At 34.7% G+C, this 72,089-nt stretch overlaps 1 long non-coding RNA gene across 1 annotated transcript; it reads right to left on the bottom strand.

Annotated features, from left to right (window-relative positions):
• Positions 1 to 49,272: 49,272 nt before the first annotated feature.
• LOC123275761 (uncharacterized) lies at positions 49,273 to 56,909 on the bottom strand. Its single transcript, XR_011493058.1, has 3 exons — positions 56,747 to 56,909; positions 51,035 to 51,136; positions 49,273 to 49,370 (listed from the first exon to the last, which is right to left on the bottom strand). It is a non-coding gene; the product is annotated as an uncharacterized lncRNA (long non-coding RNA).
• Between the last annotated feature and the right edge of the window lie 15,180 nt (positions 56,910 to 72,089).

Here is a 72,089-nt window from a genome sequence, read left to right on the forward strand (position 1 = left end):
GTATGTATTTTTGCTTTCATAATTTTGAAAAGAAGTCAATGATCTTTACTTTTATTAAACTACACAGGCTTTAAATTAAAATATTCAGAGGTGCTTTAGTGTTAGAGAAATAAATCTCTTGTTTATTTAAATTTATATTATTCAATGTTAGGATTTAAATCCACTTCTAAATGTTTGTACAATATGGCAAGATTAAGTGAGATAAATATAAGACAGATTAAGCTAAAGTAAAATAGTGGTCGAAAACAAAGTGGAACATGTGTGGCAACATATAATGAAACTTGACTTAAAGGAAATTTGGGTACTGCTTTTATTAGGATAAAGGTTAACAGGTAGGCAGTACGTATTCTATGCTAGGCACTAGTTTTTTATTAATTTATATATATTCGTTCATTAAATCCTCAAAATAATCTTCTGAGACAGGTATTATTCCCACTTTACAGATGAAGAAACTGAGATAAAATGAAGTTCATGACTTGACAAGGTTCATAGGCAAGTAAACGATGGAATCAGGCCATCCCCAAGCAGTCGGCTCCACAGTCCAGGCTCTTAATTCCTTCAAACCACCGTTCTTGTGCATAGTATAAATTTTTCCCCTCATGATTAAGGTAAACATTTTATGTAAACTCTACTCAATTCATCACCATGAAAAAGGTCATCTATTTTATGAAGGATTGCTTTTAGTGATATAAATATGTGCGTTCCTTGTGCCTGTTTTAGAGGGGTAATATTTGTAGCTCAGCAGAAGTCCCTACAATAATTATCGATGTTTATCAAGTAGTTCCAAAGAGGCTTTATACTCTAAATTAGTCAGAGATGACCAGGGCATGCTCTTCCTTCAAAATGAAATCTCTGAAAGGTTAATCTATCAAAATAATTGAGGACATAATTTGTAATATATGCTACAGTTACAGATAGGTCATCAACTTCTGGACAATAAAACAAGAAAATATGATCAACAGAAGTTGCAAAAATGGCAGAAGACTAGGCTATAAATACAGCACTGTGAGAGGCTTTTAGAGAATTTTAGAAAGACAACATATTTTATAATTGCAGTAATTAAAATTTGTATCTTTAATTTTATCTCACGTACACTTGGGTAGTCAGAAGTGAGCATTTATACGTTATTTTGGAAATTGGTCTATGAAACTAATATTGTATTGAGAGATGTTGTATGATTAGTGAATGCCTTTCTGACATTATATTGAATTAGTGAAATATGTAGCTGTCGTTTTTCCCACACTCAGCTACTTCTGTGGATTTTAGAAATAGTAAACAGAAAACTGGAGCATTGGAAATAATTTCTATGCTGTTTTATTTATATTTTTAGATATGTTCTATGATATTTTTAATTTTATATGAAATAGAGATTAAATAAGTTAATGAGAGGGTAATAAAAGCAGAAGATAATATCAATTTCACACATATGAAAACTTTCTATAAATTGAAAATAACTTTTGCATTTATTAAGATGTCCTGTACACTTCTGTTCTCAATGTATTAAATTGTTAGAAAATAAATCCTTAGCATGCTTTCATGCTACTGGCTTAAGTTTATTACAATCCTATAAATACAGATTGGCATTTTAGAAACTCAAAGCTAAAGCAAATTTTCTCGTCTTTACATTAGATAAAATAGTACTTTTCATCAAGGTACACTGAGTTCAATTTATAAATCAGTGATCATTTTAATCATATAGAATTTTAATAGCAACAAACATTGCTAAATTTCCAACTAAGATTTAAATCTCTATAGTCTATTACGCTATGATTTTGTCCAATAAATTAATTTCTGGGCATGACAAAAGACCATAAATGCAATAGATGAAATATTCCTCCATCATTAACAATTGATTATGCAGTTAGAATTTGCAAAATTTTGTTATTTTTGTATGCATACCCAAAGCATGACATTTTTGTAAGCTAGTGACATAAAACTGTGGAAGTGGAGCAAAATTCTCTGCTAACCATATAGGGGAATAATCTTATCTAAAATTATAAAAACATAATAAACTAATGTCTATATAAAAGCCTTAGTTCAGAATCACAACTGTAGCACATTTTCCATTTATTGACTTGTGATGACTCTGCTTCCCTTAGAATTGGCTTAAATCTAAAAACAGAAACTAAAATTTTAAAATCTAAAAATTTTAACCAACTACATAATTATAACCACACAAAAAAGAATGGGAAAATTATATGTCTTAAAAAAAGAAGATGCCATTTTTCAGCGCAGATAAATGGTAAATCATATTGCATACATATCACATACATACTACAGGATTCAGAATAAGACAGACAATAATGTGGAGAGGACGAGCCTTTTGTGCCATCCAAGATAAACATTTGCTGCATCAAAAATAGCAAGTTAGGAGGCTGGCCCAGTGGTATAGTGGTTAAGTTGGCACATTCATGGCCTGGAGTTCACTGGTTTGGATCTCGGATGTGGACCGACTCACCGCTTATCAAGCCATGCTGTGGCAGGTGTCCCACATATAAAATGGAGGAAGTTGGGCATGGCTGTTAACTCAGGGCCAATCTTCTTCAGCAAAAAGTGGAGGATTGGTGGCAGATGTTAGCTCAGGGCTAATCTTCCTCACAAAAAAAATAAATAAATAAAAAACAACAACTTAGTGTGGAAACAGATAATGCAAATAAAAGGAGCAAGAAAAGAACAATATAAAGTACACTGCTACAGAACACCTATCCCACGTTTCAGGAAAATATAAATTTGCTCCAATATAAATTTGAGATATAACCATATGCCACTGGCAAGAAGTCTAAAAATCTCTGAGGTGGTAAAAATCAGAAAGCAGGAAGGAAATTGTAAAATATCCAGCATGATCTGCTTTAGCAACTCAGGTCTTGTTCAAATAACTCATGTCACATCATATTTACTTAGTTCCCCTCTACACATCCAATGTAGTCAAAATTGTGAGCACACTATATTTCCTCACAAATCTGTGATCTCTCATATTTATCGTAGTTTTCTTCCCCTCCGCAATATTCCATACTGCCTGGCCCTTGAGCTTTGTGCTCTGCCCACTGTGTACCTCATATCTGAAGGAAACCAATTTTGGAAAATTATTGACAATTTCCTATAAATAAACTTTACGTCTTACCATCAATTAAATGAATCTATTCTCTCAAAATAATTGTTGATTACTTTTTTATTTCCCTGGTAATTAGAGACTCTAGGAATACAAAATCAAGTAAGACAACTCTCCAACTTTCAGGAGTACACAGTTGAGGGGTTCAAACGTATTTGCCAAGTTAGTGAATATATAATTTATTTCAAATAATGTGCTACTGCACAGCGAAGTCAGTTTTAAGATGAGTTTTCCAAAAGCTCCACAAACCAGTTGGCAATTAGCAATTACTGCTGTTTTAGACCCAGCTGCCCCAGAGAAAGTGCTGAGGTCAGAAAGGGTGCAGAGGGTTAAACCAGTTTACCCTGCCCTTTACTTTGTAATATTACCATTGACCTGTATTCCAAAGCTTTGGCCCAGTAGTCATATTTTCCCTGGAGCTATTCTGTAGTAAGTTTGTGCAGAATCGGTTCTAAAATGATAAAATATATCCAATAAGCAAAATTTGAACTTTAAAAAATAGGCCTCTGAGTAAACCAGTTTTTATTTACCTATGTGATTTTTTTCTACTTGTGACAATGTTTTGCATCTAAGGTTCATGTATAAGAATGTTCGTAGCTTATTGTTTGTAATAGCTTCAATCAGAAAAAAAAATCATGTCCATTAAGAGTAACAATAAAAATAATATTTTTATATTCATATAAATAAACACCAGACAAAAGTGAAAATTAAAGAAGCATAAATGCATGCAAAAACAGGATGAATGTTGTAAGTATAATATGAAGCCAAAGAGACAACTCCCAAAATATTATCTGCGATAAGATTTTATCCATGTCCATTTAAAATGAGCAAAACCCAACCATATTACTTAGGGATGCATGCAATTATCACAAGATAAGTATAGTAGTTACCACCAGGAAGAGACATGTCAGTTGAAAGCCTACATATTTTAATAAAAATAAAGAATATTTACTTGTTTTTAAATTTGTGATTGAATAAATTTTAAGATTCTTAACTTTTGAAACTCTTCTGATTTCACTGTTCCTTTTAGAAAAATCCAGATAGTGTAATGTTCCCTATTTGGGAAATATACACTCAAAAACCATGACCATCTGGACATCATATACTCAATGTAAACATATACTTTTTTTTTTTTTTTTTTTGCTGAGGAAGATTAGCCCTGCACTAACATCTGTGCCAATCTTCTGCTACTTTATATGTGGGTCGCTGTCACACTGTGGCTGACAAGTGGGATAGGTCACACCTGGGATCTGAACCTGAAACCCTGGGCCACTAAAGTGGAGCACACTGAAGTTTACCACTACACCATGGGGATGGCCCCTACCTTTTTCATGAAAAAAAGAGCATATCAGTGGCTAATGTTGCCAATTTTCCTTTGGAAACTTCTTTCCCTGTGCCACTTTGGATTTAAAATTTATATAAATAAGAAAGCAAATTGTTAATTTTCTAGGGTTTCAAAAATTGAAATCAATGCTTCCATCAAACTTATTATCAAATAACTTGCTTGTTGACATTAAAATTTACTATATTACTATCTTGTTCAAAAATTTTTCTAAAAGTTTAGAATTTCTATTCTCTGTTCAAACTACAATATTTTGCAAATTGTTTTAAGTTCTTTATTCCAAGTTTTTAGCAATAATATTTGTATATCTTTTGAGCTTAAATTGAACACTAGGAATATAACCTTTTATTGCAAATCTTTCATGAGTATTTCCATCAGAAAGTAATTAAATTTTGTATAAATAATTTCTCTCTAAAAAATTTGGACAAACCTTAAAAACTCAATAACTAAGGGAAAAAAACACCTTCTAAATCATTTTTAAAGTTTTTTTTGTGCATTTCAAACTTCTTTAAAAAGAATATTACTTCATAAAGGAGCAAAGTAAACTCAAAATCCATTTATAAAACCTGAGGTAAGTAAATAATGGAGGGATTATTTTATTATAGAGAAGAGATTACAGGTCAAAAAAGATGCATGCTTGGGGCCAGCCCAGTGGCGCAGAGGTTAAGTTCATACTCTGCTTTGGCAGCCCAGGGTTCAGCGGCTTGGATCCCAGGTGTGGACCTACACACCACTTATTAAGCCATGCTGTGGCAGCCATCCCACATGTGAAGCGGAGGAAGATGGGCATAGATGTTAGCACAGGGCCAATCTTCCTCATCAAAAAGAGGAGGATTGGCAGTGGATGTTAGCTCAGGACTAATCTTCCTCAAGAGAAAAACGTCATGCTCCAGAAGGGTCACAGGAAGAAGAGAGGTGAGGACACGTCAGCTTTTTCTTGCTGCATAAGAAACCATCACAAAACTTAGTGGCTTCAAACAATAACCACTTATTTTTTTCTTACAAACACGTGGTTTGACTTACGTGGACTGACTCATGTGGCTGCCTTCACCACTGAAGGGGGGTATCTCTTTCCTTGGCAAAACTGGCTGAGTCCAGTTTTCCTGAGGAAAGTAGAAACTGAGATAAGGACCTGTGTGGAGCTGGTTTAGTTTAGAAATTCATTCCAGGGAACAGAAGAGGGGGACTGAAAAGAGTGAAAGAGAGAAGAAGGAGAAGTCAAAACAATGTTATATTTTTAATCTGGTCATCACTGTGGGCAACTTAGCCACTCATATCACATGAAAATGTGGCTCAGAATTGTCCAGGTGAGGAACATGAGATTGCTATCCATAGAAAGGATCAGCTTTTTCACTTTTTAATTGATATACTCCTCTGACAATGCTACCCTTTGGTGAGTATTCACATGGGGCACAAATATCTTCTCTCCATCTACCCCTGCCTCCCATAAAAGTGTCTATTCACAGACCTCTTCTTTGGATCTCCTTTCTACCAATTTTTCAGTTCTGCTTCTTTCAATTTTCTGACCATGTGGTGAAACCATTGGCCATATCCCATAAACCTATGTATAATATATCTCTGGTCATTTCTCCTTCCAAGCCAAATGAACAACTAGATTCACTGATTAAAGGGGTTATAGTGTCATAACTGTCTACTTTTGGGTTGTGCCTGCAAATCCTGCAGAACCATCTGCTAATCAGTACAAATTTCCCCTTCCAAAGTCAACAGATCTCAGGGAACTCTTCACGAAACTATAGGTGCAGGCTGGAAGACAGAAGGTAATATAGCATGAGTGGGGGCCATGGATATTTGAATCATATAACTTCCTCATATAACTTACATATGCCTTTATATCTAAGTAGATTAGAAAACCAATTCCAGAAATCCAAGAACCAATTCAGAAAACTCATCCTTAAGATTCTGTTCCTCTAGATCCACACTCAGCACCAAATCTGTTATCTCTCAGGGATTCCCAGAGAAACTGAATCAAGAGGAAATATAGATAATTCCAAAATCTCTGCCATATCTGGGTCTTGTTCTGTTGCTTGTTTTGTCTATTCTGGCTATATTTTTTCTTATCTTATAGTATGCCTTGTAATTTTGTTGTCGTTGTTGAAATTCAGACATGATGTACGGGTTAATAGGAACTGAGTGAGAGGATTTATGTTTATGTGGCTAGGAAATGCACTGTGTTTACTGTTTGCTGTGGGTGCAGGTGTCTGTGGTGTCAGTTCCCTCTAGTGTCCTTATTTCTGTCTTCCCTATTGACTTTAGGTTTCCCTAAAACTCCTTCTTAAAGAGAATCTGTGCCTTGCAGTTCTTTTAGATGTAATACTCTTATTATGCAGGAGTCCTGTTGATGTGCTGGTAAAATGTGGGGAGAGGAGAAGCTTCCTATAATCCTATGATTAAGTCTCAGTCCTTTAGGAGGCCTGTGTCTTTGGGTTTGAGATTCACAGTGCTTCTCAGTTTCCCCTCAACCTCTTGTTGAGAGAAGAAGTCTAGAGGGGACTGAAAGTTGAGTATTTCCCTACATCCATTGTTATGCTCTGGAAAAGTAGTTTACTTTGAGTTCAGGCAGACAACAAAATGCTCTGAACATATTTCAAAATCATTACTTTCCCATGAATATACTGCACATGGGTCCATTTTCCCCCTGTCTTCCTGGAAGCATGAGGAGAGTTCCTCAGATCTTTACTCTGAAAAATCAGAAGAGCTCCTGGAGGCCAAACTTACAATAGTGACACCTAAGACTGTGTCACCAGTTTTCAACTCTCAAGCTATTCCACACAAAGCCATCAACAGTTTGTCAACTACCATTTAAATTTTCTTCCCATTCCTGCCCCCACAATTTCTGCTCCTGGTAAGCTATGATTCTCTGGGTTTGCCTCTCTCTTCAGTTTTAGGGATATCACTTTATCATGTACCCTCAATTCTCTGATGTGTCTAAGAAGAGTTGCTGTTTTCAATTTGTTCAGCTTTTTTCTTGTTGAAAGGATGGGAGTGATGTCTTCCAAGCTCTTTGTATGTCCTAGCAGAAACTGGAAGTCCTGAATGTGTATATTTAAATAATAGTTTCAGAATTTTAAAATGGTTTAGAGATTTTAATATATTTAAAGAATCAAAATCTGCAACTGGAAAAATGTCAGTGGTAAACAGTGCACTGTTATGATAGGGAAACATCTTATAGGTTGACTGCAGCACTTACAAATTGCTTATGACATAATGAATCCTGTCTAAAGCAATGAGACAATAATGTTTAATTTTTCCTCAGCCTAAAATCTATTATCACCACAGCAGGTGTCATATAGCACATGGTTTTCCTATGGTCTTGTTTTCTATGTGATTAAGTGTAAATTCAGCTAATATGAGCCTGCCAACTATTAAGAATTAAGCCAGTATCTTACTTCTTGTTTTCAGGCAAGAGTATTTGTAAACACTGAATATGAAAATATGTTTTAAAAGTTAAAGAAAATATATACTTAAGTGAATTCACAGAAATATATTGCTGCATGACAATATAGTGATTTTAGACTAGGAAAACCAAAATAACTGTATAGATTATATAATGGCTTTGGATAAGGTGAAAGGGGAAAGCAAGTGGGGCATTAGAATCAATAAAGTTTCAATTAAAGGAGAAGGGTAGGTAGAATATGGCAGAGTCAGAGAAAAATAAGCAGACGAAAAACCCAGAATTAGAGAACAAAGGGAGCAGAGAGGCAACAGGATCACTTAAGGAAATTTTCGCTTTGCATTTGATGTTCCAAGAATGTGTAAGTTAGCTGTTATCATCTTGCTAAAATTGTCATCCATTATCTCCCAAAATGTCATAACTCCATTAATTTGAGATGTACTTTAGTTTACAATTTAACACCTTAGAATGTTTAAAACTTTAAATGTGCTCATTAGATCCTCACACATTAGGGCTAAGAAGTTAGAAATGCTTTTGATTAATCTATTTTGAGAAAATAAGAATTTTAATTTAGAATCTGGTCATTTTTTCAACTGTACATCTTCATCTGATCTGCATTAACTAAGGATTGTAATGTGCTACACCCTCTATGAGTATACTGGATTTTGAAGAAATCTGAAATGTTTTCTGGAAGTTTAATCACTGTAATTAAAGGTAATTGCCTCCATGTGTTCAGGGATACTTACTCACTGGAGGATGTGACCTAAACAATAGGCCGCAGTTTACTTGAGATCCTTAGTAAAATGAAGGCAATGCCACCATTTGTCTCACATTCAAGAAATTATACTTGAGTAAAAATGAAAGTCACATTATTACATAAAGAATCTAATATTAGTTCTATTTGATTAGAATATAATTGAAAAAAATTAGTATGTATCTATGTGATAACAACGACTATTGCTACTCCTAGAAAAGCTTTCAGTCACTGACAGTGAGAATCACAGAAAGGAGTGGAAATGCTAAGTTGAGAAACCTCTGTAGGGCTTTGGTCTTTGATTCAAATATTCTCAGGTATGTTAGTCTCACATCAAAATGAAAAGAGCACATGTCAAAAAAGTCAAGCAGACATGAATTTGGATTCTAATTTTAATGCTTCTTGGTATTTTTTGCATATAAGAGAGTTATTCTCTAAACTATAGTTTACTCATCTTTAGTCAAGGCATCTTACAGATATAAGGTGAGTGTGAGGATTAAAAGATATCACTGTCCACCAGAGAGAGAGAAAACTAAACTCACTGAATCAGAATGTTCACAGTGCTGGGGTGTCAGCATACCTCCTAAAAAGAATTCTCTCTAGGTAGCTCTATTGCACAGAGGGCATAGAGGACAACTGTTGCTAGCATAAGGTCTATTACATAAAATGTTCTTAATTAATTGGAGTCCTTATTTATTTCCCCATCTCTTCTTCCCAGATGGTCCACAAAAGCTCTGTTGTATAAATTTATAGACATTTATCTGAACTGTCATTACGTATGACACTTTTGAGCATCAGCCTAAATTCTCATGATGTAATTCCTATTTTCTTAATGTGCTGTTTTGTAGTACAGGCATGTAACCATAAATTAAGAAAATTCAAGAGAATATCTGTGACATTATTTTTAGTAAATTACTAGCTGAGAACCTGCTTAAAATCCGAAGCCTTAGCATTTTAATAATTAGGTGACAATTATTTATAATTAGCAAATCTTTTATTAAAGCAACTTTACAAGATCTTAGATGGTTTGTAACCCTTGAATTTTAAGGAATTTAAAGCTTTTCTCAGTAAATATTTCCCACTGGTTAGTCCAACATTAATGTACAATTTTACCTTCCAACATTAATGTACAATCTTACCTTTCAGAATGGATATTGTTTTTCTTTCCTCTTTCTTCCCATTTTGTTCCATGACCAGACATAACGATATCAGAAAAACCTTGATAATTTTGTTGAAAATAATCTAATTCATATGAAAATATTTTTAAATTGAGCCTTTGATAGGCCATTATAATAAATCCAGTAAACCTAAAAATGTAAGTTGTCTGAACAATTCAGTTCCATGTAGTGTTTCCAGTTAGTGAGTTTGGCTGAACTTAGAATATCTTAAATATTCTATTTTCATGGAATCAGCAATAACTTAAAATAAAATCTGAATTAACTTTACTGTATATTTTAACATACAGCTAATCTTCAACTTCTGGGATTTAATTTAACCTTTTTCCTCATTCCCCATTAAACAATTAGTAATCATATTTCTCTTTTCAAACCATTACATACTCAATTCTAAATTTCTAAAGCAGAGACCACATGGGTGATGATCCAGAGAGCCAGTGGCAGAGCTTGCTTGTGGGAAGTGCAGATGCATAAGATTCAAAGTCTGGAAAATTTAGAATGTTTACAAATAAAATGTGGCTATTAAAATAATTTTAAAATAATGGAACATTTATTTATTTGTATTGATTTGTACTGTTCTAAGGGACAAAGACTATCTCAAGTCCAGCTTCCCTATTCAGAATTATTCCCACTATTATGTCAGTGTTATGGAATCCAGAAGATTTCCCTAGAAACATTTATATTCTAGAACATCGATAATATTGCTTTTATACATCTATGTGTATTATATGTGTATGTGAAATATTTGTGTATATATACTTAAATGTATTTATATGTGTACATACTTCTGGTTTTCATTGAAAGTTGAATAAAATACCTTGCAGCTATCATAAGTGTATTATTACTTTTGGCAGAAACGTACTTTTCCTATAGATGCACATCTGAAAAAATAAGAGTAACACAAATAAATAGGCAATCATTTGCTTTAAACATCAGTTTTCTGGAAGCAATCTAAAACAAGATTATTCTCTATTAATAATAAATATTAATAGTATTCACAAAAATGTCATAAGGATTACAACAAAATGTGTTCAACTTCCACTGTGATCAGACAAGAATATCACATTTCTGCAAAATGATAACAGTTCAAGTGCTGGCATACCATTTACTGCAGACAAAAGTAAGCATTAATTACATTTCTAAGACAGCAGACAAAAAATTATGTAAAAGTTCTTTGTAGTCCTAACTAACTGTGCATTGGTTCTAAACTTTATTGAATTGTTCATACAATTCTACTGAAGATATAGGAGATAATGCCACTGAGATTAGCTTACCTACAACTTGGTCGCCTAGTGCAAAGTCCTTAATGTCACACCTGAGTCAAGTTTAACATAACTAGCCCTATTTTATAGCCCCATTAATCAACTACTCCCACTATTATGTCAGTTTCAGATAGGACATTTAATTTATTTTCTGATAGAAAAAATGAATTCAACAACTGTAACTTGAAATAAGACAGTTAAAAATCTTAATAATAGAAGCACTTTTAATGTGTATGCTTTAGAGGTGGCAGTCACTTTTTTAGATCACAGCCTGAGTAACTGTCATGTAAATAATTAAGGGGAAAAAAAGGCAAGCTACCATCCACTAGAAGTAATTTATTACATATTGATATGTCAATTTAAGAGTCACCTTGGACAAAATTTTGGAAAAAAACAAACCAAAAACTACCGTACAAAAAACGTTCTTCAGTTCTTTAAGCTACCATACAACAGCATGCCTTCATCCTTAGAACATTGCGCCATTTTTGTAAATATAGCAATACAAGTTGATATCCAGACTTCTTGACCTTGAGATTAAAGATTCTTCTGAATTGTTTTTGCCGTAAATAACTATAGCATCACATCAAAATATTGTTGCCTGAATTTTTATTCTTGAGTTTAGTCATTTCGTGCCTTTATTACTGCCAATAAACATATGGAAGGCTGTTTAGATTCTGTCTGCATGTTTTATTTGAGTTAAATACATACACACACATTGTTTTTATAGGTATCTCAAGTCAAGTCTCTTAACACATGTGCAAATTCCCATTTGGATCTCCCTTTCAGGAATATTTTAGCTGTATTTTGTACATTAACACAATGCACAACTGAGAACCTTGCAGGACATTTCATTTGGTCTTGTCTTATGGATGTTTTGGACAGGACCAAATGTCTGCTAATCACTGAGAACAGCACTTGCTTATACTTGGTACCATGAACACATCACTCAGATTTGTTCTCATGGCTGAGATCCTTCTTATAGATAATTTACTTAAGAACTTTATTTCCTGATCACTGGGAAAGCATTTATGAACTAACACTAATACCAACACAGTGAGAAACAATAAGGAGATATTTGGGGCAAAAAGAATTAGCACTACAAAGAGACTTTAAACAAAAGAATGAGATTAGGTAAATGAAAATGCAAAAAGCGTATTACAAAACCATATGTTCTTTATGATACCATAGTTTAAAAGCAAGATCATTCTACCTGGGAGATCTTGGGTCTAATAATTTATAATTATCTGCTTTATAGTATTTATATGCAATTGTTCTGTTGCAACATCACATGTAAAAATTCAAGATCATTTTATATTTTGGACATTCTTTCCATCTCTTTGTAGGTCCTGGCTGAATTTGTTAAATGTTAATCTGTACATGAAAAGCCAGTGATAAAATGCCTTATTATTAGTTGTGCAAGAGTAAAGTAAAACATATAGATGCCTTTAAATAATAATAGACTTTTCCATCTACCAAACAAGTCCATATTTATAGCATTTGATACTTCAAAGAAAAATTTTTCAAACATAAACCAGAAGAGACATCAGTAATAAGAATTATTTTCTTCTTTTCAGAAGTAGTGTTGGATGTGGGAAGATTTGTGCAATTCCAGCAGCTACTCTGGTATCTAAATTAGTATTATTAAAAAATTATCTTATTACTGAAGATGTTTGATGTAATGTTATTAGTGGCATAACGTTAGTCTTTAAATGTCTCTATGTGTCTATGGAATAGTTTCATGATTCTTAACAGAACATCAAATAGAACATTTGCAATGGACAACCTGGATAGAGAGCACAATTTCCATTTATTTAAGTAAAATATGCAAGTCAATATTTATAACTACATGTGTAGTTAGCATTATGTCCCGATGTGATACTTCATCTTTTTAAAATAACATTATTCTCTGGTATGTATGAGAGCTCTGTATTTACAATGAGCAGCATGACTAAGACCTTTAAAGTTTTAAAAATACTTAAATATAGGAATATTACATTCTTTTCATTACATGATATATATTTTAATTTAAATAAAGTAAACAAGTCACTAAAACTTGTAAATGTGTGGAGGGTTGAAGATTTTTGTCTCAAACTTTTAAGATTGTGTAACATATTGGAGAATACATTATAGATTTTCTAAACAAATCCTTTTGTCTGATAATGTAGCTATGATATATGACAGAAAAAGAGGTCAAAATAGATTTTACAGTTTGCTCGTAGTGAAAAAAAAAGATAAAGAGAGAAAGAAAGAAAAAAAAAGAAGCACAGTTGACATTCTGAACTTGCTTCAATGGCTTGTCAAATATATTTATGTCTGATGATCTTGGCCCAGATATACAGCCTCATAGTGTTAGCGATATTATTACTTTGGCAATATATGGTAGTTTCAAAGACCTGTTACAGAATAATTAATGTTGGAGAAGACCATGCTTTCTCAAATTTTATTTGTTAAATAATTCATATTCTAGAACAAAATTTACATAAAATAAAAGATGAACACCTATGTATGCAAACACGCAAACATTTACACATTTACAAGTGTATATATGCATAAACGTTCAGAAAATTATCCTTTGGCTGGAAAAGAGTATAAAAAACGTAATTAAAAGTGACTCATGTATAAGGAATATCAAATAATAGAGTTTGATGGGCATGAGTGCTAAGAAATGAAGTCTAAAAATGTCAAGTATGATAATGAGGAAATTTAATGCTCCATGATAACCATAGTATTTAATGTTTAAACAGAACTATTTTATTTCTCCTCATGTTGATATGACAGAGGAATATTTTAGTTTTTGGTTTACTATTGTTCATAATCATAAAACAAGAATAATAGAATATTAATATGATAAAAGCATATTAAGCATGTCAATATATATTTCTGCACATTAAATGCAAATTGTAAGGTACATCTAAAGTAATCTAAGCAGAATATTTAAGAAAATAATAAATTAAACCTTTTAAAATTAAATGTGGTGTCAATCACCCACAAATAAGCAAAAACACAACAAAGAAAATTATAAATTTGGATAATGTAGCAGTACTATCTCATGATTTTTCTGAACTCCACAACTAAAGAGAAGGCAATAATTCGGAGGTCCTGTGTAACTATTTTATCGCCTCTACATTGAAATGTTCTCATTTAAAAGGAGCTACTATGATGCTTTATTATAATCTCCTTGTGTCAGTGAGTGTCAGAAAAATAGATTATACTTCAATTACTAATTATTTAGAAAATTTTTTTTTGTTGAGTTTAATTTGTAGAGCAGATTAAGGTTCGCAGTAAAATTGAGGGAAGATACTGAGATTTCCCATATACCCTTTGCCCCCCACACACATAGATAGGCTCCTCCAGTATTCATATACCCTATTAGAAGTACATTTGGTGAACATACAGTGACACATCATAATCACCCAAAGTCCATAGTTTACGTTGTGATTCATTCTTGGTGTTGTACATTCCATGGGTGTAGAAAAATGTGTAATGACATGTATCCATCATTATGACATCAAGTGATATTTTTAATGCCCTAAAAATCCTCCGTTCTCTACATTTTCTCTCCCTTCCCCCAACCCCTGGCAATAACTGATCTTTTTACTGTCTCCATAGTTTGCCTTTTCCAGGATGTCATAAAGTTGGAATCATACAGTAGCCTCTTCACCTTGGATTCTTTCACTTAATATTATGCATTTAAATTTATCTGTGTCTTTTCATGGCTTGATAGCTTATTTCTTTTTAGTGCTAAATAGCATTCCATTGTCTGGATGCACTACAGATTATTTATCCATTCACTTACTGAAGGTCATCTTAGTTGCTTCCAAGTTTTGGCAATTATGAATAAAGCTGCTAAAAACATTCATTTGCAGGTTTTTGTGTGGACGTAACTTTTGAACTCCTTTGGTTAAATACCAAGAAGTGCTGACAACTGGATCGTATAGTAAGAGTATGGATAGTTTTGTAAGAAACAGTCAAACTGTCTTCTAAAGTGGCTGTCCCATTTTGCATTCCCACAAGCTGTGAATGAGAGTTCCTGTTGCTCCACATCCTAACCAGCATTTGGTATTGTGTGTGTTCGGATTTTGGACATTTTAATAGGTGTGACGTATCTTAGTCTTTTTTATAATTTTCATTTCCCTGATGAGATATGATGTGGGTCATCTTTTCAATGCTTATTTGCCATCTGTATATATGCTTTGGTAAGATGTCAGTTAAAGACTTTGGACCATTTTTAATCAAGTTGTTTGCTGTCTTATTGTTGGATTTTAAGAGTGCTTTGTGTCTTTTGGATAATAGTCCATTATCAGACATGTCTTTGCAAATATTTTCTTCCAATCTGTGATTTGTCTTTTCATTCTCTTGAAGTTGTCTTTTGCAGAGCAAAAGTTTCTAATTTTAATGAAGTTCAGCTTATCATTTATTTCTTTCATGAATCATGCCTTTGGTGTTGTATCTAAAAAGCCATCACCATACCCAAGGTTATCTGGGTTTCCTCTTCAGAGTTTTATAGTTTTCCACTTTATATTTAGGTCTATGATACATTTTGAGTTAATTTTTGTGAAAAGTGTAAGATCTGTGTTTAGATTTATTTTTTTGCCTATGTAATGCCCATTTGTTCTAGCACCATTTGTTGAAAAGTCTATCTTTTCTGCATTGTATTTGCTCCTTTGTCAAAAATCAGTTGACTTTATTTATAGGGGTCTATTTCTGGGCTCCCTATTCTATTCCATTCATCTATTTGTTTATTCTCTTGCCAATATTAACACTGTCTTGATTACTGTAACTTTATAGTATGTCTTTTTTTTCTCCTTTTTATTGAAATATATTGACATATATTTAAGGTGTACAACATGTTGATTTAATACATTATATATTGTAATATGATTGTCATTGTAGCAATAGTTAGAACCATTATCATGTCACATAATTATCTTTTTTGTGGTAGGAATAATTAAGACTTAATCTCTTAGTAAGTTTGATGATTATAAGACAATATTGTTGACATTGTTATGTTGGCAATATTGTTGACATTGCTATTGTTGACAATATTGTTAATGTGCAGTATAGTATAGTGAACATAGACAACAATATAGTACGTCATGAAGTCAGGTTATGTCAGTCCTCCAATTTTGTTATCCTTCAACATCGTGTTTGCTATATTTGGTCTTTTGCCTTTTCATATAAATTTTAGAATCACTTTGTTGATATCCACAAAATAACTTGCTGGGACTTTGATTAAGATTGTATTGAATTTATCAATCAAGTTGGGAAGAACTGACATCTTGACAATGTTGAGTCTTCCTGTCCATGAACATGGAATATCTCTCTATTTATTTAGTTCTTTGATTTCATTCATCAGAGTTTTGTAGTTTTCCTCATATAGATCTTGTGCATGTTTTGTTAGGTTTGTACTTAAGAGTTTCCTTTTGGGGGTGCTAACATAAATGATACTGTGTTTTTAGTTTCAAATTCCAATTGTTCATTGCTGGTATGGAGAAAAGTGATTGACTTTTGTAGATTAACCTTGTATTCTGCAACCTTGCTGCAATTGTTTCAGGAATTTTATTGTCTTTTTTTTGAATTTTCTACATAGATGATCATGTCATCTGTGAATATGACAATTTTGCTTCTTCCTTCCCAATCTGTATATCTTTTATTCCATCTACTTGTCTCATCACATTAGCTAGTAATTTCAGTGCAATGCTGAAAAGGAGTGATGAGAAGGGACATTCTTTCCCTGCATGTGATTATAGTGGGAAAGCTTTACATTTTTCAACATTAAATATGATATTAGCTGGAGGTCTTTTATAGATATTTATCACTTTGCGGAAATTCTGCTCCGATCCCACTTTACTGAGAGTTTTTATAGTGCATGAATGTTGGTTTTTGTCAAATGCTTTGTCTGCCTCTATTGATATGATCATGTAATTTTTTAAAGCCTATTGATGTTATGAATTACATTAATTGATCTTCAAATGTTGAGTCAGCTTAACATATCTGGGATAAATCTCATGTGGTTGTGGTGCAAAATTCTTTTTACACATTTTTGGATTTAATTTGCTTATATTTTGTTGAGGATTTTTGCATCTATCATAAGAGATATTGATCTGTAGCTTTCTTTTCTTGTAATATCTTTGTCTGGTTTGGGTACTAGGGTAATGCTGGCTTTATAAATTCAGTAAGGAATTATTCCCTCTGCTTCTATCCTCTGAGAGAGATTGTAAAGAATTGGCATAATTTCTCCCTTAAAGTTTTGGTGGTTTTCACCAGTGAATCCTTCTGGCCTGATGCTTTCTGTTTTGGAAGGTTGTTAAGTATTGATCCAATTTCTTTAATAGATAGAGGTTTATTCAGATTGTCTATTTCTTCTTGTGTGATTTTTGGCAGAATGTGTCCTTCAAGGAATTGGTTCATTTCACTAGGTTAGCAAATTTGTTGGCCTAAAGTTGTTCTTATATTCCTTGGTTATATTTTTAATGTCTACAGAATCTGTAGTGATATCCCCTCATTCATATTTGCTTTTCTGTCATTTTCTTAGTTAGCCTCGCTAGAGGCTTATTGACTTTATTGGTCTCTTAAAAGAACCATCTTTTGGTTTTATTGACTTTCTCTATGATTTCCTATTTTCAATTTCATTGATTTCTGCTCTAACTTATATTATTTATTTTCTTCTGCTTGCTTTGGATAGAATTTCTCTTCATTTTTTAGTTTCCTCAGGTGAAAACTTAGATTACTGATTTTAGATCATTGTTCTTTTCTAAAATATGCCTTCAATGCTATCAGCATCCCTCTAAGTACTGTTTTTGCTGCATTCCCTCAAATTTTAAGTTGTTTCCATTTTAATTTAGTTCAAAGCATTTTTAAAATTTCCCTTGAGATTCTTGTCTGACCCATATGTTATTTGGAAGTATGTTGCTTAATCTCCATGTATTTGGGGGATTTTCCAGTTATCTTTCTGTTAGTGATTTTTAGTTTAACTCCATTGTGGTCTGAGAGCAGACATTGTATGAGTTTTTTCCTTTTAATTTGTTAAGATGTGTTTTCTGGAACACAATGTGCTGAATATTCCACATGAGCTTGAGAAGAACATGTATTCTGCTGTCACAAGATGAAGTAGTCTATCAATGTCAATTATATTTAGTTGTTTGATAGCGTTGTTGAATTAAACTACACCTGTACTGATTTTCTGTCCATTTCTGGATCTGTCCATTTCTGATAGAGAGGTGTTAAAGTCTCCAACTATGATAGTGTATTAATCTCTTTCTTTTTATAATTCTATTAGTTTTTGTCTCAGACATTTTGACGCTCTTTAGTTAGGCACATACACGTTACAGATTGTTATGTCTTCTTGGAGAAACAAACTCTTTATCATTATGTAATGTCCTTCTTTATCATTATTACTTTCCTTTCTTTGAAGTCTGTTCTGTGTGATATTAATATAAATACTCCTGTTTTATTTGATTAGTGTTAGCATGGTATATTTCTCTCCATCCATTTTCTTTTGATCCACATCTGTCTTTAAATTTAAAATGGGTTTCTTGTAGACAGTGTATAGTTGGGTCTTGTTTTTTGATGTATTCTGGCTCTCTCTGACTTTTAATTGGTGCATTTAGACCATTGACATTACAAGTGCTTATTGATTTAGTTGGATTAATATTTACCATATTTGTTACAGCTTTCTATTTGTTGTCCTTGTTCTTTGTTCCTATTTTTCTCTTCTACGCTTTTCCTGCTTTTCACGGTTTTAACTGAGCATTTTATATGAACCATTTTCTCTCCTATCTTAGCATATCAGTTATACAGATTTCCCCACTATCCACAAGTAGAATCTTCATATGAAACCTTTCATAAGTCGAAATGGCATAAAGCAAAGAAACAATTATGATTAATTTATATGGGAAAATTTTTTGAGCATTCCCAGACCTAAAAAATAGCCTACAAAATCATACCGAATAACACATAAAACCTAGAATGACTCTAACATATAGTAAAAGTAGGACTGATATGATAAATTCACAGCCTAGCTAAAGTAAAATTATGTATGTACAGTGTGGTTTCACTGAACAGTATACACAGTGTGTACAGTGAGCATACTGGAATGCTGGCTGGTGGTGGAGGTGATGATGCTGTGTTAGGCTGAGTTGGAGGTCAGGGTGGTGGGTAGTACAGGAAACTGGGGGTAGGAGAGAGAGGAAGAAGAACATCTGTTAGTATCTCATCATCATCTGAATCCATCAGGGCAGGCAGGTCGCTAATGTCCACACCTTCTTCTATGTCTGCCGACCTCGATGTCGAAGGTTGAGGTTCATTGTCTATGTGGCCGATGTGACTGATGTGGAAGGCTTGAAATATGACAGTATGCTTGACTACTTAGCCTCTATAATGGCTCACTGAAAAACAAATGCTAAACGCTATTTTTGCTTTTGCCTTTTTCGTAAAAGTGAAAATCTTCTTTAGATTTCTTTAAGTTAACAAAAACAGGTACCGATGTAGGTCTTTCATAAACATGATGCGGCTTAAAGCAAACTTTCAGATTGAGAGGGAGACCTGTACTCCTTTTTCCACTTTTTGTAGTGGTTTCCCTAGAACTTGCAATATACATTTACAATTAAACTAAGTCTACTTCCAAATGATTATACCACTTCACAGGTAGTGAGCGTGCCTTTTGATAACAAAATAATCCGAATTCCTCCCTTCCATTCCTTGTCTTTGTTGTCATTCATTTCACTTATATACTAGCATACATAAGCATATATATATGATATATACATAAACATACCTAATCAATTACATTGTTGCTATTATTATTTTGAACAAGCTGTTGTTAGATCAATTAAGAACAAAAAAATAAAAGTTTTCACTTATTCCTTCCCTGATGCTCTTCCTTACTTTACATAGATCCAAGTTTCTGACCTATATTATTTTCCCTCTCTCTAAAGAACTTTTAACATTTCTTGCAAGCAGATCTACTGGCAACAAATTCCAATTCTTACTTATCTGAGAAAGTCTTTATTTCTTCTTCTTTTTGAAGGGTAATTGCACGAAGTACATAATTTTCGGTTGGTGGTTTTTTCTCTCAAAATTTTAAATATTTAACTGCATTCTCTTCTTGGTACATGGTTTCTCAAGATAAGTTTGATGTAATTCTTACCTTTGTTTTTCTATAGGTAAGATGTTTTTTCCTCTAGCTTCTTTCAAGACTTTTTTATCTTTGATTTTCTTTATTTGGAAATATGTCTAGGTGTAGTTTCATGGCGTTTTTCCTGCTCAATGTTCTCTTAGTTTCATGGATACATAGTTTGGGGCTGATATTGATTTGGAGAAATTCTCCATTATGATCATTTCAAATATTTCTTCTGTTCCTCCCTCCCTTTCTTTTCCTGCTAGTATTCTTATTATGTGTATGTTACAACTTTCATAGTTGTCCCACAGTCCTTGGATATTCTTTTTTTTTTTTTCCATTTTTGTTTCCTTTGCTTTTCAGTTCCAAGGATTCTATCGATATATCCTCTAGCTCAGAAATTCTTTCCTCAGCCGTGTCCAGTGTACTAATGAGCCCATCAAAAACATTATTTCTGTCATGTTGCTTTTTAGCTCTAGCATTTCTTTTTGGTCCTTTTTTAGAATTTCCGTCTTTTGCTTGCATTGCCATCTGTTTTGTGTGATGTCTACTTTATCCATTAGAACCCTTAGTATCTTTTTCATAGTAATGTTATTGAAATTATTTTCAAATAATCTTAAATTATATTTTTGCTTATTCATAACTCACCTTGACATTTTACTTATGGATTCTTGTATATCAACATATAGATGCAGTAGATATCTACTAAATGCCTCTTCCTTTTTCAGATGTAGTGTGGTTTACAAGGGTATGGTTAACTATACTATTAACAAGTTTGCACAAGGTGAATATGACATATCAATTTTATGAGACTAATAAAAAATGCAACAGAAACATAAAGAAAATTAAATTTGCTAGAATGTATTACGTAAATTATTTAGAATGTCAAAGAAATGTCTGCATGAGAAAACAAATAAACATAAATTTCCAGATATAGAAATTGTCATTGTTTGTTTAGGAAACAGTTACAAATATTCTTTTGAGATGAAAATATTGTTGGGCCCAGTGAGACAGGAGTTTGGCTAGGTAGATATTACCATATGGGAAGATTTTAAAGCAAAGTAATTTGGAATGGTTGTGATAGTCAAGGGGTGCATATTGCATTACAAAAATGCTTTAGAAATACTATCTAGCAGTTCAAAAAATTAGACCAAAAAAATACTCTTTTCAAGAATCTCAGTTTAGAAGTTGAAACCAAAACCACATTTGAGGTAATGGCAGGCAATCTACTTTGAGAGCAATGGAAAGAAATTATAAGGGGCAAATATGAGTGCTAATTTAAAGTAAATATAAACCCTACTATTAGAATGTAGGCAATGCACAATAGAATATTATCAAATATTGTACCACAATTCCTATGACAAATATTTTATGGACATTTAATGCTTATTTTTACTAGTAATTGCTGTAACTTCAAAAAGAATTAGTAACTACATTTTCTACTTCACTTTTAATGGACAATTTATTTATCTGTAAGAAATTGGACAACTTATGTAACATTAATTATTGAGATAATGAATTCCACATAAGATATAGGAAGAAAGTGAAGAAATGGAAACTGATATTCACTAAGTTTCTACTTTGTGTCAGGTGGTTGGCCAAGGGCTTTATACTCACATCGCATCAAATCTTAGGAGGTAAGTGTAATCATCTACTTTATTTAACAGAAAGGCTTAGCTTAAAGGCAGTGTTAATAAAATATTTTCTGACTCCAAATCTAGGTTTTTTTGTTTTTATTTGTTTTTGGCACAGCACACTAATAGCGTCTTCATCTAATGCTCTATTTTAGCCGTCAATGATTCATACAAGAGGAATGGATATGTCAACATCAGTAGCATTAATGACTCAGAAAGAAATAAATTAAAAGACAAAGATCAAAGTTAATGAGAAGAAAAGAAAAAAAAAATCCCCAAGAGGTTGTTTGCTGTCACTAGTAGAGAAAAAGACTCAACCATAGTCTTCTTTGAAAGAGAATCTACAGGTATTTGCAGTTATACGGTAAAAGTCTGTAATCTGCAACTTTCTTTGGGTTATATAGCTGTGAAATATGCTGCTGACAAGGTGACAACTCTTCCTTTGCCATGTAAGGGCATTTTTAATAATTGTTATTATCAGAGCCTACAAAAAATCCACAAAGAGCAATTGTTACATAAGTTGAGGATTTCAGCAAAGACATGTGTATAACGGTAGCCTAAACAGGAAAATTTCAGCTTCAAGTAACCAAGTGTATTTTTATTCAAGCAGCTCAGAAATTAGCTGGAAACTTCTTTTAAAAAATAAAATCTATGTTTGCTGTGGGTGGATGCTGCTCTGGAGTCGTGGGAATTTTGATGTTTGTGTTTGTCAGAGGCCCAGAACAAAAGATTCCTCAATGTTCCACCTGTTATAGGTCCATTCTGACAGATGATTCAGTCTTGCTTTACAATTTAAAAGATTACACATAGATTTTACAAAAGTAAACTTTTTACTGGACTATCAAGACAGCTTGATACTCATCCCCCAAATGAGAAATTTGAGTTGAATGTTGTGTTTCCAATGATTTTGCTTATTGAGGCAATGGCCATGTCATTTTACCCTTGAAAAAGAATGTCCTGGGAGCTCGTCTGTGGATGAGCTTCTCCCCATTTGTCCCTCCAATGACAGATTAGTCTTTTCTCTTCAGATTCTGAAAGAGAGAAAATTCACCAGAAAAGCCCTGAAAAATCAATAAGGGTAATGTTTCCCTTACTTTTAAAAATTACTTTCTTTTTAAAAATAAAATTGGTTAAAAATTCTATTTGATATCTATTCTTTGGAATTCTGAAACCTTCACACCTTTCCTTATAAAATAAATTAAGTTAGAACATAGAAAAAATAAAGGAATTCCTCTGATAATAGGCTTGGAATTTCCAAAAGATTGACATATAAGCTAAAGTAGTTATTCAAATCTGTGAATGATGGGAATTTCATTTGTTTAACTTTTATTTTTAACTATGACCAAATAGAGTCCTTAGAAACTTGATTCACTTAATAATGTAAATTGAGGTAAATTAATGATTTAAATATGAAAAAAATAAACAACAAAAATATTTTAGGTTATAACCAGTCTCAGTGAAGGCAGGACATTCCAAGTATGAAAACAAAGTAATAATAAATGAAAAGGTTAAATTTGACAAGAAACTATTAGAAAATTCCACATAGTATAAATGTAAACACAATTAAAAGTCAACATGAAACTTCATATATGTCTAAGTTACTTTTAAAATTAATTAAGGGGCTGGCCTGTAGGCACAGTGGTTAAGTTTGCATATTCTACTTCAGTGACCCGGGGTTCACTGGTTCAGATCCTGCACATTGACCTTCGCACCGCTTATCAAGCCATGCTGTGGCAGGCGTCCCACATATAAAGTAGGGGAAGATGGGTATGTTTGTTAGCTCAGGGCCAGTCTTCCTCAGCAAAAAGAGGAGGATTGGTGGGGATGTTTGCTTAGGGCTAATCTTCCTGGGAAAAAAAATTTAATTAATTAAAAAAATCATAAACAGAAATAAAAGGATTTGAGCAGGCAATTTTCAAAAGTAGTGATTAAATGATAATAAGTAATAATCTATCCATCTACTCTTTTCCTCTCTAGCAATCAGTCCATCTACCCAGCACTTATCTAATGAGCCTCCAGTATGTTTGAGGCAATAAGCACGGGAACACATTTGTTCTCATTTGTAATGAATGGAATGAATTTTTAAATTAAAATAATGCAACATATTGTAGTACATTATTGTAATAAAGTGAAATTACAATGAAACCTAATGGGCTGAACCCTAGACCAGATTTCGTAAAATGAGGGAGAGCACTTGGACATTTTCATAAAACATTCATTGAAAACTAAATCCATTCAACCTTTCTTCAGAAAAAGTCATCACATCTTCTGTCACCTTAGAGAAGCAGATATTCAGCCCTATTTATAGAAAGTGTACAATAGGTTTCCATACCTCAACTTTACTCCTGCATATTGGCACCTTTTCCAAGTTGCTTCTTGGTATTCTTTTAATATGTTGAATAAAGAGCCTTGTGCAAGAAACAAGTTACCAGATTGAAACTATTCAAAATCATTCTCTGACTAGCCATCACAGGATGTATCAGCCTTCCTCCTAGTGGCTCCATCTCAATTATAGGCAGACATCCCGGGAAGTCAAGAGATGATTTTAGGTCAAATGATCTTGCTCTCGCTAGATTATTATCTTGGCTACCTAAGAGGAGAAGTTTCCCCTTGATAATGCCATGATTACTCCCTTAAAACAAACACATGAATCAGCCTCTTTTATGAATAAATAGACTAAAATATTATCCTTTGGTTTGTTCAGCTTAGTCAAGATCTGAATACATTTACACTGCTTAAGGACTTATTCTAAGCAGAAATTCTAATAGCCTATAGTTACACTTTTGTTTATACTTCTATTGTTGACAAATTACTGTGTTTTGTTTATGTGCCTGTTTAATTAATGCCCATTTTCTTAATTATATGTGTTAGCATATGAGAATATTTGCTGAGAGTTGCTTCCTGCTATGAAATACGTTATTTTTGAGATTTTCAAAGATAAATACAGTTTACATATCAATTCAAGGATGTTAATTTTTCCCTAGCACAATCATTACTTATATTTTAAAGCCGATAAAAGTTAAGCTACAAAGTGAAATGTATCTCATTTCATATTTGTGTGTTCCAAGTAAAGAAACAAATTTGAGATACTTTAAGCAAGAAAATGAAACTTCTAATGAGAAGTTTACCAAGCTACATATAAGAAAGTATTCTAATCTCCAGAAAGATGGAAATGAATGAGAACATAGTCTTGAGTTCAGAAAGCCACTCTTTCAGTTTCTTTCTCTTGGAGTTAATGTCAAAATTTTACTCTCCATATCCGATTTATTCATCTTTCTCAGCAGTCTGAACAGTTTGGTTTCTATAAACATATAGTGAAAGATAGCATGCCACATTTAAATAACTGCAGTTTAAAACAATATTCAGAAGAAACTAGAATTCCTCATTCACAATTCCAAGTCGCCAGAACCTGAGTCACTACCTTTAACCATGGCCAAAGAGTATGGTAGACCAAGCAGTAGAAATATGGTGGCCTCCACCCAGTCTTGTGAAGGGTAATTTTCAGATGAAAGTGATTATTTAAGCTATCATTTACTGAAAGCATTTCCTTCAGTTTATATCATATGAGCACAATCAGAAAAAAAAATTGGAAGTAGATCTAATAAATGTTAAAAATATTTTATGAAGAATTTATCTCTTTCTGACTTTCACTTTCTTTTTATATAATGACTTGATATTACTAAATAATGAGAAGATGGGATAATAAAGGTTAAAAATTTTTTTAATAGAAGACATTTTGGTTGAACTTTGGTTTTGCTTTCATTATGCTCTCTGTATTATAAAATGCTATTAATTCTGAATGAGAGGTGAGTTGAGAAGACTAAGCAGAGGCTGGAGGAACATGTGGAAGAAGAACCATAAGAAGTCAGAAAAGCCAATTGGACACTGCCTGTTGAATGGATTAAACTTAGGTGACACGTGCGCTCTAGGTTGGCCATTTTAATCTTACTTTCAGTATGAATAGTTCTGATTTTAAATGTTCAGAGAACATCCATATCCTCTTCTAATCAAGAGTCCTTAAATTATGAGGAAGACAGGTGGCTAAATGAATAATTAAATATGGTTCTGGGATTTTTTTCCCCTTCCATTTAACTTGGAGCACAGCAAAACTTGTGGAGAGCAGAGGATCAAAAGTTTATACCCTACAATTTTTATGTTTTCATTTTTCTCCCTCACACATTATGGTCTTTTCTCTTATTTCTCATTAAGAGGGAAGTCACCTAGCACAGTTAAGAGCACACACACACGCACACACAGAAGTTGAAAAAATGCAACTTATTAAACATTATTTTTAGAACAGAAGCAAGTAGTTTAGCTACTTCTTAATCAGTTCCACATTAATGTAGTCAACTGCTGACAGTGGAACCAGTCTGTTTGGGACCAATGTTGACACATTTATAAATATACCTGCCTAGGTTAGGAAGAGATTGATACGCCCACGTTCTTCCTAGCTTATTTGTCTGTATTTATAAATCAGTAAACCTATGCATACTTACCTACCTGAAAACATACATATATTTTTCTTTATTTTTGAGATTACAAATTATCTACCTTTTTCTATGCTGTATGAACAGATGACCTATTCATATATTGTCATAGCTGAAATAGTGCTATGGAGCTATGTGTCCCTTCCATCTAGTGTCCGTGTGGAGCTATTTCTCTATTCACTAAAGCATTAATCGTGGAGGTCCGCTGTTTTACCCTCATAATATATAGGTATGATATTCAGACTGTTTTCACAGAAAATTGAGGGTCAACCTCTACATGACACTGAATAGCATCAGCACTATGTAGCACCGAAGTCTCCTCTAGATAGCATACCTGTATGGGCAAGCTTGTGGTCAAAATCTATAACAGGTTAGTGTAAACTATGAAATCAGTTCTTCCTTCTGGCCTCTCTCCTTTCCTTCTTGTTTCGTTTCCTTCTACTGTTGCTCACCTCTGCCCTTCTTTTCTCCTTAGTCGGTGCAACTTGGGCCAGTGGATTCTCTTTGAATCAAAATGAAGTAACTATTCTCAGACCTGAATTACTAGTCCAATATTTTGGCTATGAGGAAGATATACTGATCTATCCTTAGATTAATTGTCAGTCTACAAAATTAAACCTACAGAATTTTTGGTTAAGAGTATCACCTATGTGTTTAAAGCTTGCATATAAGAAAAAAGAGATCCTGGAAGACTAGCTAAAGGAACCAATGATTAACAAATAAGTGATTTTGATTTTAGTTTGATGTACATTTTTAGTACTCTAAAACTTGTTACATTACTGTAATTTTATAATAAAATCATAACATTCCTACAGTAATGTAATTTCAATTTTTTATAATTCTGAAACCCAAATGAGTATGCACAGACTAAATAATACAATGATTAATCTTAATTATTTGTATAACAAATGATAGGAAATATTACCTTTAATTGACTAACACAATGTATATTTTTTCTCATAAATACTGTAAGTTTAGTAACGTGAAGAGAATGACAGCAAATAGTTCAAATAGAGAAAAAAAATCATAGCAAGTATTTAAGTTGCATAGCAACATACAAAATCAGCAAAAAGAGAAAGTAACTTTCTTGAAATCACAAGAGTTTTTACAAGATAAAAGATATGCCAAAGCAAAATGTGGTATGTTTTTTGAAAGATTAAAAGGTCAAAATGACAAGATTTTAGAAAACAGAATATTCACATAAAGCTATCATGCATATTTAATGGGCAATATATGATATTTCTAATAGTCATATTTCATCTTTACTGTGACGTGTGTTTCACTAACTTGAATGTAAAGTATGTTTGAAATTTCAGTTTTATAAGAGAAAATGTAAATGTATTTAAATGCTATATTATATTAGGTGTAACCAATAAAATAGACACGATGATAGTAGAGAGAGAGGAAAATGACAAACATAAAGTTACGTTTACTTAGCATGTCTTATTATCTCTATATTTCTCTCTCTTTTCCAATCCAATCTTTTAAGGGTATAGTCTTCACTGATATGTAGACAAGTGAACTGTTAATATCAATAATACATTTTGTGAAATATCCAGGATGACCTCGTTTTTTGTATTTGCAAAGGTCGCCAACAAGCAGAGATATGTGCCAGAATTTTTCAGCAAGTCTAACTTAAGGACATGTTCAGAAAGATGTATTACTTTTTAAAACCAGAAATAATCACTCGAAAAGAAAAGAAAGCTTTATTTTTTAAAAGATGGCACAATAATAACATAGATCTTAATAACAGGCACTAACTGGTACAATATGTGGGAGACATTATAATAAGTAAGTTCTGATTTATTGAGTTATGTTGAAGACATAAAATAAGAATAAAATAATTATATTTTACATTATACATCACTGATGTCGACAAAATAAGATTTAGAAATTAAATTTCTTTTGTAGTAGTTATAAAATGGAATAATAAAGTAAAATCAATCAACTGCATCAGACAGCATAAAACACTGGAATTAAAATGGAAACAAATAGAAATTACTTTGGAATAGTTTAGAAAAGCAGAGCAGAGTGCAATTCAGTAGAAATTAAGACTGAAATAAAATGATCTAAACATCAAATGGAAATTAGACCTAAAATATTCTCCAGAACTAATCTAGTGATATGTTGTGAGAAAAGTGATTGAAGACTCAGGCAAAATGGTATGTGAATCCACTTTATAAAGAAGAAAATAACCAGTATTCAACATGATGAGTATTATTTAACTTGAGGTTTTCTCAAGGACAAAGGAGGTGGTAAATTGGAATTTTATTAGGGAATTTGGTTGTACAGGGAGCACACAACTGACAGAGACAGGGTAGATGTGGTTACCATAAGGGGCAGCAGAGTTGAAATGATAATCAGAATGGTTTGGTATGTAGAAATATTTGATGTTATTGGCAAATTGACCTTGGTCACTCTAAGACTGAAGAGATAGATAGTCTCCAAAAGTCTTAGTGATCAGTGCAAGAGGAAAATCTGTAACAATTTTTAACAACAGATCACAGGATCTTGGTCAATTCTTAATTTCAGACTCAGAGTCTAATGAGGGAGAATAAGTTAATTTGAAGAACAATTCTGTTATGTTGCCAAAATTTGTATTCTAAGTTTTCCTCTAGGTCTTTCCCAAATGACCTGCAACAATTTAACAATGTGACTGTGCACTGGGAAACATAAATATATGAGAAATAGGAGAAACACAGGATTTTACAGGATTGCTTGGGCATTGGTTCAGAATTGACACTAATTCCTGAAAACCCCAAAATCATTGAGGTCCACCAGTTAGAAATTTTGAGAAGTTAATTCAGTGGACTCATTGGTTTCCTTGTATTCCCTGTATCTATTTCTCCAGTTCTGGAATGCATAGTTGGAACAGATATGCTCAGCCCTCAGCATAATCTGCATATTGTTTCCCCAACGCATGTAGTGAGGGTTATTATGATATGAAACACCAAGTGGAGGTCCCTGGAATCACCTCTATCTACCAATATAGTAAAACAAAAGTACTACCCCATTTCTGGAGAGCTTCAAGTGTTTAGTTTCACCATAAATATTTTTCAAGCATGGCAAACCTTATCAAATTTTGAAGTCTTTTAATTTTAAACTTAACATTTACATGTAGCACCAATTTGAATACACTTATATATGCAGTGTGGAGTGTGGATCAATGTTTACTTCTTTGCATATAGGTACCTAGTTTTTCCAATGAAATGTGTTAAAAAGATTGTTTTTTTCTTTGCTGAATGCTTTTGCTCTTTGTCAAAACTCAATTTGTAGAAATGAAAATATGTCTATTTCTGAACTTTATTTTGTTACATTGATGGATTTTGATTTTTAGGACAATTTTAAATTTACATAAAAATTGAGAAGATAGTAGAGAGTTCACATATACTCACTCAGTTTCTCCTATTATTAATATCTTGCATTAGTGTGTTGAATTTCTTAAAGTGATATCAATACACTAGTATTAGTTAAAATCCATAGTTTATTGCAATTTTCTTAGTTTTACCTAAAATTTTCTTCTACTCCAAGATCCGATCCAGGATACCACATTACCTTAAGTGATCATGTCTCCTTTAACTCCTCTTAGCTGTGACAATTTCTCAGACTTTCCTAATTTTTGATGACCATGATAGTCTTGAGGAACGTATTGCAGGATGCGCTTCCATTGGAATTTATCTGGTGTTTTGTCATGATTAAACTGGGGTTTTCGGTTTTTGGGAGAAACACCATAAAAAGTGAGATTTTCAACTCATCATATCAAGTGTGCATAGTATCAACATAATTTACCACTGTAGATATTGATCTAGGTTACCTGGCTACAGTAATGTTTGCAGATTTCTTCACTGTAAAGTTAAGCTTTTGACCACTTTTCCCTACTGTACTTGTGAGAAATCAGTCGGGACAGCAATATTTAGATAGTGGTGATTTATATCCTCTACTTTAAGGGCAGAGTATCTACATTATTACAGAGTATCTACATAAATTACAGAGTATCTACATAAATTGGAATTATTCTACATCAGGGATTTCTCTCTTCTCTCCCATTAGTTTGTATATTCAATTATGTATGTATATCAGTATCAACTCATAGATATTATGTTATATTTTGGGGTGTTACACTCAATTCATTTTGTTGTTCAAATTGTTCCAACTTTGGTTATTGGGATCTACTTCAGCTTGCTTCTGTGTGCCTTTGACATATGCCTATTAATGCATTTTTTGGAGGTCAATGTACTTTTAAGGTTTTGCCCCATTTAGCATGACTACTCATTACATTTTTAATTTTGTTAACCATATTTTATTTGTGTTATAATTTCTCTTTGATTTTTTTTCATTATTACACTTTTCATGAAATTGTATGATTTCCTCGAGGTCTTCCTTTTTACCTTTTTATATTTTTATATTTTACACATGCTAGTATTATATTCCTTCTAAATTGCTGATGAATGCTAATTCTTTGGGCTTTTGTTCTTCCTTTTTTTGAAGTTTCATTTCTTGGTATTGTTTTAAATCATTTATTGTAAGCTCGTCATGATCAAAAGTCATTTTATTCCTCTATAGTGTCCTTTTCTCTTAGCTATAGATGTGTTTCTACAGGAAGGTATTTTGTTTATTTCTATCAGAGTCCAAGAAATTTCAGGTCATTAATCAGTTTTTGTAGTAATTCTTTGGCTGTATATTCCGGTAGTGAGTGTATGGTATAAATTTTGAACTCCGATTATGAAATTTATATTTATTTCAGATTTAAGTCTTCATTTTTTCTCAAAGGAGTAAGCTTTTAAAACTCAAAGTCTCAGGTAGGTGACAAACATCATTGACGTCTCCCTAGCTAAGTGTGGGTTGAGGATGCAGGTTGATTTGATCATTTCTTTGTTAAGTTGTGGGGCAGCACGCTAAAGTTTGAAGACTGTCACTTGCCATTTTCCTTAGGTGAGGACATAAAGTCATCCATGGTCTCAGTCAATCAGATTCTATGGTTTACAATACCAATGCTCTTCTCAGGATGTCAGTTTGCTCTTCGCTCTACGGTTTTGAGTTCCTTCTAAATTTCTAGCACTTGTTGTTTTACTTTATTCTTAACTGTAACACAGAGTCTTATTTCATTTTTCATGTTTGACTGCTGGCAGCTTTCAAGCCCAAGACTTCATTATACATCTTTTGCCCCACATAATAGCAAGCCCATTTAAAAGCCCACAGGCTCTCTCCCTTCGCTCTGGTGGAAAGTTCAAACCACACAAAAACGAGGACCATGAGTGGGAACTCTAAACTACTTCCTAGCCATTATAAACCTCCAAGCCACGTGTCCCTCTGCTCCATTCAGTCATTTTTCTACGTTTGTGGAAGTCTGCCTTGCTCTGCCAAGAAAATCTTACAATATGAGTAATAAATCTCTTTATAACTCTTGGTACTTTGGTGGCATCATCTATCTCAATATCTGAAACAAATTTTGGATTGGGGGCTGATCCTACCCTCCATCAGGCAACCGCAAGACATTAACCCAGGTGTAGCTTAGGAGCAACTTTTTTTTCAAATTAATTGTTTTTTTTACTGGAGTAATATTGGCTTATAACATTATATAAATTTCAGGTGTATATCATTATATTTAGACTTCTGTGTAGATTACATCATGTTCACCACCCGAAGACTAATTATAATCCATCACTATACATGTGTGTCTAATCACCCATTTCACCCGCCTCCCTCACCCTTTCCCCCGGTAACCATCAATCCAATCTGTCTTTATGTGTTTATTTGTTGTTGCTTTTATCTTCTATTTCTGAGTAAGATCATATGGTATTTGACTTTCTCGCTCTGATTTATCTTGTTTAGCATAATACCCTCAAGGCCTATCCATGTAGTCACAAATGGCCAGATTTCATTGTTTTTTATGGCTGGTTATTATTCCATTGTGTATATAGACCACATCTCTTTTATCCATGGAATGTCATATTTTCACTTTTAATTGTCTCAGGATATGTTTTTATTTATCCTTTGATTTCTTTGTTTACCCCATCGTTGTTCAGTAGCATTTTGTTTAATCTCCACATATTTCTGGCTTTTCCAGTATTCTTCCTGTAGTTGATTTCTAGTTTCATACCATTGCAGTCAGAAAAGATGCATGGTATTATTTTAATCTTCTTAAATTTATTGAGAATTGTGTTGTAGCCTAATATGTAATCTATCCTGAAGAATGTTCCATGTGCATTTGAAAAGAATGTATATTCTGTGGTTTTTGGATGGAATGTTCTGAACTACTAAGTTCTGGACTCCTAAGTCCATCTGGTCTAATATGTCATTTAAGGCTAATGTTTCCTTACTGATCTTAAATTTGGATGATTTATCCATTGGTGCAAGTAGCATGTTAAAGTCCACTATTATTGTGTTGTTACCTATTTCTCCTTTTATCTCCATTAATAGCTGCTTTATATATTTAGGTGTTCTTATGTTGGCTGTATAGATATTTACAAGTGGTATACCCTCTTGTAGGATTGTTCCCTTTATCATTATGTAGTACCCTTCTTTGTGTCTTGTTACGGTTTTTGTTTTAAAGTCTATTTTGTCTGATGTAAGTATTGCTACCCCAGCTTTCTTTTCATTGCCATTTGCACGGAGTATCTTTTTCCATCCCTTCATGTTCAATTTGTGAGTGTCTTTAGGTATGAAGTGGGTCTCTGGTATGCAGCGTATATATGGGTCTTGTTTTTTTATCCAGTTGGCCACCCTATGCCTTTTGTTTGGAGCATTTAGTCCATTGACATTTAAAGGAGCTATTGATAAGTATGTACTTATTACCATTTTGTTACATTTTTCTGGGTGTTTTAGTAGTTCTTTTCTGTTCTTTTCTTCTTCTCTTGCTCTCTTCCCTTATGGTTTGATGACTTTCTTTAGTATTATGTTTGGGTTCTTTTCTCTTAATTGTTTTTGTGTATTTATTATAGGTTTCTGGTTTGTGATTACCATGAGGTTCATATGTAATAAACTATGTAAATAGCAATCTATATTGAGTTGATTGTCTCTTAAGTTTGACCTCTTGCTAAAAGCGCTACTCTTTTACTCTTGTCCTCCCACATTTTATGTTTTTGATATCATATCTAACCTCTTTTTTTGTGCATGTGTATCCATTACCCTCTTATCATGGAAATAGGTAATTTTAGTACTTTTGTCTTCTGACCATATTAGCTTCATAGATGGTTGATATGCTACCTTTACCATATATTTGCCTTTATCAGTGGTTTTATTTACTTATTTTTTGATAATTTTCTTATTCCTATTTGTGGTCTTCTCTTTTCTACTTAAATAAGTCTCTTAGCATATATTGTAAGGCTGGTTTCTTGGTGATAAACTCCTTTAGTATTTGCTTGTCTGAGAAACTGTTTATCTCTCCTTCCATTCTGAATGATAACCTTCTGGGATAGAATATTCTTGGCTGTAGGTTTTTTCCTCTCAGCACTTTGAATATATTATGCCACTCCCTTCTAGCTGTAAGGTTTCTGAAGACAAGTCAACTGATAGCCTTATGGGGTTTCCTCTGTATGCAACTTGTTTCCTTTCTCTTGCAGCTTTTAGGATTCTCTCTTTCTCTTTAATTCTTGATATTTTAATTATAATGGGTCTTGGTTGGGTTTATCTTGTTTGGTCTTCTCTGTGCTTCCTGTACCTGGATGTCTGTTTCCTTCCTTAGGTTAGGAATGTTTTCAGCTATTACTTCTTCAGATAGATTCTCTGCCCCTTTGTCTCGCTCTTCTCCTTCTGGGACACCTATGAGACAGGTGTTAGTGTTCTTGATATTGTCCCAGAGGCCCCTTATACTGTCCCCATTATTTTTAATTTTTTTCTTTATCTTTCCAGCTTGGTGATTTCCTCTAGTCTTTTGTCCAGTTCAGTGATCTGTTATTCTGTATCATCTACTCTATTCAGACACTCTAGTGAATTTTTCATTTCCAGTATTGTATTCTTAATTTATTATTGGTTCTTTTCTATCTTTTCCAATTCCTTGTTGAAGTTCTCACTGAGTTCATCCATTCTTCTCCCAAAATCAGTGAGAATACTTATGGTGATTAGTTTCTACTTTTTGGTCAGGTAGATTGTTTATCTCTGTTTCATTTAGTTCTTTTGCTGTGAGTTTTTCCTGTTCCCTTTCTTGGAATGTATTCCTTTGTATCCTCATTTTTCCTCTTTCTCTGTGCTTATATCTATGTACTAGATAGATTAGCTATGTCTCCTGATTTTGGAGAGATGGGCTTATGTAAGTGATGACTTATGAGACTCAGCTGTGTGCTTTCCTCTCATTACCAGTTCCAAATGTTCCAGGAGTGTCCCCTGTGTGGGCTCCATGTGTCCTTCTGTTGTGGCAGGGTTGCTACAGGTGCCCAGGGAGGCCATGTCATCCCCCTGGCTGGCTGGTTGTAATGCTCAGCTGAGTGTGGCTGCTACGGTCCCTTCAGTCACTTTATCAGGTGTGGGGAGCCCTAGCACATTTGGCTTTAAGGTCAGTTTTTCAGTTAAGTGAGTTGGTCTCCAGCATGGCTGGTTGTTAGGCTCAGGGGTTTACAATTGTTTTAAGCCTCCGGCCTTCAAGGCTGTTTTCAGCTGTCTCAGGACTGCAGCTGAGTGGGGCGGCCACAGGCATGGGAGTACCCAATTTCCTATGTGGTTGTTTGAGAAGCACAAGTCTGTTGCAGCTGACCAGCCCCATCACCCACAGGGACACAAACCTTATCAATACAGTCCTGCTCTGTGCACACGCCCCAACCCACTGATGTGGATCCAGTTGCCTCACTAGAGAGGCTCTACACACTCCACCAAGGGGGTCCCACCCCTTGTGCATGCCCTGCCCCACAGAGGGAGACCCATTCGGCCCCTTTCAGAGGTCCCACACACCCCACCAATGCAGGCCCACAAGTTGCCTGAGGGCTTGCTCTTGGGTGGAGCTAGTCCCTAGGGCAGGTTGCCTGCCCTGGCTGAGCTAGATTAAATTGGTGCTCTAGTGGGTGGGGGAGACCCTGGGCTAAGAGGCCAGGGGAAGAACTCCAATGGCATCTGCCAGCATCTGTGTCAACACACCTATACTAAGTCACAATAATGGCTGCTAACAATTTCTCTGTCCCTGGGGAGGTGGTCCCCACCTGGGAAGGTCTTACCTCTCACCAAGATGTGCCCAAAGCCTATCAAGTGAATCTCTTTTCACCAAAGGACCGTGCACCTTTCTTTATGGCAATTTTAGGTTGCTGTCTGAAACAAGTGAATTTGTGCATGGGTCCTTTAAGAGCAGCCTGCCCCCACCCCCTTATGTCTGATAGCTTTTCTTCAGGTTTTCCCTGCTGTTGTTAATAGCCAGCAAGGCAGATATTATGACATTTGTCTTGATTGTGCTGAGTCCAAAAGCTGCTTACTGTGGTAACACTCCCCTGATCACATCCCCCACTCCTCCAGGGAAGGCTTTGTGCCTTAGGATTACTCCTGGCTGGCTATGAAGCAGTACAGCTAGAAGGTGGTGTTTTTTTTCTCCAGAAAGTAATTTCTGCCTTTTCCACCTCAGTCAGCACTGTCTCTGCTATACGGGTTCCTTCTATCCAGTTTTCAGTTCTCTCTCAGGGATAATTGTTCCAAGAGTAGCTGTAAATTTGTCGTGAATGTGGGAGGAGGTGAGTTCAGAGTCTGCCTAGGCCACCATCTTGGCACTGGATCCTAGGAGCAATTTCTTTCTTAATTTATATTGTGGCAAGGACCTACAGGTCATTCCACCACTTTGTTGGTCATCAGTGTACAAATATTTTCAATTTCATTAGTTACTTTTAGACAGGTAAAATAAACAGTGAGATGTTTTGCATCCATTATGTTGACAAAGGGAAAAAAACAAGATAATATGGCAGATAATTAACATTGTAAAATGGGCACTCTCCTACATTGCTGATGGGATGGTTAATTAGTACCTTCCTGGAGCAAATTTGTTAGTATTTGAAAAAAGCATTTATAATGAGAAACACAGAAGAGATAGGAGAAAAAATGCCCACAACTAAACTAGAGGAAGGGAGTCACTAAGACCTAAAATATTTTTAACTTCTCTTCAACTTTGAAAATGAAATTTCAAAATTTTAAAATAAAATCAAAGGAACACTTTTTAGGCACGTGCTAAAAATAGATGTCACAACTGAGTCTGATATTTTATGATTTTAAACTTTACCTCCAACCTCCAGATACACACAAAGAAAGAGCAGTGGACTTATCAATTATTTTTTAAAAAGAGTCAGCATTGAAAGGATATACAAGGGTATAGAAAAGGCCTCAACGTTAGTTCATTATTTTGATCATCAGACTTAGAATTATAATTTAAAAGCTAATCAAGGGAATAAATATATACTTAGTCCCTGTGACAATACCACTCAAAAGCAGTCAAATAATTTTATTCTGTCCACTGTAATTTCACATATTGAAGCTAGTGATGGAAGATACTCTTCATTAATTTCAAGGGTTTGTGAAGAAATAAAATTGCAAATTCTTACTTTAAACAAGGTGTGTTGCTAGTCAGCTTCTCTGAGAAATAGGCTCTGCTACCGAGATTTGTATGCAAGAAGTTTATTGCTTTCAAGAATAACATCTGTTGGAGAGTAAAAGAATAAGACTGAGCAGGGGGATAATTGGAACTGCACACCATTGGAACAAAGACCTTAGCAGCGTTGTCATCAATGGAGAGAAAAGGACTGAGACTTATAAGAGTTCCTCTTACCCAACCCACCTTGCCACCCTGTGTGGACCAGTCATTGGGCATGGGCTGCATTTCCAGAAGGACAGATAATCTTAGTAAGATGGTACTTTGAAACTTAGAACAATTTCTTCAGAGAGACTCAGCTGAGAGACTACACTCCTAGCACTGGAGAAATGAGTGCTTCAGTCCTAGAAGTGGTTGAGGAGTTTTGAACCACTTGAACTTTTTGTGATACTTCAAGTTTGATAAATTGGAGTTAGAGATATTTGGACTCATTCCAAGTTCAGTGTAAAAGCACTCAAAGCTTTGTCAGGCTATAATACTCCCTGGACCTCAGCTAATCCTTACTGGGGGAGAGAAGAGGAGAGGAACAATCTTACAGCTGTGTAGGCTTTGAGATGCCTTAAGAGTCATGAGAATAATGTGCAAAGTTCCCCACAGTAAAGCCTTTAGCCAATTGGGTTCATATCCTGAGATTGCAGAGAAAGGATGCCTGACAGACAGTGTCTAGGAATGGTTTCTTTAGAAAAAGGTCACATCAGAAGCAATGCACTTGTCATATGTGTAATAGTGACAGATCTATATCCTCAACATAGAGACCCCAAATATTATATCTTGAAGGGAGAGGATGGTAAGTCGGTGAAATCAGTTAACAGAATAGTAAAATGACCTCTTTTCTTCTATAATCCATAAAGAAAATTGGTCACATATTTGTTTTGCAGTCATAAACATATCTAATGTGTTATTTATTGTAATGTTAGGTACTATAAATAATGAACAAAATGATAACTTTCCATTCAAAGAATGTTTTCACAGGAAGTTAAGTTTTATAAACAGGGACTTTCTTTGCTTTTTCTCCTTTTAAAATATAGTATGCAGTCAAGAAAGACCCATTTTTCAGGGTAACGTGGTCACATTTCCATCCAATTAAATGAATGATTTAATTTCTGCTGAACTTTTTTTTTCGTATAAATCCCCAAATCCCCCCAGTATATAGTTGTGTATTTTAGTTGTGGGTCCTTCAAGTTGTGGCATGTGGGACACTGCCTCAACAGTGCCTCAACAGGCCTGATGAGTGGTGACATATCTGCGCCCAGGATCAGAACTGGTGAAATCCTGGGCCGCTGAAGTGGAGCACACGAACTTAACCACTTGGCCACGAGGCCAGTCTCTGAACTTTTTGAGAAAAAAAAAAATGGTGTTTTAATGTGTGGGCTCATTCACATGACCCTTCTACTTAAAAATATAAAATGTATTATTGTGATTTTGCACTACCTAGTGCAGAGAAACTATAAGATTTCATTTTTCATTTTCATTTCATTTCATTATCTTGTACTCAGAAATATCCACTGACCCATGCTTGGCAGTTTGTGTAAAATGTATGCGTCAGAAATTGAAACATTAGAAAGTTCAGGTACATTAGCCCATCTTAGTCACCAGTATGTGGAACAAAACAAATTGCATCCTGTCACACTGCCAAATATTTTGGTAGAGGTGGGATCATCATGTTAAGCAGGTGTGTTTTGTGTCTATACAAAGCAATTTAGGAAGGTGAAACAATTGTCACAAGGTGTTTCTATAAAATGAATGAATATGAATGTGTTTAACACGGTGGTGCAAATTGTGTTCATTCTGAATATAATAGCACTTTTAAAATAAAGTTAAAATAAGAATTGGTTTCACCTCCTATAAGTAAAGGAGATAGAAAGAAAAGAAACAGAAGAAAAATATAATTAAAGCACACACAATCACATATGTTTTAAATCTTGCTTTTGATCCTGTATTAACAAGTTAACATTTAAGATATTTTCATTTAAATTCCAAATTTAAATGCAAATAAAGAAAAAATGAGAAAAGAATTAGGAAGAGGAATTTTAAAGTGTATCACTTTTTGGGATTTAGCTTCTCCCTTTAAAAAAAGAGAGCCTTACTTCATATAAGAAGTTATTGCATATAAGAATGAATACATTGGAAACAATCTTTACAGATCATGGTCATGTATGAAACATTTATTTTATTTATTAATTGATTCAAGAATGTTTAACAATTATTGAGTATCTTCTATATACTAGATACTGTGCTGTTGGAGGTTAAAAAAAGGCTATAACCTCTACAATGTGTGTTTGCCTATATGCATACCATCTTGGTTTGTGCCAACTTATGTATACATACACACACACGTATCCCCTACTCATACACATAAACACGCACATGCGCACATCTTATCTTTTCAATTTACCTGCTGGTGGAGTAAACTTCCTATATGAAGGGAAATACCAGAAGGCAGAGTAAACTAGACTTTGGCAGATTTAAAGTGCTACTTCAACCACATGCAAGATTATTATATATAACATCAGACATTATATTATCTGTTTCCTGAATTCTCTTAATTCACCTGCCATGGAATCCTCTGACTATTGCCCATTTTGGATTATGGTACTGATAGTTCCATCTGCCCAGAAAACTTTCTCATATGCTTGCTTTGATATCAATACTCCAATCTTCTTATGCAGAACTGTTTTTCATTACCTGTTATCCTTTTATTCCCTATGAGTGAAAGTCTCAGTGTCATGCCCTTCATAGGCCACCGGAATAAGATATGTGACCCAGACTTGTGACCCATCACAATGAACTGCCTTTCCCAGATCATCAGGATAAGCTCATGTCAGTCAAGTAGACAACTTATCCTCTTGGCTACAGTATTGGGCTCAGGATTGGGCATATTAACCAAGTATGTCCAGTGGGAAAATTCCGATATGTTTGATGTATAGTCACTGAGAAAGATAAGACATTTTAAGCCATTGATTCGTTAAGCCATAGGAATGTTTCTTGGGGTTGCAAACAGTTGTCATTCTTCCTGGGTGTTGAGAACCTCTTAGAGAACAAAGTCAACAAACAGAGGGAAACAGAGCTACAAACAAAGATAGAGATAAAGCACCGGTACCTTGCATTGAACTATTGGATCTAAGCATGAAGCTAGTTATGTTCACATGGCCCAATAATGCCAAAAACTAATTTCCTTATTGCTTCCTGTTGAAGTATATACAAGTCATTTAAATCAATTGACTTTTGTTCCATGAATTTAAAAGGACCTAAAACATTTAAGGTGACTCATGACCATTTATCATGTAATCCTTGTCATGTAAACTTACAGGATAAATTAAATAAAGATTAAGATATGTGGGAAAGTTAATGAAGGTTAATAATTATAAATTGCAGCAAAATTAAAATTATTACTTTGTACTATTTCTGTAACCAATAGATCAAAATAAAAAAATAAGGTGATTGAAAATCATAGAAGTAAATATTTAAGGTATTCATTAAAATTAAAGGGCTGCTATTATTATGGTCCTCTTAGTAATAATGATGATTGTGATAATAATAGACATGAATTTAAATCCTTCTAAAACAAATGCTTTTTGAATGTGAAAAAATATCAAGAGCACTGCTGTGCTGTAAGCCCCCTGATTTATTTGCATCTGCTTTCAATCTTTTCTTAATGTGTGTATAGATATATGTATATGCATGCATGTATGGCCGTGCCACAAATACATATATAATTTTATATTAGATTTTTAATGACAATACAATTCTTCAAAACAAATATCAAGTTTACCTCTTCTATAACAACTATGATGTTTTCCACTTACTTCACAATCAATTTTTGCCTGCTCTTCATTATTCTGTGCCCTAGGAAATTAATCTTTTGCCTTCTCTTCAATGTTCTGTGCCCCAGGAAGTTGATCTTTATAGATTGCATCACTGGGAGCCATTGCCCTCTAGCTTCTGGTTGAATTAGCAAGAGATGCACCAGTAGAAGACAAGAGAACAGGAGGGGAAAGATATTGAGATTTCTCTCTTCACTTTGGGCTTTGGTGGTGGACATGCTGTGTTCCTTCTTCCGTGGTTCCAGCTACCCTTGGATCCACAGACATCGTTTTCCCATTATCTCTATTATCCTCTCGGGCCTGGGGAAGAAAATGGCTTCTGGCTGTAGCTAGTCTTTGGTTTATTTAATATCTTTTGTTTGTTCTCTTAGCCCTTTCCACAACACTATAAACAATATCTTCATTAAATTATCTTTAGAATTCCAGACAAATGAATCTTTATGATTATTTTCAGGCTCTGACTAATATAGCACATTTGGAAGAAAGTTTAATAGTATTACATATAATGAAACTGACACCACTAAGGTTAAATGAAGTGTTTAGATTTCCATAATGTCTCAGATGTGGATGCCAGTTCCATTCATTCTACAAATAAAAAGTATATGTCTGTGATATTCCAGTCTCCATTGATACTTAGATAATAAAAACATGGTCTCTATATTCAGGAAAGAACAGACTGTTGAGGAAACTGTTTCCCTCCAGATTACTATATACTTGAGATAAACAAATTCAGTAATAAGAAAAAATTCGTATAATCAATGTACTGTGGGCAAGGGAATCTATCCAAGTATGATAGTAAGGCACAGTAAATTTCCTGGAGGAGCTGAAATAATCCAAGTTTCATATTCTGAGGACATGTCTGGATTTGGTTCATGTATCTGAACTCTTAAAATAAACTAGATTTCTAATTGTAATTTAAATCTTTGTTTACGGATGATACATCGTTGAAAAATGACGTGTAGATTCAAATAATGAAAGATTCAATGTAATGTTTTTTGTGAAAAGCCGTTCCCTCCACTGTCATTTACACGAGAGCTTGAAGAGATCACCAAAGCCAAGTCACACAAGAATAGATGAAATATTATGACACTAAAATGATGTTATCAAAGAATACTTAATGATATAGGAAAATAATCGTAATATAAAATTAATTTTCAAAAAATGTCCCAAACAGCATTTCAATATATATTTCATACATACAAAGGATGAATCAATAAGAAGGTAAACAAATCACAAGGGATGCTTACGTCTATCCTTCATCCCAGCCAAACCCAAGACACATCACACGAGAGGAAACTATGTGAACTTTCAAACCAAATGAAAAATGTAAAGAAATCATGGAAAATGAAGGGATGGTTGTTAAATGAGGAGAACATTTCACTCCAGAGTGAAGACGGCTTGGGTGACAGAGTGCGGGGACAGTTTATAGGAAAGTTTTGCCTCCCTGCTAACACACTTGAGGATAAACAGCAACACCAGTCTAGGAGCATAAGATTTGCCAAGGTTTCAACACAGCAATTCCTGGGATCAGATGAGAAGCAGATGAAACAGGCGCAGACAGATCTCCCACCAGTGAGTGCTCCTTGTTAAATCCACTGTCCACTATACTCTGAGGGTTGGAAAATTACAATTTTAGGAAAATATCAGTGCCCAGAGTAGAAATGCACACAAGTCAGGTGTATCTGGTGAGAAAGTATCAAATAGAGGTCGGAGAAAGGTGGCTTTAGCCCTAACTGTCATCTTTTCTTTCCCACCCAATTCTTTTCTACCCTGGGCTTCCTTCATCCTCCTGCTTTATTTGACAGCAACACTGCCACAAAAATCTAAAGGGATGGCAAAACTCAATCCTCATTTTTGGATTTTTGTTTTCCCACCTTACCAGCTGATAACTTAAGCTATCAGAGAAAATGAGTTCATGTACAAAAACAAGTATATATTGCTCAACATCAAAGACTCTATACATGTAAGTCATCAAAATCCTTAGTGATAACTTCTACTTTTGCCCTCCTATTAAAAATGGATGATCTGTGTGAGAAGATGGTCGTTAGCTGAACCTATTGTAGTAACCATTTCACAATATGTGTAAACCAAACCATCATACTGTACACCTTAAACTTATACAGTGATGGAGGTCAATTATTTCTCAATAAAACTGGAAAAAAAATGGGTGAGATGAAAACTACAAAAACTTAAATAATATGTTAGAGTCAATTTTAGATTTCTAAAGTTATTTTGTGGACTAGCCTTTGTCATCTTCATATTTATTTTCTGTCTAAGTGAATTAAGTTTCAACTTTGCATGTAAAAATATTTATCACAGTGTCAATATATGCAAAAATAAGTAAAAGTGATAAAAACATGTGCATTCTATTTGCTCACATTATTTTTATACCATTAAGGAAAGATGAACAAAGTGAGAATATTTATTAGCTGAGCCAACACAAAACACTCCTCCATAACTTCTCAAACTGCACCAACATGGTTACTTTTAATCCCACCTTTTTGAGTGATAAATAAACTTTAGGGACTCAGGGCATTATTTTTATAAATTTAATCCTTCATCAATAAGTTTTCTAGCTGTCCTTGCCCCTCTGCCCTGCAAAGTGCTTGTTTTGCATTTCTTTTTGCCTCAGAGTCCCCTTCTCAGCAGTGTTTCAGAACTGACAGCTTTGCTTGTGGTGATAAGAGCTGGAGGCCTCAGTCACATGCTGAGGACTCCAGGGTTTCCAGAAAACAAACCAAGGCCCCACAACTCTAAGACGGGAAGAACAGCTAGATTCTGAGAAACAGCAGGCACTGCAGCGAGGTCAAAAAGAATAAAACAGGTGAATGAATCATAGTATTATTTTTGTAGAAGATTCAGGTTCATCTACTTTGTATTACAATTGGCCCTTCCACTAATTTTTCATTTTGCTTTAAATTCTGGGTGACAACCTATAAGGAGAAATGTATTTATTAATGAGAACTAAATATGTGTAAAACTTTTCTAAAACTGTTTCTAAAGCAAGTTTCTAAATGCCCCGCAATATGCCCAACCAATACGTTTAGTAACAGTTAAATTGGGATGGTGAAAATTAATGAGGGATTAAGTGGGCCAGCCATTATCTTCCCTAGCAGCTTGTAGATGTAAATAATCACCATAAACTTTTTTCCTTTTTTAAGAATCAGGACTTTTTTTCTGTGAAATTTTCTGTAAAGCCAAGAGGAGAGGAACAATTTTTTTTTTCACAATGATTAAGTGCAATCTAGGTTTCTCAAGCCTCCCCACGTGTGTTTACAGATAAGGTTTCATAATAGGATTAACCAGGATGTCACGGCTTCTCTCCTGTAACCTCTGATATAAGAACTGCAGTCTCTCAAAATAATCCTTCTAAATATTTCTGGGGCATCGTACATGTGCTCGCAAGCGTGGCTTCTCCCGTCAGTCATTGCTGCTCTGAAAGGCAGCAGCTGAGCACAACTTTATGCCACAAGCTTCTCATCTGCGCAAGCCCTGGCTTCTGAGTTTCCAAGATGCCAAAGCTAGTATCTTTCATTTCTTTATTTATCAAATTGAGTTTATTCTTTCTTTCCCTTGGTTGTTAAAAAAGGGCGACATGTGCCTCTACACGGTATTTGTGAAATATCTCTTTATACCCTCTGTTCTTTTTTTCTTCCACACCCCCAGTCTGCAGAATTTCAGGTATTTCTACACTGAAAATATGTAAAGGGGATTATTTATTTAACACTTAAGAAACATTAGCAGCAAACATTAACCCATAATTAAGAATAAACAAAAGTTGAGTTATAAAGATTTGAAAAATGCTTCATGCATACATTCCGATTGGAAATATTTGGTTCCTCTTGATTTTGCAGGAGGTATCTATTTAGTCCTAGATCAGACTGAGAGTGCTGCCTTAAGCTGTGTCTCTTCATTGTTGGTCTACTTACTTCTGCTTCTTACTTCCACAAATACAGTCGCGAGGGCCTCATATGAAGCACACGTCCGGTGGAGTGGAACAAGTTACAGTCTGGATAAGAAACACCAGACTGAACTCAGCATTTCCTCTTCCTGCTGTCAATCAAAGTCTTTTCACTGGGTCATTTACAGTGTACTTGAACTTCGGTAAACTTCTTAGCCCTGATGCAAATCAGATTTGGTGAGCTGCCCCTTCCGTTGGCCAGCCATGTCTGAACCTGTCTGATTGCTTGTACTTGAACTATAAATCTGCAATACCAATCGAATTTATCTTTAACTTCAAAGATCAGTCCCATTGGTATATCCCTCTAAAAATGGTGACTAACAAGTCTATGTGGAACTGACAGCTTTACACTGATTATGTGATCTTCAATTCCAACTAAATGTTATTAAAATGTGCAACCCAAAAGAGAAGAAATCATGAAAGAACTTATTTGCTCACTCACAATAGACTTGTTATTACATTTTTGAGATACTAGGGAAATATATATGTAAGATATTTTAATCAATAACCAGAGCCATCAGCTCTCATGGGATGTGATTTTCAAACCCTGAGTAAATATCGTTGTGTATCGCTCAATCATACCCTTTTTCTACATTTACAAGGAATTCACCAAATCAATCTAGAATGAAAAGCAGAGTCATTTTTAAAGAGGAAAACAGTTGCAAAATGGCAATATAAGAGGTTTGGGTGTATGTGGGAGTTTCTTGTTTTAAGATATTTGAATTTGTATAATAATTGCTTTGGTCCCTTTAGTACCATCTGCAGAAGCCATGCTGTCTCTATTCTTGTATCATTTTCCTGTACCAGGTTAGCTGAAGAGGCAAATAAAGGGTCACTATCTCAAGTTCTTTAGATACAGCATAGTGATATTGCACACAATAATTTTCTTAACTCACCTATACACACACACACACATATATATATATATATATATTTTTTTCTTTTTTAGGAAGATTAGCCCTGAGCTAACATTCACCACCGATCCTCCTCTTTTTTGCAGAGGAAGACTGGCCCTGAGCTGACATCAGTGCCAATTTTCCTTTACTTTACATGTGAGCTGCCTGCCACAGCATGATTTGATAAGCGGTGCATAGGCCTGCACCTGGGATTCGAACCAGCGAACCTCGGCAGCCAAAGTGGAGCAGGTGAGCTTAACTGCTATGCCACCAGGCTGCCCCTTTAACCCGCTTATATTTTTAATGAAACAATTGAAACAATGTGCAGAAGACTGACACTCAATTCCTTAAAATTTCCATAATTCAATAAATTTTCTTACAACTACTAGGAACAGTGACTTATGAGTTTTTGAAAGAATAAATGATTTGCCCAAAGCAGTATCATGAATGAGTCATCTTGAAAATTGGCTTAGGGAACAAAAGTTACAGCCTTATGACAATGACCCACAGCAAACTGCACAGACATAAATCAGCTGAAAATCAGGATTTAGATTCAGTTTTTCAGTTGCTTAATGAGCTTTCTGACAGAATCCTGTGTTAGAATTTTTTATAATGCTAAAGATAGATAATAACTCAGATGGATTATCTTCAGTTCCTGCACTGTGGTTTACCACTTTGCAAATGTAGAACCGTTTTATGCACATTACCATCACTGACTGAGAAAGAGTAACTGAGTAATCATACTGACCACACAAGTTCTATAATTTCTACTCCAAAAAAAAAAAAGCATACAGATATGATATAATTAAAACCTAAGAAACATCAGCAACAAATGTTTACCCTGTAATTCAGATTAAGTGCTCAACAATGTTTAAAGAGTTAAAAAGATAATAAAAGCATTATATGCATGCATTTTGTTTTTAAACCATTTTTTCCTCTTGAACCCAAAGTAGACTACAGCCATTTAGCCATAGATCAAACTCAGGCATTAGGTCTACGCTTTTTCATTGTTGGTCTACTTATTTTTACTTCTTCATTTCACAAATATACATCTCAAGGGCTTTACGTTTTCCTTCTGCTAACTCAAATTTTAGGCATTCTAACAAAACAACTCTGCAATTTAAATACCAATAGGTAAGGAGGTTTCCTTCTTTTGATGTTACTTTATTGCTATTGTAGCACTCTGAAATAGAATTACATTTTTGTTGCAATTTTGCAAATAAAATATAAAATTCTGTAGCCTTCTGCAATAGATTCATTATGTTTAGAATTTTTAGTGTGATAATATATTTTTCTCTACACTATTTCCAGCATGTCCATTTGTATACTGGTTAGATTATGCTCAGTTGTCTTTATAATGAAATGCTAATTCATATGTAGCATTAGAATTCTGAACCTGCTCCCAAGATCTTCATCTCTTTGTGTACATATCCTACATATTCCACAGGAACTGTGAATAAAATGGGATTTACCCTTTTAATTAGGTTATGATACCTGGCATAAGATTCGAGAAAGGAATATCATCTGAGTGGGCCTAACTTAATCATTTGAGCCCTTAAAAGAACTGGGATCTTCCTGCAGGCAGAGATTCAAAGGGTGAGACGGACATTCTCCATTGTGAGTCATTTGCCAAAGAAAGCAGGTGGGCTCTAGGAGCTGACGGTGTCAGCTTTTGCTAGAAACTTCAGTCTGCAGAGTTTTAGTTGTAGAACCAAAACCATTGCTGTTTCAGGATCATCAGATTGCAGAGCAACAGCTTGGATGAGTAGTGCTCGCTCTAGAACTCTTGGAGTTTATCTTGGTCTGGATCCACTTTGAATTATTTTCCTAGTCACTTTGTACAACGGGGCAAACGTGATTAGCAAACAGGATATATATATCTGTTGGAACTCAAACAGCTCTACTTGAAATTGTCCCTTTCTTATTTGTAGAGTCTGAAAATGATAGCTGTTTCTTCTTCACTATTTCTGCAATGATTACAATCATATAGAAATACTCCAAGCACAGGTTATTTTCAGAAACTTGACTGATTGGGCCGATCCTGAGTCCTAGCCAGATTAAAGAACCATTCTGGCTAGTCATATCTGCATTACACTTTCTAAATCCTTCTGGTATTCTCTTCTGAGAGAATAATTATCATTATAATGATCTAATATAGTACTCCAAGTTTAATCTATGGCTAAATAGACATAGTTTTGGAATCAAGAGGCACAAAATGTTTCAAAACGAAATGCATGCATAAAATATTTCTATCTTTATAGTGGTTTAAACATTTTTCAGTACTTAATCATAATGACAGGATAAACATTTGTTGCTATCGTTTATTAAGTTTTAGTTAAATGACCCCTTTCACACATTTTTTTTTTTTTTTTTTGGTGTAGAAATTCCAGAACATGTGTGGTTGGCTTCATTACTTGGTTACTCTTTCTCATCTGCATGTGCGTGATTTCTTGAAGGTGATGCTACACCACGTGGTTGACAGCCAGGAAGAAAACGGGCACACAGTACTGCAACTACAAGGAACTAAATTCTGCTCACAACCTGAATGAGTTTGGCAAAAGAATCTTCCCCATAGCCTCCGGAAGGGAACACAGCCCAAGTGACACCTTACTTTCAGCTTAGTAGGACCTGGACAGTGATCCAGCCAGGCTGTGCCTATGCTTTTGACCCACAGAACTGTGAGCTAATAAATATGTATTATTTTAAAACACTAAGTTTGCTGTAATTTATGTGGCAATAGCATATACTTAATTAAAGCAGTAATTATAATATATGAAATATTTTGCATTTATTATCTCATTTAATATAGATTACGGAACTATTATTACCTCTATTTTACAATGAGAATACAAGGATCATGCTTGAAGGGAACAACTTACCTGAAGTCTGACATTGGATTCAAACCTGGTCTATATGAACATAAAATGAAGTTTTATCCACTGTATTCTGTTTTATCTGCCATACTTCCTCCCTATGCTGTGATCCGAACCAGAGACTGTACTATCTTTGATAATTAAGCTACTAAATAGAGTTCTAAAAATTGTCCAAATAACCAACAGCAAGGCAGTCAAAATGAAGCAAAGAAATAGAAAACAGCAAGAGCAAACATAAAATCTAAAATGGCAAACCTAAGTCTTAAGATGTCAATAAGCACATAAAACATAAATAGTCTAAAATACACAAATTACAAGACAGAGATTGGAAAATTGGATTGAAAAACATGATCCAACTATGCTTTGTTGACAAGAAAATCACTTTAAATATAATGATTATAGGCAAGTTGAAAGTAAAAGTATGGAAGAAATACATGATGTAAATGTTAATCAAAGGAAGGCAACAGTGGCTATATTTATATTAATAAGTTATACTTTGGGGCAAAGAAAATTTCCAGAGAAGAAAGGAACATTACATAATGATAAAATGGTCAGTCCACCAAGGAGACATTGCAATCCTAAATGTATGTGTGCCAAAAAATAGAACTGCAGATTATTTGAATCAAAAACTTATTGCACTAAAAGGAAAAATATGCCTTTCATGGTTATGTTTGGTGGTTTCAATATCCCTCTTTCAATAATTGATAGATGGACTAGTCAGAAAACAAGCAAAGATATAAAAAAGTACCATTGACCAATAGATATAAATGAAATTTATAGAACACTTCACCCAACAGCAATAGTGGGTTAGTCTGTTCAGGCAGCTATAGTAAAGTACCATAAACTCAATGGATTATAAACAAAAATTTATTTCTCACTGTTCTGGAGTCTGGGAACTCCAAGATCAGGGTGCTGACAGATTTGGTGTCTGATGAGAGTCCAGTTTCTGGTTTATAGATGGCAGATTCTCCCTGTGTGGAAAGGACAAGGTAACTCTCTCACGTCTCTTTTATATCCCAATCATAAGGCCCTCCCCCACCACCATGACCTAATCACTTCCCAAAGGCCCCACCTCCTAATACCATCACCTTGGGCTTAAGATTTCAACATAAGTATTTTGGGGAGACATAAATATTCAAGCCACAGCAAGCATAATACACACATTTTTCCTTCAGAAAATATATCAAGATAGAACATATCCTGGACCATAAAACATGTCTCAATAAATTTAAAGGAAATTTAATCATATAGATGGTGATCACAATATAATTAATCTAGAAACTAATACCATAGAGATAATAGGAAAAACTCCAAAACTTGAAACTAAACAACATGATTCTAAGTAACTCATGGGTCAAAGCAAAAGTCTCAAGGGAAATTTAAAAAAATTGAACACAATACACTTGTAAATACAACATATCTGGGAACGGCCCTGTGGCTTAGTGGTTAAGTTGGTATGCTCCCCTTCAGTGGTCCACGTTCGCAGGTTTGGTTCCCGAGTGTGGACATACACCACTCATCAGTCATGCTGTGGCAGCGACCCACATACAAAATAGAGGAAGATTGGCACAGATGTTAGCTCAGGGTGAATCTTTCACAAGCAGAAAGAGGAAGACAGGTATCAAATGTTAGGTTGGGGGGGTCTTCCTCAGCAAAAAAAAAAAGAAATAAAATGCAACATATTAAATGTGTGGGACTCAGTTAAGGCAGTGCTAAGAGGAAAATTTATAGCATGAATGTGCATATTAGAAGAGAGGAAAATATGGGAAATCAATAATCTAAGATACCACCTCAAGACCCTAGCAAATGAAGCACAAAATAAATGCAAAACAAGCAGAAGGAAGGGAATAAAAACAAGAGCATAAATTCATGAAATTGAAAGCAGTAAAACAATAGAGAAAATAAATTAATCAAAGAAATGTATCTTAAAACATTAACAAATTTAACAAGTTTCTCACAAGATTAATAAGGAAAAAAGGAAGACGCAAATTGTCAATATCAGAATGAAATAACAGGTATCACTATGGACATTGCAGACATCAAAAAGATAACAGGGGAACAATATGACCAATTCTACCCATATATTTGACAATTTACATGAAATGGAACAATCTTTCAAAAGGATGCAAACTATCACAATTCACCCGCCATGAAATAGATAATTCAAATATTCTGTTAAGGAAATGGAATTTATAACATACGATCTCCAAAAAATATATAGTTACTCATTCAATTTATTTCACTAGCAAATTCTATGAAACGTTTGATGGAGAACTAACACCAATTCTACACAATCTCTTAAATAAAACAGAAAAGGTGGGATGCATTTCAATGAATTCTATGAAGTTAGTATTACTCTAATGTCAAACCAGACAAAGACAATACAAAAATAAAGAAAATCACACCTGTAATATTTACTATAGTTTTGCAAGATATTACTATTGGTGCAACTGGGTAAAGGATATATGGGATTCTCTGTATTATTTCTTAACAATTGTATACGAGTCTTCAATTATCCCAAAATACAAAATTTTGTTAAAAATTGTATCGATTCTCGTAAGATGCATGTCATAATTTCTGCCACATAGTAGTCTGGAAGAAAGTGTTCTAGCCTGGAAAGGTGGATGTGGCTCACATTATTTAGAATTCCAGATTCTTCCATCTTTCTTCTACTCCTGAGAGAGTTGTCCTCATTTCCATGTTAGATTCTAGATGCCTGCCAAGTACGAGTAATAACCTATAGAAGGAAAGAGATAGAGTCCACCTCAAGCAATTTCCATGTATGCAAGTGAGGTATTTGCACAAACCCTTATGTTCATATTCTCTTGAAGATAACTTTGTCACAGGGCCACACCTATCTACGGGGCAGAGGAATTTAATCTCTAGCTGGGTAGCCATGTCCCAAGAAGTTGAAACAGTAACATCTGCCACAATTAGTTAAATAATTGATGATGTAAACTAAAGAGAGAATAAATGATTTAAAGTTTATATTGAGAGAGATAATTACTAAATATTATTATTATTGTTAAATAAATAGTAAATGACATACTTAAGTAGAAAAAAATGGAATAGAAAGAAGAATTGCAAGAAGGAATAGTGGCAAAATATAGTAGCAAAAAATTGAAAAATATACAAGTAAATCGAAATGAGAACTGACTGTAAAATAATCAGAATGTCTGGTTTTTAAAATATAAAATTGCAAACTATGTGTACTATGAACACATACAAGTTATGTGTACTTTTCTCTGAAAAGAAAGAGCAATGAAGTCAAAATTATTTAAAAAAATTTCCCACGCTATCCTGAAATTAATATTTTTATTAGTCAGATTAAATTTTAGAACTAAGATTAAACTAACTTTAGAAAATGTGTGATATGTATTTCCTAATTAATTGGTGGCAATATCCCATCTTTTATCTGAAGTAAACTTGTATTCAAGAGCAAAAAATTAGAGCTCACACTGGCAAATTATAGAACATCTGTGATACACACTGTGTTTTTTCTCCAACTCCCATTCTAACCACCTTGCCTACCCACGATGAAGTTTAAGTGGAATTGACGCCACCTCCACCTCAATTGAGTACTGACTATCGCAAAATAATCAGAATAATCACATTTCCCGTGTTTATTACCTGATGTGTTAACCTAGGCCTAGCTAATCTACAAATAGCCTTCCCCTGACTACAGGGATGGGTTGGGGGAGGGGAGGGTGCAATCTGTGTAAAGCTCAAGGACTTTTACCTGTCAGTCCAGGACATATAGGGTCTATCTTGGATGGTGTTGACTACAGAGGGATAGAAAGAAAGAAAAGAAGTGAACTTGAGGAAAAAGCTGATTGATATATCAGCCAGATGTCACCAGTAGATCAATATAAGACCCAAAACCAAGGACTAGAATCCTGATCAAACCATCTTCAACCCTACCTTATCTTTTGCCTTTTTATCTAATAAAGTCTCAATATCATATAAGCCAGTTGGAATAGGGTTTTCTGTTTCTTGTACTGTACCTGAAACCCTAATGTCCTCATACAGCAGGAAAATACGTCCCCTAACCTCTATTTTCTGAGGCCTTTAACCTTTAATCCCCTTGCTTGGTATGCCCCTTCACCTAAGTCCATATGTCCAGCATTTTCATTCTCCGCTTCTACTGTCTCAGTCCAAATAAAGCTTATTTACAGGGAAGAATCTAATATTGGCTGTTCATATCACATTAATTTACTACAGAATTGTCAACATATATTATCTAGAACTTTTAACATTTATCTCTAAATGTGTAATAAATGAATTAATGGATTCATAGATATATACAAAATTTATCTTCTGAATTAGAAACTTTGTTAAAATTAAGTAGCTTCTATTCACTCATCTTGAATCCTTACACTTAAATCTGTCCTTAATATTTGTGGAGGCTAAACCGTGAGTACAAATGGAGCTGTATATGCCATAGGTCTATTTTTTAGACATTAAGAGTAAAGTTGAAGAAATTGTTAAATAAAATATGATTTATCTTTCAGTCTTGACCAGTGTACCCTTACAATGACCTTGAAGGCCAGATTCAAATGTAGAATCCTCAGACTCTCTAAACAGATATATAGTGGTATGGGGATTGCTGGCTCAAGGCACTCAGTTTGTCTTCATTCTCTCCCTATCTTTGGGTAGATCTTGCACTACAGGGCCCACGTGCATGTGTGTGGACACCCAGCCCAAACGTCTAAGTTCTGTCCACATCCTCCAAAAAAATATTGCTCTTGGACACACCACAGGATGAGGGTCTGCACAGTGGTCCCACTGTCTTCTCATGAGAGGACAGCCCTATGGAAGAAACCTACTAAGACTGGACATTCTCAAAGCTGTTTGAGCAGTGAATCCCAAGGCCTGGTCTAGAACATGGTCTAGAAAAGTAGATGCCGGCTGCAGTTAGGTATGCCCTTTTTTTGGTTCCTTGCCCTCTTCAAGGCAGGTAGGCAAAAGGTTCAGAGCAGGAGGTATATAAGGTGCCTGGGTCAGGAGCTCCTCTTGGTAAAGCTTGGCAAGCCACACTACCCTAGCACAATGCCTGCACAGTATAGAGACTAAACATTATTAAAGGCCTTCATGAATGGGTAATGATTGTTCTGAAATGTTAATGTCTTCCCTGAGATACAGGAATACTCTGGGTGATCATGGATTAAAGGAAAGTGGTATGTATACGACAAAGAGTCACAAAGGTGGTGGTTGTCAAAATGTGGTTCCCAGACCTCAGTGGTTCTCAAAGTTTGGTTCCTACACCACCAGCAGCGGCATCTGGAAGGGTGGGTGCATTCTAGATCCACCAAATTAGAAATTCTGGAGGAAGTGTCCAGCAATCTCTAGTTTAGCAAGTCCTCTAAGGGATTTTGATGCATACTAAAGTTTCAGAATCATTGGAGTAAAGGATTGAAACTTGAAAAAAAGGAGGGAGCAATTCTAGAAAAGAATAAATAAATATGTAAAGGAAAAATGCACTTGAAGGAGAAACAAAATGAAATGAATTCTCTGGAACTTTTTGTGTTTGTTGCTTTCTTCAACTATAACATGCTTATTAACCCCCCAGTATGTGAACTACTGTGAGCTAAATTCTTCATCCTTCTTGTACCTACATATGTTTTTTTCTGATAAAGCCTCCCGGGGGCTTCACTCTAAGCCACTAACTAATTTCCTTTTATCTGTAGGGTAACCAAAGAATGATGTATGTTTAACAAGATAATTCTGCTAAGCACTTAGTGGAGGGATGGGGATATTTAGGGAAACACACACACACCTGTTTTTCTCTGCCCTGTAGGAAGAGAAGAAAAGTATGCTGCTGTAAAAAGACAACTTTGTACAAGAGACTTTGTCCCACCCTACCCTATAAAACCACCCCAAATCTGCAACCCCAATGTCCACTCATTACCACACAGGGAAATTAAAGCACTTAACCCTTTACATTACACTGAAATCCACATGTTCAATTCATGCCCCACCAATTCACATTTAATGTTATGAAAATTAATAAGCTTTGAACTAATGTTTATTTCAAGAAATTAATTGTATGCGTGTGAACAGTTATATATTTTTTGTTTATATGTGTCATAAGTAAGCCTTGACCTTTCTTCCTTTGGATTCGACTAGGTCAGCACAATATCTGTTAAATTAGTAACTTTTCTACTTAAAACTACTCTCAGCAAACAGAAGCAAGTTTCAAACAGAGATGAAGATTTTAGGATGCAGCTTTTTCTGTAGATCCCTGACAAGATGGTAATTAATTCCAGATAATCAATTGTAAAATGTGCCTTGTCATTACAGTAAAACAATTTTTTTGACTCCTGGCTTGATTTATAAACCTGTTTTTCTTCTAAGTCAACTGGTCTCTACTTTGCTGCCAAAAGCTTTCTCCCAGGAAGCTTTCTTTCTGGAATAATTAACAGAGAATGATATGATGAGATGACAAATGCAATTTCTGCCAAAAGCTGACATAGATAATTTAAGTGGGAGATTTCATTTTGCTTCAATTTCAAGTATTCTTCACTTTTCCAGCAATAAGACTCAAAAAGAAATCTGGGAAGCACTTTCTAAACAAAATACTTACGTGATATGTTTGATGCAGATCTCTAAATATTAACTAGACACGCATTTGATTTGTTAGTAATGACTATTATGCATTTAATATCTTAATCTGTCCAGGATCAGTACTATTTTTTCTCTTCTTAAACAGACAGAGCATTGGTTACTACGTTGAACGTTTCTTTTCGTTTTTGATGATATTAATGTTAGTTAAATGCTGTAAGATTCCATGAACTTTGCCCCTCACTTTGTATCACTCTTTATAGAAAAAAAAAATCTTTTTTAATTTAACTTGTAAATTAATTTTCTATAAAGAGAGAGTGAGATAGAATCAGAAGCAAAATATTTGCAAACATATTGTCTTTTTTGCTTTTTTCCAGAATTTTACCTTATCTGAGGCTGCCTTACCTCATTTCCATTACTGTGATGTTTACTTAGAAATAATATTTTCAAGCAAGGGAACAATCATGAAAAAATTATTGATTTTAGAATTCTGTTTCAAGTTACATTACTTTATTTTTTAAAATTTGATTTATTCATCTATCATATGTAATAATAATATTACAGAAAAATCTGGTGATAAGTAAATTGAACATTGTACATAAGGACCTAGTCTGTGCCTAGCACATAATAAATAGTTCAGTTTCGTTTTGGTATTTTTTTTGTTTTACTTTATAACTTATAAAACTAAATCAATATTTTAACTAGTATGCAATGTTTATTGAAAATACGCTATACAGAAAGACTAATACATTGTGCTGCCAAAAATAAAACGATGAAAATGGCTCTGTCCTTTTTACTTCAAGGAAAATTCAGTTTTGTTTAAAAGGACACACATAAATAAAATAACTAATGGGGAACGGCTCCATGGCCAAGTGGTTAAGTTCTTGCACTCTCCTTCAGTGGCCTGAGGTTCGCCGGTTCGGATCCTGGGTACGGACCTACACACCACTCATCAAGCCATACTGTGGTGGCACCCCAAATTGAAGAACTAGACTGACTTACAACTAGGGTATACAGCTATGTACTGGGGCTTTTGGGAGGAAAAAAAAGAGTAAAATTGGCAAGAGGTGTTAGTTCAGGGCCAATCTTCATCACCAAAAAACAAAGCAAAAAAATAAATAAACAGTGGACAATTTTTATTATGTTCTCAAACAAGAATAGATGTCACTAAAGTGTATGACATTAATTACCATGTTCATTTGAAAAGAATCACATTTTAAAATTATTTTACCATTTATATGTATATAAATTAAATACTTGGATGTAGATAGCAAGTCATATTGTGGATCAATAAATACATAGATTTTGTGTGTGTGTGTATAACTGCAGTTTATTTATTTATTTTCCCTCAATTTTATTGAGGAATAGTTGACAAATATAATCGTATGTAATTAAAGTGTACAATGTGACTATTTGATATATATATACATTGTGGAATGGTTACCCAGATCAGGATAATTAACACATCTATTACCTCACATAGTTAACTTTTTTGTGTCTGTGATGGGAATTCTTAAGATCTACCCTCAACAACTTTCAAATATACAATACTGAATTATTAACTATATTCACCATTTTGTACATTAGATCCTCAGAATTTATTCTCCTTGTAACTGAAAGTTGTATCATTTGACCTACATCTCCCCCTTTCACCCTCCTTCTAGCCCATAGCAATGACCATTCTATACTCTACTTCTACGAAATTAGCTGTTTTTCATTTTTTTTAGAATGCTATATGTAAGTGACACCATACAGTATTTGTCTTTGTCTGGCTTATTTCACTTACCATAAGGCCTTCTAGGTTCATCCATGTTGTTATAAATGGCAAGATCTCCTTCTTTTTAAGGCTTAATAATTATAAATATATATATTTTCTTTATCCATTCATCTATTGAAGGACATTTAGGTCATTTCTTTATCCCAGGCGATGTGAATAATGCTGAAATGAACTTGGCTGTGAAGATATCTCTTCTAGATGCTGATTTCACTTCCTTAAGATATATACCCAGAAGCGGGATTGTTGGACCATGTGTTAGTTCTATTTTTAATTTGTTGAGGAACTGCCATACTATTTTCCATTATGGCTGTAACAATTTACATTCTCACCAACAGTGTATAAGAGTTCTCTTTTATACAAATCCCTTCTGACGTTTGCTATCTCTTGTCTTTTTGAGAATCGCCATCCTAACAGGTGTGAGATGATATCTCATTATGGTTTTGGTTTGCATTTCCCTAATGTTTAGTGATGCTGTGCACTTTTTCACATACTTATTGGCCATTTGAATCTCTTCTTTGGAAAATCGTCTATTTAGATCCTTTGCCCATTTTTAATTGGATTACTTGTTTTTGCCATTGATTTGTATGAGATCTTTACATCTATTTTTTCCAAATTTTACCTTGAGAATTAAGAGTTGATGATAGACAAGACTGTGATCAAGTTTTAGAAGGCTTAAATTCTACAATAAGCAATTTGAACACTTTTATTTTCCTTCAGGAGAGATAGAGAACAACCAAGATTATTGTGTTTAGATTACTCCTCCGTGCTCAATCTGCTTTTATCATCCTTTATCACCACAGTATGGCGTTGGTTTAAACTGCCTCCAACATTGCAACTGTTTACGCTATAGCAGTGGCTCTCAGAATCTGAGCTCTGGACCCAGAGAATCAGCAACAGTTGGGGAATCATTAAAAAAGCAATCTCTCAGTCCCCGCCACAGACATACTTCATAAACTCTGGGATTGACGCCCAGCACTCTGTGTTTTAACAAGCCATGTAGTCACATGAGAACCACTGCTATAGTGTGACACCTCCACATGGGTATTCTACATGCACCATGCAAGAAATATATAGGAAAAACACATATCTTATAATCCAAAATGATACATATTTGAAAGTGAATTGTAGTTCCACTTATAATTAGGCTGAAAAAACTGTTGCAAACATGTATTATTCAGGGACAATTATGGCTACCCTAACTGTAGCACCTTTGTCAAATAAAATGGATCAGTCTCTGAAAAACAATCATCAAATTAACATAATGAAAATATGTATTGCACTTCTGTAAGAGCTGTGTGAACATAACAGCAAATATTTAAATTTAGTTGAAACATTATTTCCAAACTAAAAGTGGGAGAAAATTTCTTCCTAAATCAAGAGTAAAATATAAATACATCTTAAAACTAATAAAATTTGAAAAACTTTAGGTTTGTATAGGGAAACAGAAATGTTTCATGAGCGACCTGGCCACTCATTGAAGCAAGAATACAAGAGTATGTTTTTTATCAAAAGAAATAGTATTAAATTTTTTTCATATGGAGATATGAAAACCTAGTAATGTGATTTAAGTATTAAAATGCAGAAATAATTCAAAGGTTGGAAGAATCATCAAACCTTTCAATGAGTTTGCTTATAATCTCAAATGGTGGAAAGATGAGATTTAACTAGCAAGTACTCACAAATGCTGAGGTTTAGGATCCCTAAAACATGTGTAATGAATAGAATCTTTTTAAGAAAAACAAATTATTGATGACCCAAAGGATGACTAAATTTTTTCTAAAATGTGTGCAAATATGTGTCATCTGTAAAATAACCAAAGTAGGAAATATAATCTATTTATTATATATATATATTTATATTATATATATATATATATATCCATATGGTCACAATGCATAGAAACTATGAAATCAAAAACTCATTTAATCATTGCAGGTTAGTATCACTCACTCATGAGCTATATATAAAACCCTTTAAAAGGAAAAATATCCTCAATAATCCTACCATTAAAATAAACTATTCTTTCCTAAAATGTTCCTCACATACCTACAAGCATAAAATGAAGTACAAATATCTTTTGAGCCTGACATTTATACAATCATAAAATAAGACAGAAATTAAATCATAATATTAGACAGTAGTTGTCTGGTACCTGATACATGCATAGCACTGTGCTAAATCCTTTACTCGAATTAACTCAGTCATTAGTCAAAACAATCCCTTGGAGTAAAAGTTCATTATGCCCATTTTACAGTTGGGAAACTACTACTTAGAAAAGTAAAATATATTATACAAGTCACACTATTACTAAGCAGTGGGTCTCTTCAGAAGTCTAAAATCAAAGCCTGCATCCTTAACCATTGCACATGCAATCAAAACCATAAAAGAAACAAAAATTATTTTTATTACTAATTTACTATGATAAGTAATATTATTTTGCTGAAATTAAATTGCTTCTTACAGAAAATTAAGATCATGTCTGTCGTGGCATAGGCCTTTGGGAGTTTGGGTGCGTATCCTAGACTGTATTTGTCTTGACTAAATTTTCTCATAATTACTATCTATTCAAAATGAAGCAAAATGTTATTTCCAGAATGCAAATTGATGTTGTTTGGACCTCATATTATGAAAAATCCATATTTATATAGCAATGTCACAGCAGCATAGCTGTTAACTACAAGCTCAAGTTGGTCATCACACTCATAAAATGTAAATAGGCTTTCATATAATACACAATTTACTTAGATTTTACTTAGATTTATTGATCTATACAAGGCAGGAAATTTAGCAGGTACAACACATTCATCTCATCTCGAGGTCCAGGGTATATCCAAGTACATTCTTTTTTTTCTCCCCTGACCCATATGTGACATGTAAGGTTGCCACATATAAGAGCCAAGGTGTATGGCAATCGTTTTTGTACAAAGAAGCCTCTGGCACAATGTCAACAAGCTTTGTCTTAGTCATTTAGGCCCAATGCTTGCATTCCAACATGAGCTAGTTCTCCTAAAGCAGTTCCGGCATGGTGAACAAAGACACAACTTTCCACAGTTACAATAAATGCTTTCAGTTTCCAAGGAAACAATACTATGAAAAGATGAGACCAAGTTTAATCCCTTAACAGAAACTGTTTCAGCCCAAGGCTGATTGAACCCTTTAGTCACAATTCTAACCTCATTACCAAAGGTCAATATACTCACATTATATACTTCTCAGATGGTTTGTGATATTGGGTTTGATAAACACAGATCAAATATTTTCTTGGATAAAAACACAATAAAAATAATTTAGTATACCTACAAAGACCAGGATGTGTACTACCCAATGTTGTGTTGGGATTGCCTTCTAAAACAATTTTTTTAGAGGGCTCATATATGACCCACTTTCATTCTTCCTCATAATTCTCATAGGGTCTTCCATAATTGCATCCCCTACACTACGATATTCTTAGTTGTCCATTCGTCAAAAGTAAACCTACCCGATTATACAGCACAATCATTGACTGTGGTATAGAAATTTTTGGTACTCAAGCCTTGCCTTGGTGGGAATGACCAAGTTCTTATATTGCCACATGTACTGACTTCCTACCATTCAGATCATTTTATAAATTCACTTTTGCCTTCAATTAGGATTTTACTATCTTCCAGAAGAATGGCAACTGTCTTCCACACTGTGCCATTCCCTTCAATAAGGTAGTTCCCATTGATAAATAAGACAGCCTCTTTTGCTCCTGTGATAAAAGTCATAAGTTTCAGACTATTCAGCAGCAGGATTCTTAGTAAGTTCCTTTGTCATGTCTAGAGACAGAGGCTATCTGCTGGATATGATGACTTCCTCCAGAACAGTTTCCTTTATTCTGTTCCCAAATGTATCATTCCAATTTAACCAGAGGCTTTTGTTGTACAAGTCCTTCCTTATAGAAATATCTTTCTGGTATCACCCATGGTGTGATAGGAATCTCAGGCCTTAAATCTGATGCCCTGAGGGCTCTTTCCAGGATCACCTAGTCCTCTGCCAGTAACTCTCACAGTTGGGCTGTACTTAGTCACACCGTGGAGACTATTCTAGTCTATAACCTCAGTGCATGCCTTTGGGTGGCGTTATTAGGCTTTTCCTAGAACTTTAATCTGCAGAATTTTAGTAGAAGGTACCAAAATCATTGTTATCAGGATCGTCAGTTCCCAGTGTAATGGCTTGAACCAGTAGCGCTCACTCGGATCTCTTAGCGTTTACATTTGTCTGGATACACTTTGAGTTATTTTCCTAATCACTTTGTATAATGGGGCCAACAAAATTATCAAATGGGATATATGTGTCTCTCAGAAGTCAAATTTCTCTACATGTAATTGTCCCTCTTTTATTAGTAGAGCCTAAACGGGACAGCTATTTTTTTGTTTACTGTTTCTGCAATAATTCCAAATATCCCAAGCTCAGGTTATTTCCAGAAACTTGATTGATTGGACTGATCCTGAATCCTAGCCAGATTAAGGAACCATTCTGGCTAGTCATATGTGCATTGCACATTCCAAAGCTTCCCTGATATGCTCTTTTGAGAGGATAACTATCATCGTAATGTCAAGATCATGAATTAATTTAATTTGGTTCAAATCTTGTCTTATAGGATGTGACAGAAGGCTGGAAAATTTGGTGCCCTTTGGAGAGAATAATGTATATGTAATGAAATCTGTCTCACTTGAAGGCCAACTGTACTTAACTTTCGCTTTTCAAGATAAGGTTAGAAAGATAGCATTAGGCAAGGCTGTGAGACCATATGAGTCAACTTTTTCCTGTGGAACATCTTAAATATTTTTCTCCATGACAAGCACAGTTTTATTTTTCTCCTTGACTCAAGGAAGGGGGATACATTTTCAAACCCATAATAGTCAACAATCAGTGTATGAGAGCCATCTAAATTTCTCCTGAGCCAGACCGGACAGTTTTCTAATCAAGGCTAATTTTCTTCTGTTGTTTTTTCTGAACCCAGTATTGCTTAATATTTGATATTGTTTGGGCAATTCTAAGGCTTCCTATTTAGCATGTCCGGCTAAAATCTGGAGAAGGCTGCACTTGCCCAACATTTACTTATCATCTGGTTTTGGCAAGCCTATCCACGCATGCATCACATCTATTCCAATTACACATTCAGGTAAAGGTGATGCCAAAACTGAACATCTCTTATATTCTTCTTTTCCTATCTGTGAATTTCCCAAGGCCTTGCCTAACTCTCAAGGTTTACTTTCACCCCTTAATGCTGCCATGGCTATTGAAGTACACTGTGCAGTGGCATTCTATAAAGTCTTGTTCATCATTCCTATCATATAGCCTCAGACACCCCACTGGTGGTTGGACAAACTGATGAATTCACTTTGTTTTTAACTGCCTCAGTGGCTAAAACAGTCTTAGTAATCTGTGTCAGGACTTTTCATTCCTCTTCTCTATTGGGTTGAATGGATTTAGATTCATCCAGCCTGGGACAGAGGGAGTGAACTTGACAGGGTTCCCTAGGAGAAGTGGCTGCTGAAGCTGAAGCAGCCTTCCTTCCTCCCAACCAGTGCAGGATAACATAAGCATATACTAGTTAAATTTTCATAGGGAATCCTATAAATTTATTTCATCTTGTATTTTAATAGCCAATTAAAGTATTGTACCTGATTCCCTGTTTTGTTACTTCTCTTTCTCTAAGTATTATCATTCCTCTAGCTTTTTACTTTTTTCTGGAGAGTCTGGATTTTCATTCTCTCAGTAAAAGATATGCTAAAGTAAATCTGCTGTGACATTTCATAGACTCTCCTGCTCTCAGTAGGTGAATTATATGTGGAGCACATGATGGAAGGCATGTCTTAATTCCAATGTCTTCCATAGTTTGGGTCAGAGGAATATTTTATGAGGAAGTTGGTCTCTGGTTACCTCATAGGCAGTTCAGGGAGGCAGTTGCCATTAATATTTCTACTGTTTCTGTGGAGGTATTCCTTTTCACAGCCAGTGAAAGCAGTTCAAGTTTCTTTTCTTTACATACAATTTTCTTCCTCCAATCGTCACAACCCATTCCAAACAAGACATGGCTATTAAGCTACTGGTAATTACTAAACACCAAATACTACAGAAAGTTGTGGACTAATATTCACACCAAACATTCCTTTTCATTCTTCAGTGTCCACACATAAATTAATAGCCTTAAGTCAACTGACTTGGGAACACAGGAAAGTAGGGATTCTCTAGGCATCTTTTGGTATTTCTCGAGAAAATGACTGAGATGTTTTGTACTATAGCCCCTGCTTTCCAGATTTATCTGCCCATCACCTGTGTTCCTGAATGATTCATTCAAGGACCAGCAATCAAAGGGGATAACATCAGGATGGAGCACAGTGTTTTCCCAAGTCTACCATGTGGCTTTTGGTTTAAAATTTGGATCTTTTTTCATCTCAAGTACCAGAAAAGAGCTGATTATATAATTACTTGTGTCATTTCCCTCTCCTCCAAGAGGTTTCAGTTTCATGAAGGGAAGTTTCAAGAAGTAATCAGAGAATTTTAACGGTTGATTGCCTTCTCATTTTGCTTCTTCTGGACCTCATATTTCACCAATTCTCCAGTGGTAAAATCTGTGTGTTACGTATTCCACTGGTAAGAGACATCACTGGTTATCTGTTACAGAGCTTTTGGTCAGTAAAATCATAGGTAGAAAAGCAGCCACTGAGGCATCACATTCTTCTCAGAACTTCCTAGCCTTTCTCCTATGACTATATTCTTCAACATCAAAAACCACTATGTGGCAACACAGTTATGGTTACATGTTCGAGTTGGTCGTTGGTTGTTACCAATATGATACAACATCACATTTACTTAGGTTTTTTTTTTTTTTTAGATTTTATTTTTTTCCTTTTTCTCCCCAAAGCCCCCCAGTACATAGTTGTATATTCTTCATTGTGGGTCCTTCTAGATGTGGCATGTGGGACGCTGCCTCAGTGTGGTTTGATGAGCAGTGCCATGTCCGCGCCCAGGATTCGAACCAACGAAACACTGGGCCGCCTGCAGCGGAGCGCACAAACTTAACCACTCGGCCACGGGGCCAGCCCCACATTTGCTTAGTTTTATAGAAATATATAAGGCGCAAGATATAGCAAATATGATATCATTATCTCGTTATGTTGGGAGCCCAGATACCAACCATTTTTTAAAAATTCCCTTATCTACACAAGGCACTAAGACTGCCACAGATGTGTATTGATCATCTGGACACAGAAAATCCCCAGTCCTGATGCCCTGACAATCTTTTATATCATGCAATCATGTAGGTCAAATGCCCACAAGCCAGCCCTCAGCTTCCTCCACAGGTACCGTGCCCATTCCAATCCCCTACATCCCAGTAAGGGAAGATCTTAAACTCTTTAATTTTCAAGGGAACAGCACTGAGGAAGATGGAGCCCAACTGCATTCCAAGGAAGGTCTATGCCAGCCCAAGCATGATGTAAATCCTTCACTCTCTGGTTCCTTCTTTTATTGTTAATTTTTCTTTCTCAATAGCTAATGGTAGTTAAAATACTACTAAATGACACCAAAGTGATTGTATAAATAAAATAAGATACTGAAATTGTGAGGAAATAGTTATAAGGTGACCACTTATATGATAGGAGTATGCTGTGTATGTTAAGATTTTCATCAAATTTTAGTGAACATTAAAATAAGCTTAATATCTTAAAGTAAATCACAGTGAGCCAAGAATCTGTGGACTCTAGTTTGAGAATCTCTGTTCAATAAGAAGCAAACCGAAGCAAATTCTACTCTTTATTTTCATCTCTATTGCTAACTCTATCTATTTATCTCTCCATCTATAATTAAGGAGAATGGAATATACAGTGGAAAAAATAATTGGTATTCATCAATCACATCTCACTACTTGAGAGATTATCTCTATTTCATCTTCTCATGTTAATCAAATGAGCTAATCAATCACTTCTCATTTCCATCTGCACTGGTTTCATCACATCACTTTGATTTTCATATATATATATATATATACGCACACACACATACATACGTGGATATATGTGTATGTATGTAAGTATAATATCAGCAGAGAGATGACTTTGCCATTCTATGGGTATGATTAGAGTGCCAAGTGAATGAGATAAATAAAATTTGATAGGACTTTAATAACAACTACTAAAATTATAATCCAATTTTTATCACTTTGAGATTAAAAAGAAAAAAGTTCTTGTTAAGACTTGTCAGAAATGTTTTGACGTAAGTTAATAAAATCGCTTTTTAACTTTAAAAAGTCCTATTTTGCAAAATTATAAGGGTGTTCATTACTCCAGAATAGCAGAGAAATTTTGTTAAAATCAAAGTGACAATCGTGTATTTTAGAGAGTTGTCAGTTTCTTCCTGGAAAAATAATATTAAAGGTACAATTAAGTAAAATAACTAAGAAAATTCCTTATATTTTACTGACATAGGGAAAAAACTTTTCTAGATATAATTTATGAAAGTATATAGCTACATTATAATTGCAGTGAAGACCAGATGTTGGGTTCAGTGATTTTTCATAAGGAGTAGTCCAAGTGCAAAAGGCAAACACATATACAAACAAAAAATTACCTCCTTCAACACACACACAGACACACACAACAATTGATAAGAAGATCAATCTACCTGCTGTAGACTGAGTTGTTTCTTCCTGCCACATTCACATGTCGCAGCCCCAACTCCCAATGTGATGATAGTTGGAGATGGGCCCTTTGGGAGGTAGTTAAGTTTAAGGGGGTTCATGAGGGTGGGGCCCTCATGATGGCATTAGTGCCCTTATAAGAAGAGATACCAGAGAGCTTGCTTCCTTTCTCTCTCCCACATGTGAGGACACAGCAAGAAGACAGTAGCCTGCAAACCAGAAAGAAAGACCTCACCAGAAACTAAATTTGCCAGAACCTTGATCTTAGTCTTTTCAGACTCCAGAACCATAAGAAATGAATTTCTGTTATCTAGACCACCTAGTTTATGGTATTTGTTATGGTAGCCTAAGCAGACTAAGACGCTTCTCATTTATCCTCTCCTGATAATATAACCTAGAATTATATATAGTGCGAACTAAGAAGGAAAATTATTTTTTCATGTATAATAATCCAGTTGAAACACCATCATTAGGTTATTTCTGACCCAGACTTGTCCTCTAACAGTGTTTTTAGATATTTGCGTGTAGTTTTTGCTCTGTTTTCAAAATATTTTCTCCCTGCATCCTCTGATGTTATGTTAATAATACCATTTTAAGTTAGAGAAATAGGTATTACCAAATTATTGTTGAAGAAATATAGACAGAGTTTAAGGGACTCACTTAATGCTATGCAATCACATAAAATGACTTTCAGTTAAGGTATCTGAAATTGGGCTTGTCTAATATTTTATTATTACCTTAAATATATTTGGAAATAATAGTCAAAATTACGTCAATCTATACTTATTAAGAGCCAGCCTTGGTTGTCTAGTGGTTAAGATTCAGCACTCTCACTACCACAGCCCAGCTTGGTTTCTGGGTCAAGCAACAGCATCACCTATCTGCCAGTTGTCATTCTGTTATGACTGCATGTTTCTGTGATGCTGAAAGCTATGCCACCAGTATTTCAAATACCAGCAGGGTCATGCATGGTGGACAGGTTTCAGTGGAGCTTCCAGACTAAGACAGACTGTGAAGAAGGACCTGACCACTCACTTCTAAGAAAATTGGCCATGAGAACACTGTGAATGCAGTGGAGAATTGTCTGATTTAGAGCAAGAAGGTGAGAGGATGGCACAAAAAGACCAGGCAGGGTTCTACTCTGCTGTACAGAGTACTCTGTTCCCAAAGGCCCCGTCCCCTTTGGGAAGCAATTAGGTCATGAGGGCAAGCCTTCATGAGTGGGACTAGCCTCTTATAAAAAAGTCTCCAGAAATATTTCTAGCCCCTTTTTCCATGTGAGGATAAAGTGAGAAGTTTGCAATACAGAAGAAGGCTCTCACCCAACTGTGCCAGTGCCATGATCTTGGACTTTCAGCCTCCAGAATTGTGAGAAATAAATTTATTTTGTTGATAAGCTACCCAGACTATATTTGGTTATAGCGGTTTGAAAGGACTAAGACAAAAAATCAGTGCTGAGAATGGGGTGCTGCTGTAATAAATACCTAAAAATGTGGAAGCAGCTCCGAAACCGGGTAACAGGCAGACTCAAGAAGTTTCAGGGTGTATGCTAGAGAACTCCTACATTGTCACAAATGGACTGTTAAGGATGATTCTCACGGTGGCTCAGAGGAGAGGAGGAAAGCTATAGAGAAAGTCTCAGTCTTCTCAGAGAATACATCGTAGTCATGAATAGAATGTTGACAGAAACATGGATGTTAAAGGTCATTCTGGTGAGGTCACAGTTGGAAATGAGGACTAGGAATTGTTATTGGAAACTGGAGGAAAGGCGATCCTTGTTATAAAGTGGCAGGCTGAATTGTGCTTGTGTCCCAGTATTTTGTGGAAGGTAGAATTTGTGAGCAACACAATTGGATATTTGACTAAAGAAATTTCAAGGCAAAGTGTTGAAGGAGCAGCTTAGTTTCTTTTGAATGCTTACAGTAAAATGCAAGCAGAGAGAAGTGACTTAAAGATGGAGTGGGTAATCAGAAGGGAAACAGAATTTAAGAGCTTGGAAAGTTCTCAACTTATCCATATTAAAAGAAGTAGTAAAATGGACTAAGAAACCAATACAAACTTTCTGCTGTGGACACACGCATACACACACCAAACACTTGGATTAATACTACTTATCTTTTGAATATCATCACTTTTATGAAGATTTCTCTGACATTACTCTACGAAGATTTTTTCTCTCTTTGTTGTGTTTCATGGTATTCCTCTACATTATCACAGCACTCTTATTATCACAGTTTAATTTTGAGTTGATGAAATGTCTCTTCCTACCAATAGTTTTTGAATCAATTTTAATCCAAATTTGTAAAACCAGTACCTAGCTCCTGTGTTCTCAAGAAATCTAGCAAAAAGTATGCGTGTGTTTAGATATATGTATTTGAGTACAGGGATACCTTGGAGATATTGTGGATTCAGTTCCAGACCACCACAATAAAGCAAGGATTGCAATAAAGTGAGTCACATGAATTTTTTGATTTCCCAGGGCAAACAAAAATTGTTTATACTATACTGTGGTCTACCAAGTGTGCAATAGCATTATGTCTACAAAACATGTATGTACCTTGATTAAAAAACATTTCATTGATTATAAAATGCTATCATCTGAGCTTTCTGTGAGTCATAATCTTTTTGCTGGTAGATGGTCTTCCCTCCATGTTGATGGCTGTTGACTGATCAAGATTGTGATTGCTGAAGGTTGGGGTGGCTGTGGTAATATCTTAAAATAAGACATCAATGAAGTTTGCTTCATCAATTGTCTCTTCTTTTCAAGAAGGATTTCTATGTGGCATGCACTAGTCTTTGGTAGCATTTTACCCACACAGAATGTCTTCAAAATTGGAGTTTACTCTCTTAACCCCTGCCACTGCTCTACCAACTAAGTTTATGTAATATTCTAAATCTTTATTATCATTTCACCAATCTTCACAGAATCTCCACCAGGAGTAGATTCCATCTCAAGAAACCACTTTCTTTGCTCATTCATAAGAAGCAACTCCTCATCTGTTAAAGTTTTATCATGAGATTGCAGCAGTCAGTCATATCTTTGGGCTCCTCTTCAAAATCTAGTTCTCTTGCTATTTCCACCACATCTGCAGTTACTTCCTCCACTGAAGTCTTGAACCCTTCAAACTCATCCATGAGAGTTGAAATCAACTCCTTCCAAGCTCCTGTAAATGTTGATATTTTGACCTTATCCCATAAATCATGAATGTTCTTAACGGCATCTAGAATAGTGAATCTTTTCCAGAAGGTTTTCAGCTTGCTTTGCCAAGATCCATCAGAGGAATATCCGTGGCAGCTATAGTCTTACAAAATGACACATTTCTTAAATAGTAAGACTTGAAAATTGGAGTTACTCCTTAATCCATGGGCTGCAGAATGGACGTTGTGTTGGCAGGCATGAAAACAAAATTAATCTCATTGTATAATTCCATCAGAGCTCTTGGCTGACCAGATGCATTGTCAATGAGCAGTAGTATTTTGAAAAGAATCTTTTTTCTGAGCAGTAGGTTTCAACAGTGGGCTTAAAATATTCAGTAAACCATGTTGTAAACAGATGCTTATTTCCACTTAAAGTCAGCAGTTGTATTAACCCTTATCTAGAGAGAGTCTGTCCTTTGAAGCTTTGAACACAAGCACTAACGTCTCCTCTCTAGCTATGAAAGTCCTAGATGTCGTCTTCTTCCAATAGATGGTTGTTTCATCTACATTGAAAATCTATTGTTTAGTGTAGCCATCTTCATTAATTATCTTAGCTAGATCTTCTGGATAACTTGCTGCAGCTTCTACATCAGCATTTTCCACTTCACCTTACACTTTTATGTTATGGAGATGGCTTCTTTTCTTAAATCTCATGAACCAACATCTGCTAGCTTCAAAATTTTCTTCTGCAGCTTCCTCATCTTGCTCAGCCTTCATCGAACTGAAGAGAGTTAGGGCCTTGATCTGGATTAGGCTTTGGCTTAAGGAAATGTGGCTGGTTTGATCTTCCATCCAGATCACTGAAACTTTCTCCATATCAGCAATAAGGCTGTTTCACTTTCTTATCATTCACATGTTCACTGGAGTAGCATTTTTAATTTCCTTTAAAAGTTTTCCTTTGCATTCACAACTTGGCTAACTATTTAGTACAAATAAACTTACTTAATCATTTCTAGCTTTTGATTTACAGTGAGAGAAATGCGACTCTTCCTTTCACTTGAACACTTAGAGTCCATTGTAGGCTCATTAATTTGCCTAATTTCAATATTGTTGTGTCTCAGGGGTAGGGAGGCCAGGGAGAGGAAAAGAGACAGGGGAACCGCTGGTGGGTGAGGCAGTCAGAACACACACCATTTATCAATTAAGTTTGCTGTCTTATATGGGTGCAGTTTGTGGTGCCCCAAAACTATTACAACAGTAACATCAAAAATCACTGATCACTTGGGGCCGGCCCCGTGGCCGAGTGGTTAAATTCACGCGCTCCGCTGCAAGCGGCCCGGTGTTTCATTGGTTTGAATCCTGGGTACGGACATGGCACTGCTCATTGAGCCACGCTGAGGTGGCGTCCCACATACCACAACTAGAGGGACCCACAACTAAGAATATACAACTATGTGCCGGGGGGGCTTTGGGGAGAAAAAGGAAAAAAATAAAATCTTTAAACAAAAAAAAAATCACTGATCACAGATCACCATGACAAATAGAGTAATATTGAAAAATTTTGAAATATTGCATGAATTACCAAAGGTTAGACAGAGACATGAAGTAAGCAAATGCTGTTGGAAAATGGTGCTGACAGACTTGCTCGATGCGGGGTTGACACAAACCTTCGATTTGTAAAAAAGGCAGCATCTGCAAAGAGCAATAAAGTGAAGCAAGCATGCTAAAATAAAATACATCTGTATATTATTAAAGATATTAGACTAAGGTTGTAACAAATGCTATGTTTTGGGATACTAAAATCCATAGATATTACAGCATTTATGTTGTATGCTCAATTGTTACCATTAATTTCTCATGGAGCTGTATTTGTCAATATCAATAAAAACACTTGAATATTTTCATAAATTGGAATATTCTTTTAGAAATAAAACAATGTAGGTGTAAGAAAATGGATATCCCATGAAATAACAGATTAATAGATATCAAAGTGATCTACCTCAAATATTTTAGAAAAGGTCAGGAAGTAAATGGTTAATTATGATGTAATAAGTAATTGATAAATAAGTTTGAATTGTAAAATATAAATGATCTGTCAACCCCAACATAAGTGAAGCTCTCCTTAGATCTGTGACTCAGTGTACGTTGTTGTATAAACTATCAGTAAACTTTTGATATGAGATTTTTTTTAAAAGCTGTGCTTGTTGTTTAAGGAAAAAAGAGAACACCACTCACCATACCTCTAAAATTCATTGTAGGAATATATTTTTATATATATAACATGTATTCCCATGGTTCTGCGAAATTCCTGATCAAAAGAATGGCTATATTTTTAAAGTCACCAAATAAAAGGGTTTTGGGGTCATGGGTCAGGGAAGAAGCTATGAAGAAAAGAGTAAACACACATTTTTGTCAGTAGATGTGAGTTGTCAGGAATAAGCAATTATTGTAGGATATTGTTACTGGAGTTGACCCAACCAGCAAAATATCTGACCTCATCTGCAGATTTATATCTGTGTTTCGTTTTTCTACCCCCAGGATGATGTTTTCCTCAAAGTTGGTGTAGTCATACCCTATCACTCTTCTTATGGTCAGTTTATCATTCTTTTTCCTTAGCTTTTTAATATTATATCACAAAACTTCATATCACAAAATAAACTTTGGTTTGCAGTGAGAAAATTCTTTAAAGTATTGTCATTTTACTTAACAAAAGCAACAGGAATAACAAAAAAATTCATCCAAAAAATTCAACAGAAAGTTTTAAATACCTATAAATATACCTCCCCTGACCACACATTATAATTATGCAATCAGCTACCACTTCTTCTTCTTCTTTTATTTTGCTGAGGAAGAGTGGCTCTGAGCTAACATCTGTGCCCATCTTCCTCTATTTTGTATGTGGGACACCTACCACAGCGTGGCTTGATGAGCAGTGAGTAGGCCTGCGTCCAGGATCTGAACTGGTGAACCCCGGGCCGCTGAAGCAGAGCTTGAGAACTTAACCGCTACACCACTGGGCTGGTCACTAGTTACTTCTTCTAATAATACTTTATTTAATTTTTAGAGTCAACACATAGAATTTCCAGAAGATATTGACAGCCCCTTCTATTTTATCTTCTGTGAACATTATTTCCCTACTATGTGTTTCATGTGATTAGAAAAACTGTTTTGAAAGGAAGGGGGCACCACGTAGTTTTGGAGATATAAGATGCCAATACACGTGGCAGAAATTTATGATACTTCTGAAGGATAATAAGAAATGAGAATGGAAACTGTTGACTTTTCTTCACATAAGAGCCCTCATTGCTTTCTTTATAATCTATTTAATTTTATTTTATATGCTAAGGTATTTATTTTCAAATAAAATCAGAAGGTTTAGTTTGATGTGTAAAATGTGACTACTCAATTTAAAAGCATGGAACTAAAAAGACACATGAAATTCTGCCAAAAAGAAAAACAAAACAAAACAAAACAAAATAAAGACATTCAAATACTCATTTGTTCTTAATATAGGGAGAAAATGCTCAACATGACACAAATTTTTGCTTT

This window comes from Equus asinus, chromosome 12 (assembly GCF_041296235.1).
Source record: "Equus asinus isolate D_3611 breed Donkey chromosome 12, EquAss-T2T_v2, whole genome shotgun sequence".
Lineage (NCBI taxonomy): Eukaryota > Metazoa > Chordata > Mammalia > Perissodactyla > Equidae > Equus > Equus asinus.